At 38.1% G+C, this 63,564-nt stretch overlaps 8 protein-coding genes across 11 annotated transcripts in view; 1 reads left to right on the top strand and 7 right to left on the bottom strand.

The window, feature by feature from the left end:
* LOC107754561 (double C2-like domain-containing protein alpha) overlaps positions 1–11,468 on the top strand; it is a 44,120-nt gene extending 32,652 nt beyond the window's left edge. For both annotated transcript variants that reach the window (XM_016571055.1, XM_016571046.1), the window contains exons 8-11: positions 6,628–6,809; positions 7,551–7,632; positions 8,722–8,818; positions 9,844–11,468. In XM_016571055.1, the coding sequence (XP_016426541.1) occupies positions 6,628–6,809; positions 7,551–7,632; positions 8,722–8,818; positions 9,844–9,980 (498 nt within the window). In that variant the 3' untranslated portion in view covers positions 9,981–11,468. The remainder of the gene's footprint in view (positions 1–6,627; positions 6,810–7,550; positions 7,633–8,721; positions 8,819–9,843) is intronic.
* Positions 11,469–12,796: 1,328 nt separating this feature from the next.
* LOC107754572 (protein krueppel) lies at positions 12,797–15,835 on the bottom strand. The gene is made up of 2 exons (XM_016571065.1): positions 15,434–15,835; positions 12,797–14,377 (listed from the first exon to the last, which is right to left on the bottom strand). Exons 1-2 carry the CDS (start codon positions 15,615–15,617, stop codon positions 13,407–13,409), a joined length of 1,155 nt encoding a protein of 384 aa, XP_016426551.1. The 5' UTR covers positions 15,618–15,835; the 3' UTR covers positions 12,797–13,406.
* Positions 15,836–19,243: 3,408 nt separating this feature from the next.
* On the bottom strand, positions 19,244–22,076 carry LOC107754579 (uncharacterized). The gene is made up of 3 exons (XM_016571074.1): positions 21,699–22,076; positions 19,812–20,546; positions 19,244–19,667 (listed from the first exon to the last, which is right to left on the bottom strand). Exons 1-3 carry the CDS (start codon positions 21,886–21,888, stop codon positions 19,600–19,602), a joined length of 993 nt encoding a protein of 330 aa, XP_016426560.1. The 5' UTR covers positions 21,889–22,076; the 3' UTR covers positions 19,244–19,599.
* A 1,688-nt stretch (positions 22,077–23,764) lies between these two features.
* On the bottom strand, positions 23,765–26,870 carry LOC107754555 (zinc finger protein 236-like). Its single transcript, XM_016571033.1, has 7 exons — positions 26,403–26,870; positions 25,165–26,163; positions 24,709–24,838; positions 24,490–24,573; positions 24,258–24,346; positions 24,120–24,180; positions 23,765–24,012 (listed from the first exon to the last, which is right to left on the bottom strand). The coding sequence occupies exons 1-7, from the start codon at positions 26,532–26,534 to the stop codon at positions 23,939–23,941; spliced, it is 1,569 nt and encodes a 522-aa protein (XP_016426519.1). The 5' UTR covers positions 26,535–26,870; the 3' UTR covers positions 23,765–23,938.
* A 73-nt stretch (positions 26,871–26,943) lies between these two features.
* Positions 26,944–38,025, bottom strand: LOC107754539 (zinc finger protein Xfin-like). Of its 2 annotated transcripts, none has more exons than XM_016571017.1 (8): positions 37,669–38,025; positions 36,633–37,129; positions 35,817–36,170; positions 32,587–32,757; positions 32,268–32,492; positions 30,671–31,255; positions 29,720–29,947; positions 26,944–29,550 (listed from the first exon to the last, which is right to left on the bottom strand). In XM_016571017.1, exons 1-8 carry the CDS (start codon positions 37,856–37,858, stop codon positions 28,246–28,248), a joined length of 3,555 nt encoding a protein of 1,184 aa, XP_016426503.1. In that variant the 5' UTR covers positions 37,859–38,025; the 3' UTR covers positions 26,944–28,245. The 2 variants fall into 2 exon arrangements, with proteins under 2 accessions (XP_016426503.1, XP_016426511.1); XM_016571025.1 differs by having other exon boundaries at positions 29,720–29,944.
* A 2,782-nt stretch (positions 38,026–40,807) lies between these two features.
* LOC107754585 (zinc finger protein 16-like) lies at positions 40,808–45,537 on the bottom strand. The gene is made up of 2 exons (XM_016571086.1): positions 45,245–45,537; positions 40,808–42,848 (listed from the first exon to the last, which is right to left on the bottom strand). Exons 1-2 carry the CDS (start codon positions 45,432–45,434, stop codon positions 42,067–42,069), a joined length of 972 nt encoding a protein of 323 aa, XP_016426572.1. The 5' UTR covers positions 45,435–45,537; the 3' UTR covers positions 40,808–42,066.
* An 8,064-nt stretch (positions 45,538–53,601) lies between these two features.
* On the bottom strand, positions 53,602–58,013 carry LOC107754527 (tumor suppressor candidate 5 homolog). Its single transcript, XM_016571007.1, has 4 exons — positions 57,772–58,013; positions 55,956–56,316; positions 54,216–54,508; positions 53,602–53,967 (listed from the first exon to the last, which is right to left on the bottom strand). Exons 2-4 carry the CDS (start codon positions 56,230–56,232, stop codon positions 53,740–53,742), a joined length of 798 nt encoding a protein of 265 aa, XP_016426493.1. The 5' UTR covers positions 56,233–56,316; positions 57,772–58,013; the 3' UTR covers positions 53,602–53,739.
* A 2,635-nt stretch (positions 58,014–60,648) lies between these two features.
* Positions 60,649–63,564, bottom strand: part of LOC107754510 (major vault protein-like) — an 18,815-nt gene continuing 15,899 nt past the window's right edge. For both annotated transcript variants that reach the window (XM_016570990.1, XM_016570996.1), the window contains exons 14-17: positions 61,801–61,917; positions 61,586–61,712; positions 61,312–61,500; positions 60,649–61,163 (exon numbers count right to left, since the gene is read on the bottom strand). In XM_016570990.1, coding sequence (XP_016426476.1) covers positions 61,038–61,163; positions 61,312–61,500; positions 61,586–61,712; positions 61,801–61,917 — 559 coding nt within the window. In that variant the 3' untranslated portion in view covers positions 60,649–61,037. The remainder of the gene's footprint in view (positions 61,164–61,311; positions 61,501–61,585; positions 61,713–61,800; positions 61,918–63,564) is intronic.

The raw sequence follows: 63,564 nt of genomic DNA, 5'->3' as shown, positions 1-63,564 counted from the left end.
GATCGACGGGTTGGCAACCACTGCTATAGAAGAACATAACTTGAAAGACAACAAGCCATTGGCTTCAAACACAGTCCTGTTCAATAATTAAATAGATTGACAAGCTTTTTGGCTAACACATATGGCCTAATTGAGTTAAATGCAGATGAAAAGTCAATAAAAGCCAGCCATGCCCTTGTTGTGGGGTCTCCAAATGTTGAGCTACTAAGTGCACAAGTGTTGTTACGGCATCTTCAACACCCCTCCTTGCCCTATATGCAAGCTGAAATGGATCTTATCTTAACTGAAACTTATCTTCTACATGCTTTAATATCTCCATTCTCACCATTTTTCATCACCAGAGAAGTGAGGGCTACTAGTCAAAAATCATTTAAGACCTTTGGATTCCTGCATTTGCTACAGGAACCACTATAGCATGTTTCCAGATTTGTGGGACAATTTGCATTTTAAGAGACATGTTAAAAAATCTGTGTAAATCTGGTCCAGGACTTTTGTTTATCTTTATCCTTTCAAAACACCTAGCCACTGCAGGAACGTCAATATTAAACACTCTGTTGCTTTGACAAAAATCACTCTTTACATTATCATCATTCATGTTAAATCTTTTTTTTTGATGAAATGAGAGAAAAGAGAAAGGAAAAAAACAAACAAAACAATTATACATACAGAAGTATACATGCATGCATACACACACAACCATGCTGTACTGTACAAAAATGTAAACATTTACACACTGAACAAACTCAATCAGAATCTAGTGAGATCAAAGAAATTTAGAATGGGGTTCCACATTTTGTAGAATTTAACAGTTGAGCCCTGAATAGTGTACTTCAGTTTTTCTAGAGAAAGGAATGACACAAGATCTTTTAACCAAGAGGTAGTTGGGGGTGGAGTTGGACACTTCCAATGTAGCAAAATACATCTACTAGCAACCAGGGAGGCAAATGCAATAACATCTGCTTGTTGTTTCGAAAGAGTAGAAGAAAAAACAGACACACCAAAGATAGCAACCATAGGACATGGAGGGAGAGAAATATGTAAAGCCCTTGAAAGAAAATCAAAAAAGGAAGCCCAGTATGAGGCCAATTTAGGGCAACTGAAAAATGTATGAACATGGTCAGCTGGAGAAAAGGAGCATCTGATACAAGAGTCATCTGTTTCTGGGAACAATTTTTGAAGTCTAGCTTTGGTAAAGTGGGTTCGGTGCAAAACTTTTAACTGAATCAGCCTTAACCGGGCACAAGCAGAAGTAGAATTAACTCTAACAAGAGCCTCAGACCAGAGCTCTTCAGAAAAGCTGAGCTCTAACTCTTTCTCCCATGTTGACTTCAAACATAAGAGAGATGAAGATTTAGATGAAAGCAACATGAGATAGATAGAAGAGATAAGGTTACCATCTATAGGGGTTGACAGTAAACTCTCAAGCAGGGATTTTTTCTGGTAACTGGGGGAAACTTGTCGTCATTAGTTACTCTTAACTTATTTGAATTGATTGACTGAAGTTAATATTAAAAACCTTAATGTCGCAACCTGTAAAACATATTTTTTAGTTATGAATGTATGTTTAGATATTCTATCATAAAGTGTATAAAGCTAGATTGTAATGTTGTAGCTTTACATAATCCAAACTGTAATTATGTAACATACTGGCATAAAAACTCTCCTTGTCAGTTATGAGTGTGTTTGCTACCATAAATAAACACGTTACATGACATGAAATTGTGGTCAGAAGTCAACTGTAAAAGCAAAAATGGGTGGGGGCTGATTTTATGTCTCCAACAATGTCAAAATCAAACCTACGCCCTTAATTATACTAAAACATCTTTATCATGCCTAACATTTCATATTTATGCAAATAGTGGAAACGAAATCCATTCTTCTCCGCTGAAGTATGCATTTTTATCTTAACATTGCATATTTATGTGCCTTCCTGCAAACGTACAAATACATGAGTGGGAAACCGCAACAATTGCAGCGGACCGTAAGTGGCGGTTCTTAGTGTAGTTGACCTCATGCGTCAGGGAATTATATGTGCGGCTATTTTGTCTGTCTCCTGAGCATTAGACAGCTGGGCTGCTCTCCTCGCTGTTTGCATTATGAGTTGTCTGTTTATAACGCAGGGGTCGCCCTTCTGTCTGCCCACTATCTGTGTGTGTCTCCTCACTGTTAAATTAATGAAGGTCTGGCAATGCAACTTTCACTCACTCCAGCTCTGTCTCGCTCACACACACACACACACACACTATCTGTATCTGTCCCCACACAATTACATTAATGAAACATCACACTTGCCAGCAAACAGGTTTGGCTTGGCACGCTTCTCACTAATGGGCAAACTCACCCGCAACCCCGGCACAAACACACATACACACGCACACACAAACAATGTGGTAGACGGGGCTGTAGAAGTTCCCTCTCATAGGCTCACTTCGATGCTGCGATGACGTCATCGCTTTGGGAACACCTTCGGTGTGACGAATGTCTGAAGCCCTTATACCATCACGCCAATTCATTGGCCAAATAGCGCTTAGCACTGCCCCCAAAGCGCACGTAGGTGAGCTATATAGCGTGCTGCGCGCTATTTTCATCAGATTTCATTTCCTTCAGGAAGCGAATCATCTGTCGCCCGTAGGAAAGCAAAAAAAAAAAAAAAAGTTGTGTTCTTAGCTATTTCTCTAAAACGAGCAGTTTACTCCTCTTCAGCGGACACGATGAGCTACAGGAGATGCATCGAGCCGAGTGACCGGTTCATCGCAGGAGGAGACACTCATGACAGGTGCGTGCAATGTTTGCCCAGTTCCTTCTGGAAGGAGTCCAGATGGGGACGTTGTGTTGCCGCAAAACAGTCACGACGGACGCGTCCCTTACGGGCTGGGGAGCGGCCCATCAAGGACGTCCAGTCGGTGGAGTCTGGACAGAGGTACATCGAGACTGGCACATAAACCGTTTGGAGATGCTTGCGGTTCTCCTGGCTCTCGAACAGTTCTTACCCCAGCTGAGGGGTTATCATGTGTTAGTGAAAATAGCGCGCAGCACGCTATATAGCTCACCTACGTGCGCTTTGGGGGCGGTGCTAAGCGCTATTTGGCCAATGAATTGGCGTGATGGTATAAGGGCTTCAGACATTCGTCACACTCGTTCCCCTACTGAGGGAACCAAGGTTACATACGTAACCGAGATGAATTTCAAAGTGCAAGGTAAAGAACTAGAAATAACAAGGCTCTTTTTAGAAAAACAAACAGGGAGAGAGACACTGTGATGATTACCCTATTGATCCTGTCCTTTTGCTAGTTGCTGAGGGTGCGGCTGGGAGAGAGACAGAGAGAGAGAGAGAGAGAGAGAGAGAGATGGCTTAAAACAAAGGAAGGCAGGAAGAGAGTATGAAAGACAGATACACAGCTTGCTGCTCTCTGTGAATTTTCATATGCAAAGATATTACACTTTCCTCATAAATGCCTGAGAAATCATTTCCAATGTTGTCACTGAAAATGTTGCATGTGATATCCCATTAGATTAAATGTATATTCCTATATGCTGTACTTTTTGAGCTCTGTAACTTTAATAAAAATGTACTGTATATGCCTATATTTAAAGAAGTATCGCTGTGAAAGGGTCTAATAGAAAACTCACTTAACATGTATAATTACACATGGTTTACTTGCACAACAGCAAGTATGGACAGGATGGACATGCAGATATAAATAAGAGGTTAGTTCTTATTAGTGAGGGATTGAGAGTAACTATTTTGATGATATCATGCCGGTTATGACATTTTAACAGACTATATGGAATGTTTTCGGATGAGACAAACTAACTGTTTCTCCAAAAATTAAATCATTGGTAGTATTTACTTAAGTTTGTGCTGTTGTTTTCCCAAAAAAATGATGTCACATTCTGGGGGATGATATGGCATTTTCCCCAAAAAAATGATGTCATATTCAGGATATGGCATTTATAAGGAATAAGAGATAAGACTAACAGAAAATTAAGTTAAACTGAGGATACAAGAAAATCCAGCATGTTTCTTAAAATGATTTTAATTAGAGAGAGAAAAATGAAGAAACACTTTAAAAAAAATCTTAATAAACTGCCAGTTTTTCTTTCATTAGTGCAGACCGCACAGGGACCTGGCAAAAATAGCAGCATCTGTTCAAATCAAAGTGAATTCATTTAAAATTTAACTGTGTGTTCACTTAATTGTGATATTATGTGAAGATAAAAAGGTACTAAAATGATTTGCATCTTTAAAAATTGTGAGTTTAATATTTTATCTAATATATTTGGACTTGCAGACATGAAACTGTACTTTATAACAGAAATGACACACGTGGCAATGCTCTTTATTGTGCTTCCTCTCAGTCTCTGCATGTCTAAGCTTTGATCTTCCCCATTACACTCTTTTATATCTCCTGACCGAGACAACTAATAAAAATGAATGTTTGTATCCATCCGTACAGATGGATTATCGAATATTTCATGTAAATATTGTTGCTCTCGCGGTGTAAGCACTGAATATTCAGAGTCACACTTGAGCATTCTCTGCATGCATTATTAATGTGCATTCAAATAAGTGTCTCTCAAGCCTTACTAATGTGTGGTGTGTGTAAGCGTTGCACCAAATCAGACAATTATGTCTCATTAAGTCTCCATATCTCACAAAATCCTGAAGAGGCTGTGCTTAGATCTTCCTGCTTTCCCCTTTGAAAGCCACTGAAGCTGAGCTAAGCCTAAACAGACCAGGAAGAGAGAATGATAAATGACTGTGTGTGTGGTAGAAGATGAGTCTGAATCATAGAGCATTTGCAGAAGACTACAAGAGTTTATATAGGGATTTTCCATTTTAAGACTAGATCAAACCTTCTCTTGTATTAGAATCAATATTAGTTTTTTATTTATGGAAATTTTGCACAGGGTGTGAATGAAAAAACAACAGATTGCCATCATTTAAAAATGAGCCTACTGCATAGATGTCACATTACACTAACATCATTACATGCATAACCAACTGTTTATAATTATTCTACATGTGAACATTATCAGATTTTACCCAGAGGGAGTCCTTGTCATTGGTTCAGCTGTATTCCGTGTACGGAGATGATTTATTACAATGCTTGCAAGACAGCACTGTAGTGATATTCCTGGTTGGGTTTGTTCTAAACCTCTGACCTTAAGTAGCCTATTAAACTTAATTTAGCATGAACCAATCTTAGGTGAGCTATTATTTTAGTTTTGTTTTTATTATTGTTTTCACTTTAAACAATAAAAAATTAAGGCTCTCTAGTCCAGTAGGAAGTGCACTATACCCCAGGCAGTCTGTCCCAGTCGTCCCATATGGCAGTCAAAATTGTTCCAAAGTACCAAAATTCACAAAATTCCTACAAAATTAATTATTCATAAAACAAATCATACCAAAAGCATATCAGTCCTGTCTTAATGTACATAGTTGTTGTCCATAAATATCTTTAACATTTGAAACCATGTAAACATGCCCCAATGTTTAGTAGATCAAGGCCCTTTCTATTGTCCAAATTTGTTTATGATATTCTGATTCTAAAGTCACAATTTTGCTAGTGAGCATAGTGAGACGCAACTCAAGATTAAAGTTTGAAAATCTTCCATTGATACAATGTTAAAATGTAACCAAGTGTTTTTATTTCCATAACAGAGTTGTTGCATTACTGAAATGTGATTAGTCTACTTTCTTACAACTATTTGCATACAAAATTCTGATTCCATGCCTTTCCACCACACAGTGACTGTTGGTTCTTGTATAACTGATTGTAAACAAGGAGTGATTGAGCATTTCATATGCACATCATTTAAGGCTTAAACCTCAGCCTACCTAAAACCTCAACATTATTTTTCTTTTGCTGCCTTACAATAACTGGTATTTCCTTCTATAAAACTCTTTATATTTTAGGAGATTTAAGGGTGTGTCTCAGTCTGCTCTCTAGTCCAGTAGTAAGTGCACTACCCAAGGGAGTCGGTCATTTTTATGGATATCCCACTGTTAAAATCGCTCCAAGGCACCAAAATGCGCAAAAATTCATAAAAAATGGATTTGTCACCAAACAAATCATACCAGAAGGATACTGGGCCTGTTCTAATGAACAGAGTTATTCTGTCCTTAAATATCTTTTACATTTGAAACCCTGTAAACATGTCGCAGGAAATTGAATCATCAGTTCCATCATCAATAGATCAACGCCAGTGGCCAAAATGTGTTCTTAATATTCTGATTCATAATGAGACAGCTCAAGAGTAAAATCTTCCATTGACTTAAATTGATAGAATGTTAAAATGTAACCAACAGCGATGGTGTCATCAAAATATTTGCATACTGAGATGTGATTAGTCTTCTTTCTTACAACTATTTGCATACGAAATTCTGATTGGGCTCGTCTTCCATCTATGGGTGTATCCATATATAGCTTCCTTTCCACCACAGTGACTGTGTTGATTCTTGTGTAACCCAGTGTAAACAAGGCATGATTCGGCATTTCATCTGCGCATCATTTAAGCCTACCTAAAACCTCAACATTATTCCATGCAACCCCTGGAATTTCCTTCAGGAAGTGCTTAATCTAGTTACATATTTGGACCTAACGTTCATTTGCTCTCTTGCAGTGGGAGAACGAACAGTTGACCAGTTTGGAAGAGAGGGGCCGCCTGTTGCTCTCGCTGCAGTTCCTTACCCCACCTGCAGAGGGTGAAGAAGGCCGGCGAGGGGGCCTGTACGTCGGAGTGCTACGCTGTGCCCATCTGGCAGCCATGGATGTCAACGGCTTCTCAGATCCCTATGTGAAAATGTGAGATTTCTGCACCAACACTGAGAAAGCACAGACATGCAGCGAAAAGACACTGGCTAGGGATCCAGGAAAAAAACTAAAAAATAAAAAGGGCAAAGGAAAAAGAACTCCGGTTTGGAAGGGAGGTGCCATAAACAGTTCTCAGAGGTGGAGAGCGAGTAGGAGAAACTGTAAAACAAGAGAGAGAAAAAGAAACGGATAGTAACCAATATTAAGGCTAAAAAAAATCTCTGTATGTCCTACGTCTTTCCTCTGATGTGTCTCTGCTTCTCACTCTCTCATTTGTGCCCCCCTCTAATCTCTCGTTATTTTTCTCATATCATGTATTAAAATAAACGCTCCCAAACAGTTCTTCCTCCCCAGGCAAAATGGCATAAGTACAGACAGGACCCCCACCCACGCTCACGTCCCTTCCAGTCACTCTCTCTCTCGCTCTTTCGCTCTTCCGTTCCTTTCACAAACACACACACATACACATTCTCTCTTTTCCTCAGGATCAAAGCCATATTCTAACTGTGTGTCTTGGGGGAGGGTGGCTGAGAGTTAACAGCAGTACATAAAGCAAATCAAATTTTTATGGAAGCCGGTGGGACGTCACCACAAAAGCCGAAAAGCAAACAGCTTGGTACGAATGTGTCCGGAGTCCGTTTCGTATGCTTGCGACGGCGCTGCCGCTTGTTTTAATCTCCTGCTATACCTACGGCCCTCACTTTGTTCTTCCATCTGCCTTTCTCTTTCCAGATACCTGAAGCCAGATGTGAAGAAGAAATCCAAACACAAAACGGCAGTGATTAAAAAGACCCTTAACCCAGAATTCAATGAGGTATGGATGTATTTGACAAACTGGCGTGCATTCGCCTCACGAGCGCTTTGAGTGTTAATGAGATGTCTGGTCCAATATCTCTTTGCGCTGCATCCTTGCTCACTTCACATTCCCAGAAGACGCACGTTTGTCTTTCATCACCATGTTGCACATTTCTCATTTCAGTCATGTCCTCCGTTTCTCCTTTTCTCCCTCTTCTCCTTCCCGTCTGTCTCACGCTCTCTCTGTCATGTGGGCGGCATGCGATCACCAGTAAGGCTAAGTGTTTTGTTTCCATTCACTCAGAAGTAATACACACCCAGATTGGCCATATAATTACTCCTTGGCTCAGACTGAAGGCTTCTCACTCCAATCTCACACGGCGCTGCTTAAAAGCAGGTCTGCCCTCTGCTCCACAGGAGCCCCGCTCAGCAAAACCATGATATCATATCGTATCAAAAGGGTGCTGAAAATTCCTGGGAGGAATAAGAGGCAGGAGCAACAGCACTCCTCAACGTATTATATTTAGAAAATGCTCCAATTTCTTTTTATGAACTGTGTGAACATTTGTGGCTGCCTTTGGCTCAGGGGAGAGGGATGGGTAGAGGTCAGAAGAGGAAGGTCCAGTGGTTTGATCCCTGTGATCCCAGCATGATTTAACTCGGATACCCCAGAAAGCAGCCTCCATTTAAAATGTATTGCTTTCTATTGCTTAAATGTTTTTTCCCTTTATTCAAGCACATTCCAGGCTTCAGTCAGTGGGTGTGAAAGCCGCAGACGAGAACATCTGTTTGACTAAACTACCAAATGGCAATTGTTTCTGGAAATTTGTTTCTGAAGCAACTTTTCATGGGTTTAATATTTTGATCATTCCCCAGGTGGCTTCGGAGCTGTCAGGATGATGCATATGAGACCTTTCTGTGTTTAAAAATGTATTTTTAAATGAATGAGGGGAAATCAAAAGTGACCATGAATAAATAACATTTTGGGCTTTGGCCAAGGGGTTGATCAAATGAGAACCGGAGGCATCGTCCTTCAAATTATTCTTCTGAAAATTAATGCAACTGTGGAAGTGCTGCTATAATCCACGTCATATTTTACCACCCACAGGAGTTCTTCTATGAGATCTCTCTATCTGAACTGGTCCATAAGACACTGGAGGTCACAGTATGGGACTATGATCTGGGAAGATCTAATGATTTCATAGGTGAGAGCATGCAGTTATTATCTGTTATAATAATATCTTTATTATATGTGCTTTTGAAGAATAAAATATGGGCTGTGTTCATGATAGCATCATACAGAGGTGGACAAAGTGAAATATAAATAAAGTACTTAAAGTAACAAAGTAAAAGTACAGATACCCTAAAATATTACTCCACTAAAAGTATTAAGTACTTCTTATCAATTTTACTTGGGTAAAAGTACAAAAGTACTTGATTTTTTTAATGTAAATGAGTATTAAAAGTTAAAAAAAATAAATACTGATTGATGAATGTTTTTATTTATTTTACAATTTTATATACTCTATCCTGCTAAAAAATACGTCTCTAATAACTACTATTAAAAATGACTGATTCAAGTGTGTAAATAAGTGAAAATAACCAAATATACTATATAGTGTATAGACATAAGGAAAAACAAAATGTGTGTTAGCAAATATTAACATAGACTACAATCTAAAAACAGACGTCACGTTGGGGAAAATGTGTCAATTAAGGGGAAAATAATCAATTACTTAAATTGCACATTATAATCTACAGTATGAAATTTAATGGTCACTGAGATTTTGATATTAAATTATTTTTTTATTTTGAAAGATTAAACATGACAGCACAGGTAATCTAAATGTAAATATAGGGAGAATGAGCATGTAACATTAAATATCCAAAAATAAGATGACTTATATCAAGTTATTTTAAAATATCTATTTAATATCAATATTATATATTTTTAAAAGTCTCTTATTATCAGCTGATATATTACTGATAAAATATGCATCCCATATGATATGCAATATTTTCAAGATGATTACTGCATTTGCTGATTTAAACATGCACAACTGTTTGATATGTTAATGACTGCATAATGTTCTGTTTCACACAGGAGGCAGTATTCAGTATATACTAGCAGTTGACAGTAAACAGTACTTTTTCATTCTGAACAGTCAGTCATCCATCCTTGATATTAAGACTTATGTATTTACACAACTCCTATACTCTTGAATGGCAGGTGGCGTGTGCCTGAGCTGTCACGTCCAAGGAGATGCTCTTCGCCACTGGATGGACTGCTTGAGGAACAAGGGTCAAAGGGTGGAGCGCTGGCACATTCTGGCCAATGAGCTGCCTCAGACCACCTGCCATGATTGAGGAAGAATCCTGCCAGGAACGAGGAAATCAGTCATGATAGGTTAATGGATTTGATTGATATGAGGTGGACATGGAGATAATTATATGAGCTAAGTAGGGGCCAAGATGTTGGAAGTAAATTACACACTTTGTGCTGTTTAAAAGGAGAGTGGAGGATGGGCCACCAGTCGTCTTCTGACTTGGTGTCACTCAAAGCGAGTCCCCACCCCTTTCACCCAATTCTCTCTCGCACGCTCATTGCTGCACGTTTTCTACACATTTTGTAACGTTGAAGTGTATTTTACTCTAATGAAATCTTGTGTAGCACAATTCTCTTTTTTGATTAACCGATTACAATGTATTTCAATGTTCAGTGCTTTCGTAATGCTTGCAGACAGCGCATCTTTAACAATATACGGGGGTGCATGTAAACTGCCTGCCATTAATGCATCAGAGTGATAAACACATGGTACCGCCATGACAACATGGGAAGGTCCTTAAGGGCTTGTCCTCTCAATGTTGTCAATCATATTTGAAACAAATACAATTTCATCAGGAGCAGGTTTCTGTGTTCTGCTAACAAATAGACTATCCATTTTGTAGCATGATGCAATGTTTACATTTTTTACTTTGCACCAACTCTGTTTTCCAAGGTCTCAAATTTGGCAGTTTTCAATTTCCAGTTACTTTTCTTTAAAAAGGGGTTTTATGGACATGCTACAATTTGATATCGCGTACGTTAATTACTTGATATATTTTTGGAATCAAATGTTTATATGTGCCGTATACTAGGACTATCTGGAGTGCGTCTGCATGCGTACGCGTGTGTGTCGTCTGGTTGTTTTGTACCAAAAAAAAAGTGCTGTATTCTTGAGGGTTTGTGGTTTACATTTCTATAAGTGCTTATGTACAAATTGGAAATACATTTGAAATGCATTGCTCTTTAAGATGTGCGTCATTTCCGTGCATCCTCTTGAAGCGAGCTTAGAAACCTCTTAAGAATTACAATTCGCAATCGCTCCAGCAAGCAGAACATCTATCATCATGGCACACCACCAACATATAAGCACACTTCATCTGAATGATCTCATTCGCAAAGACTTCATTCTGGGAGTGACTGTGGTGTTGTTCATGCAGTTGTGGATTTGGGTATCTTTACACCAATAAGCAATAAGATACTCTCTAAATGGGATTCCAAACCAAGATAATATCAGCCTTTCCTACTGCGAAAAACCACTGCACTGATTCTGTGGTTCTTCGAGTTGCATCTGGTTGATTATGTGTTCAATGAGTAAATGGTAATTAGACGGCCACTTAACAGCAGACCACAGTGAGGTAAAAGTGTCAGTGTCACTGTATCTGGCCCGGGACATTGCCGCTATCATCATGCAGCCTGGCCCTGGTCTGGGCGAATCCCCAGCAGTAAACATTTTGGATGGCTCCCTTAACTGACACAACCATTTCAAGTCTTGGAGATGAGTTTGATTAGGTGTGTTTGATTATATCATTTACTCGCACAACTGATAAAGTATTTTAGATCTTGGCAAAACTAAAAATGTCATTATATAAAAGTCTTTATTTATTTATTATAAAAATTCCCATTGAGTTATAAGGTTGGGGGGTGTTGAGGGGGTGAACGAAATCTTGATTTTTAGTTGTTTGGCTTATTTTGATGCTTGATTTGGCTCATTTTACATAATTTTAAGTCATTTGAGGCCCCCTAGTAGGCCCTGTCCTCCTTGTTAAGAAACACTGAGCCTTAAAAACTATTATTAGGTACTTTATCTAATAAATTAAAATTATCCCTCAAGTCATACTGATTGTAACTTTTTTTTATTCACATAAAAGCATTCCTTAATCATTTACCCACCCACATGTCATTCTAGGCCTGTATGATGTTCTTTTTTATGTGGAGATATTTAGCAGAATGTCTAAGCTGCTCTCATCCATACAGTGAGAGTGGATGGGGGTCAGGGGGATGTCAGGCTCCAAAAAACACAAACACAATAAAAGTATCCTACCTATACATCTCATATGATTGCTTTGAGTAAAGAACAGTCCATAATTTAAAGCATTCACTGAAAATTTGAACTTATCTGACCACAGAAGAAAGTCTGTCATACAGGTTCGGAACAACATAAGGGTAGGTGAATGATAAGAGAAATTCTATTTAAACTCTTAATGAGTGAAACAAGCCCTTAAAGCAGTGGTACTCAACCAGTGTTTTCCATAAACTATTTAGACATTGTTGTAGACAGTTGGGGGGCCTTGGAGTAAAAAAAGGTTGCGTAAAAAAAAAACACTGCCTTAAAACTTTTGTAACAGAAAACTTTATAAAGTCTGAAAACTGCAAAACTCTATCCATTTATCATCTCTTACATTAAAAGTTTCAGCAAAAAAAAAAAAAAAGCCTCCAAGGGTGAACATATGTCGCCAGCTTGGTTCAATGAATAAGATGGCACGTAACTACACTAATTTGAAATGGTTTGTCTCATTCTAAAAATGCTAAACATCGCCATCTAGTGGAATTTAGTGGAAACATTGTTTTTTTCTCCAAACAACTTTGGACTTAAAATTCAATAAATTACATAAGCCATAAGCATACATAACTGTCCACCTTCATATAAGGTTTGGTTAAACATTGCCTGAAATGTTCAAGTGAACCTAAAGATCTTGATCCACTTGTTCAGGTGTTTAAAATGACAGCCAACCAAAATAATGACCATTTCATTTCAAACTTATGACTTCCTTTCTTCTGTGGAATGTAAAGGATGGTACTCTGAAGAATGTTGGTAAACAAACAGCTTCGATTCCCATTGACTTCCATTGTATGGGCAAAAAATACAATTGAAGTCAATGGGAACAGAAACTGCTTGATAACCAAAATACTTCCAAAATAGACAATTCACAGAACTATGAGCATCATTCAGCTTTGGAGCAAATGATGACAAAATCTTTCATTCTCGGGTGGACTAGAGGTAACGTTTTTAGAAGGTTGGACTTTCATTCAAATATGATGCTTTTGCACAATGTTTCAGACCTTCATCTGCTGATAATAGAGAAACCCAAAAGAGTAAACACTCTATCAAATGTCTAATCAAACTATTTAATTTAGCATATTAAAAGCAGCAGAAAACTACTGGCACTTGTTTGTTGCATCCTACTGGTGTGATGGCAGGGCACACGACAGCAACATGAAATGAATTTCAACAACACCATCAAACACTATACTCGAAAGGTTTTCTGTGGACGTGAAGATCATCATGTGACTTGTTATATTGTTCAACGTCTCTCATTCCTGCCCACGGGGGTCTCCCAGCGTGGCACATTTTAGATGTCTCTATTATCAGCAAAGCACGTCACGATCACCAGGGAAACCCTCCCATGAGTCTTTCCTGTAGCTTAAGATCTGTTTAATTTGGCTGCTGAGGCAGAAACACCATTGCCTCACCTATTATGAACACGCATGTGATTTCGACAGGTGTAGGCATCTTTAAAGCTACGTGCACACACAGGACAGTCAAACAGGCGCAGCCGCAGATGCACGCGGCTGTGGTTCCTCAAAGTCCCATCATTGTTGAAGCGTTTCCCGCACTGCGCGCAAGCGTACGGCTTCTCCCCTGTGTGAATGAGCATGTGCACTTTTAGCCGTGAATGATGGCGGAATAGTTTTCCACACTGTGGGCATGTGTGTGTCCCAGGAACTTTGACTCTTCCTCGTCCCCGTCCTCTTCCCATACCCTGCCTGACCTCACTGCTGAACGCCGCGTGACGTAGGGGGTTGACTGCAACGTTAGCTATACCAAGATGAGAGTTGCCGCTAATAGTGTCATTCCTGACCGATCTTGAGTCTGTGTTTTGATGAGCGGTGTTGTAGTTGACATGGGCTACGCCTGATTCAGGACAAGAGGTCCTTAACACATTTTGGCTTATTTTACTGAGGGATACTTGCACGGTTTTAGCCTTTAGCTTCATACGTTTGGCTGATTGTAGATCATCAGTGGAATTCGATATACTGAACACTTTAGGATCAGACTTGTGGTTAATATCGGTAGTAGCTGGTAACTGAGCAGTGCAATGAGGTAATGGACTGTAGACGGATGTGTTAGCATTGGTGGACTGTGAATCGAGACTTTCAAAAGGCTCTGTTTTTACACCACAAGGAAATTCGTTTAAAGGTGATGTTTCTGTGTGAGCCAGTGTGTTTGGTGACTGGAGACGAGGTATATCGATGTCTGATTCGGACACCAGAAGAGCATGGTTGGAGAACTCTTCTACTTTTGTGCTGGAGAGCTGTTCGATTTGTACCTGGTTCTGATTCTGATAGATCTCTGTAGGCATGGTTTCAGTTTCAATGCTAGAAGTCCACTTTAGATGCGGTGGTGGAGATGATGGGGCAGGGTTTGAAATAGCTGGACCTGTAAAAGAGGAAAGGTGTGACGTGATCAGGTGGAAAAATAGTATCCAAACACTAAACTAACTCATACTTAAGACTGGTATATAAACATGTTTTGTCAAGATTTTTGTTGCTGTAAGTCAGATTTTACAGAAAATTGTGTAGTGTATGATGTTCAGAGACCTAAAGTCTGATCTTCAGTCGTTTAGTGTATAATGCCTAGTAGTTTCAAATCTGTTAACTAATTAAAAAGTCATGTAGTTTATTCCTGCTTTAACTTAACTAATACAGTTCCAGATTCAAACATTTCCAGTCAGAAATTTGAATGTATGTTTTTATAAAGATCTTTGACTTAAAAGCTTTAATATGAATTACAGATTTTAACATTTTCACATTCAAAAATTGTTTTAGATACATAGACAAAGTTGTTTTCTTCAAGTGCCAGTGGTTTAGCATTCAAATAGTTTCATAATTTAAGTGAAACGTTTCTAGTCAAGCATGGTTTTCCTTAAAAAAAATTCCTTAAAAAAGGATTCTAATTTATTATAAGCATTAACAGTCCAATGTTATAGTACATTCCTATAAAATTAATATATTCCTGTAGCTTAAACAGTAGAGCATTACCTAAAATCGACATTTTATTTGGCTGTAGTACACTATATTTGTCTAGTTTTAGGGCAATACTTCGGTAGTTATTCAATATTTACCCCTCCTTTGACGATACAGGCTAAGTTACCTAGAATAATCCTGAAACGTACTATGGACATATGTCTATATGTAATTTTTCCTGTTCCATACATGAAATAGACTATTTTAAATATTAAACATTTACATACATAACAGTAACTAGATATTACTAACTTCCCAAACTTCCCATGACATGTGGTGTTTATTTCTTTCTTTATTTCAATTTTTATTTTATTTGATTCTGTTTATTCTATTTTATTATTATTGTACTGTTGTAACTATGGTATTTTGGCGGAAACCATGGTTTCCATGGTAATTTGCCTAAAGAAAGTAAATAACGGCTGACCTCGGCAGAACGCGCTATTTTCTATGAAGGGTCAGTATAACTTACCGTTTGACTCGACGAGTTTCTCAATCTCCTTCAGTCTCCGTCTCAGATACTCGTTGTCCTTCTGCACGCTGTCCAGCTCTTTTTCATACTGCAGGACAGTCCCGCCGATCATGTCCATGATTTCATTCAGCGTCGCCATTAAGCGCTCCGTCAGAAACGTGTTGATGACCTGCAGCTTGGTCATTTTGCTGTTAGCTCGCAGTTATTTTATTTCGGCGTACAGTAAGGCAGAATGTAAACGCAAGTCCCTGTGGTCATATGACCATGTATATGTTCCTCTTTAACCACAGAAATAAACCGATTTAGCAGTGATTCAGCGCCAACCAAAGGAGAGGAGTCGAAGGTACAGAAAGAACTGTTCACACTTCTTCTTCTGCTCCTCCTCCTTCTTTTCCTCCTCCTTCTTCTCTGGATTTACTGGTGGGTTGCAAACCAAATAGACAGAATGCAAACACCACCTAGAGTCATTTTTTCGTCATTATTGCTCTACCAGTTTTTGGTCAGATATTTAAAATACAGCACTAAGTGAATTCTGGAATTCCAGAAGCTTGTAATCCTGTTCATATTCGGCACATCTAATTAATGTTCTACTGTTTCTTTGTCTAACAAATATTACATAGACCCGTGTGTTGTTTGTTGAGTGGGGCGTTTAGTCATTCTTAACCCTTTAAAGGGGTCATATGCAATTAAAATTTTTCCTTTCTCTTTGGAGTGTTACAAGCTGTTCGTGCATAGATAAGATCCCTAAAGTTGCAAAGACTAAATATATTTTAGAGATATTCTTTATAAAAGTTAAGACTTGTCCACGCCCTCCTAAAACGTCTCGTTTAAACACGCCCCCACATGTCTACGTCACTGTGTGGGAAGATTTGCATAACGCCACCCAAATGTTCACGCAAAGAAAGAAGGCGTAACTTTTATTCTCGCTGCATTATTGTTGCTGCCACCATGTTGTGGAGACGCTGTGTGTTTCGTTGTGAAAGCAAAACTACTTTGTTTGGTCTTCCAAAAACGCAATGCGTAAAAAGACAGTATAAATCATTATAATCCGTAGTTATGTCCCCACTGGATGCAACAAATGCCTCAAATGCTCCATCACAGTATGGTAAGGGGCGTAACATTTCCGTCACACGCTTGAGGTATTTGGCCAATCACCATGCACTGGATAACTGGCCAGTCAGAGCACACCTCGCTTTTCAGAACGATGAGCTTTGTAAAAATCGATGCGTTTCAGAAAGGTGGGGCATAGAGGAGAAACAATAATGTACAGTATGTGAAAAATAATGTGTTTTTTTAACCTTAAACCGCATAAACACATTTCATTACACCAAATACACAAAATAATGTTCTTTTTAGCAACGTCATATGACCCCTTTAACATTCACCTCTAAAAGGAGATAATGAAAAAAATGATTTAACTTAAAATTCTTATTAGTAGACATCTAATAAATAGCCTCAAGCATTTTTTTTTAATTTATACAAGATTTAAAACTCTACCGTACGGTTGAGCAGTCAGTTCATGATAAATCTCGATTTAAATTCAGAGAACTACAGTGCCTTGCAAAAGTATTCAAAAAAAGAATTTTTTTTCACGTTTTGTTATGTTGCTGCCTTATGTTAAAATTGCTTTAAATTACTTTTTTTCCCCACGTCATTCTACACTCCATAGAAGTGTAATATAACTCCATACACTATAATGGCAAAGCAAAAAACAGGCTTTTAACATCTTTGCAAATTGATTAAAAATAAAAAACTTAAATGATCCCATTGCATAAGTAATTATCTGGGACAGTTGAAATTTAGATCAGGAGCATTCAAATTGCTTGTAGATGTTACTACATTTCAAGTGAATTTAACCTGTGGCAAATTCAATTGAATGTGTATGATTTGGAAAGGCACACATGACTTAATAAAAGGTCTAACAGCTGAAAATGCATATCAGAGCAAAAACCAAGCCCTGAGGTCAAAACTCTAGTTGAGCTCCATGATCATATGTGGAGATAGGAGAAATCTACAGAAGGACAAACATCACTGCAACACTCCACCGATCTGGGCTTTATATGTGGCCAACTCAATCCTCTCCTCAGTGAAGATGCATGAAAACACACTTGGAATTTGCAAAACAGCACCTAAAGGACCCTCAGACTGTGAGAAACAAAATTTTCTGGTATGATGAACCTCAATTCCAAGCATCAAGTTTGAAGGAAACCAGGCGAAAATGTGTGTCTGCCCCCATCCAACCTGACAGAGCTTGAGAGGGGAAGAGACAAGGAGAAGAATGGCAGATAATTGCCAAATGCTGATGAGCAAATCTTGACACATCATACCCAAAAGGACTTGAGGCTGTAAAGGTGCTTCAGCTAAGTACTGAGTACTTCCGTTTTTTTTAGAGCTTGTAACACTCTAAAGAGAAAGGAAAAAATGAAATCGCATCATATGACCCCTTTAATGTCATCTTTTTGTTACTTTGAATACTGTGCAAATGTCTGCCTTTCTCACATGTGTCCCAGTACTTCTGCCATCTATTACAACATGGTAAAAAAAAAAAAAAATCTATTATAACATGGTTGTTGAATCAAACACTTTCCTCCTTCCCTGCTTAAATTGACTGTTAAGTTATCATTATCCAAATTAGGTGCTCCCTTAGCCATTTTGTCTGCTTTTTAATTTCCTTGTACCCAACATGCTGGTACCCACAGAAAGTGTACTAAGAGTGTACTCCCACCTTGTATAAAATAACCAATATTTCTGTGAATATCATATCTTCGACATGATTGAAAAGTTTGAAAGCTTGAAAGTGATGCCACTGAATCCACTATGGTTGCCATGGCAATTTTTAAAATAAGTTTGGTTTGACTGCCTGAAGGTAGAATCCTTGACAATGATGTATGGAGAACCATATTCACCTCAGTTGATCCTGATTCTGCAAGTCATAATAATGAGAAACATGATGTATAATAATGTGCATGCATGCATACATTACTAATTAATTAGCAGATTATTATTGTGAGACAGGTCAAGTCATTATTATGAGGTTTCTCATTTATATGATATTTTTGCCTGTTACCTCAGTTGAGTGAAAACAATGATTCTGTTAGTCATAATAATGAGACTTTCTCATAATTATAACTTAATATTTCATATTGACAGAAATTCTCATAATGATGATTAAGCATATCATAATGAGAAACATTCTTATAATTTAGTATAATTATGTATTATGATGACTTTCCCATAATTGAGTTAATGTTGTTTTTAGAAAGATTTAGAAACAAAAAAAGACTTATGACTTGAGTATAATCTCATAATGAGAAACTTTCTCATAATGACTTCACGTCTCATAATAAGAAACTAAGTCATTACGAGAAAGTTTCTCATTATGACTTACAGAATCTTGTTTTTTTTTAACCCTTTGATGCACAACATGGGTCTAAAGTGACCCGACTGCTCAGCCAAGCATGAAATTACAAAGGAAATTAATATGGGTCATTTTAGACCAATGTTGTGCATTAAAAGGGGTTTTCAAAGCTTGTGCATCAAAGGGTTAAAACTCAACTCTGGGCAGAAAGGGGCAAGGCTTGAGCATTGTTAACACATGCATAAACTTCCGTTATTTATGTTCCTATATCAATAAATACAAGATTTGGAAGTTGAACAAACTTTTTAAAAATGTTTAACTGGCTCACAGAAACAACAACAAAAAACAGAATTCTCAACACTCTGTTAAACCATGATTCATTTATTGCAAAAATGACTATAAAAGACAAATCAAGTTTAAAACTTCAAACCTGAACATCTTACATTTCAGTGGGGTGGTAAAATATTCTTTAAAAGTCTGTACAATTCTTAAATCTATTTATTTTTATTACTTTTATTTGAGATTAATCTTGTCCTAGCTAGTATGTACATCCTGTTATTTTGTTGACGATGATGAAATTCATTCACCAGTTACTTACAGGCTAAAGATTGTGACATTTTTCCCCAACTCTTTCTCTGTAACCATAACCAAATAGCTTAGATGACTTCTTGTAAGCTTACATTTCTGACTTCTCTATCTCAACCCACTCCATATGATGTAGGTTTTGATGAAACAATTTGTTTGAAAACACTTAAAGGTTGGCCATGATGCACAATAGCCAGTGTCCATACTGACTCAAGAGTGGTTTTCACACAGTCTTTCTCGTAATTTCTTTCATTCGTCTCTTCTTAGCACTGCCAAAGATTAGCGCATTTCCTGCAGGAATAACACAAAGATAATGTCTGGCTTTCCTCATATTTATCCTATTATTCAAGCACCGTAAAAGTAGTTGAACAGAAAAGACTGTACATATATTTGCATATATAAAATCAGATGACAAATGATAATGTCAACATTTACCATGTTTCATCCGAAGGTGCTTTAGAAGAGCCGACGTTGTGTATTCTTTGCGACCACGAGATATGACGGCCCTACACATAAGGCACACTGCTTTGCTACAGTCTCCATCTTTTAGAGAGAAATACTTCCATACAGGGCTTGATTTGGCTATTGTCCTCTTTTGCATTTCACAGCATTTACTGCTACAGTAGGCCCTGTTTGTACATAATATGTTGTGATATGAAACGTGATTGGCATCATGAGATGAACTGCTATGCTGAGATACTGTGGCAGGAGCTTCGCTGTTAGCGCATATTGGCTGGTTTGGATGCTGTGCTCTGTAGATGTCTGAAGCCCCTAAAGGCAAATCTGGACTGTGTGGCGACCAGCTCTGATATGCATCTTCAGTGCTTCCCATTGCATCGCCTGAACACAAGCTGGAGTTCATGAATTCAACTTTGATTTTAGATGGGAAATGACAGTTTGTCATTTCATCCTCAATAGGATTTGTGTCGGTGTGATCGGCACACACGTGTGAGCCTTCGTTGTTGATGCTGGCTTTTGATGGCAAAGCTACAGACTCCCTGTAAGCATCGACAGAGTACTCAGGCTTTTCCGGTTTTATGAAGGGATGTTGTTCACCAAGCCTCTGGCTTTGGTCCTGCTGGATCTCTTCAAAAGGTTCTGGCTCCTCATTCTGGCTGCAGATCCATCCGGGCTGCCCAGGGGAGACGAGCTGATAAGACTGCACAGGAGCTGAAAAAACAACAACAACATAATAACATTTACTTCATGCAGATAAAAAGATACTGTTGAACTGAAAATCCACGTGAATCTGTAATGTGCTGGAACAGAATATATTAGAAGGCTTCTCCTCACTTTTTTAAGAACCAGTCTTAGTAGTGATGAAATAGAGGTAGCGACATATCTTTTCTTCCACATTGTGACGTACATTCGAGTGAAATCAATTATCGAAAAAGAAAAATTCTAAGGCATGGACTGAATTCTAGTCATTGGTTGTTGATTGGATTTTGAGACATAGGCATTGTGCTCAAAGCAAGCAGGTGAATGTGAGCTTGCAGTGGCATGCTTAAAGTGGACTAAATTATTGGAGAAGACATGCATAAGTCTCCAGAGAAAAGTAATTTCACCGGAAGACTGATTTATAATATCCTGATTAAATATTAAGTCGTCAGAAGAAAAAAAAACATATGCATATGGATTAATGGCTCATAAGATCAATAACATGCAAACAGAATATAGATGGGGTCGATTTTCATTTCATGTCGAGTTTAACTTATGTCACAGCAGTGAACCATCATTTGCTACTAGTTATTGTTGTGAAATGTATATTCTGAAGCATCTGATTGGACAAAAATTGGACACGCCACGAGTGCAGGATGAGTCCGTTTCTGGTCCGTTTTCCAATTTCGAAAGAATTTAATAGTATTTCGGCAAATATTTAAGAGTACACTAGATAAAACTGGATTACACAGGATTAAAAGCAAAAACAGCATTTTTATTTAATGGACTGCTTGACTCTTATACAATGTAACATTGTATACGACATTGACCCTGACAATGTAAAGCGCTTTGAGTGCCTTGAAAAAGCGCTATATAAATGTAATGAATTATTATTATTATTATTATTATTATTATTATAATGTGCATTTTTTTCATAATATTATTAAGGTCAGTGTTGATTCACACATCCTCGAATGCCATGTAATCAAAAATAGATACATTTATGAATTACCTCGTGGTCATGAATCAAACATTGACTCGGGACCACAACCAAAACACGCGGACAAATGAAAACATTTGATGTAAAAAAAATATATAGATCAAATCAAAATGTTATGCCCTGTTCTAAACATGACCGAAACATTCACCATATTTTCGTCTTACCGGCATTTGTTTCTTCGCTGAAGCACCCAGAGTCTCGCAACATTTCTTTCAATCGCTTGTTTTCGCTCCGGATTCGCTCCGTTTCCTCCTCATACTCCCGAACCGTTCTGCCGACTGTGAAGATGATCTCCTTCACAGCAGCCATCAAGCGCTCGGTCATGAAAGTGTTCAGACGATCCAGTTTAGTCATTGTTCTACTTTATTTCAGGTCGCTGAATTTAATCGATAAATACAGACAATACAGGTACCGATAACAACACAGACAAGCGCGTGAAAGTTCCCCCTTTAAAATCAAACCCCCAGCACATTAGGTTGCTGTGCTAGCTGAAGTGACTCTAGCACCCTTCACAGGACAGGAGGAGACAGTACAGCTTTTATTGTAAAGCCTTTGGCCAAATAACTTCGTCATTCATATGAGCTATGTTCAGTCATAGCTTCACACGCATGCACAGCCCTTTTAATGATAAACAGAGAATCTAATAAACATACTTTTATGAGATGTCATAGTGGCTTACATGAGATTGGAGCTAGACATCATCTTTATCGAAAACACTCTTATCTCTTGGTACCTGGAATAAAAACAAAAAACCTTAAAGAAAACCAGTTCTCTGTGAAGAGATATTACCTGACAGAGATATTACTTATTGGATTTAACAAATCAATTTTGCTTGGTTGGAACAGCAGCTACGCTAATTTAGTCTCTATTTGTTTCTCTGTTTCTGCTGGGATTAACACAAGCTTCAGTCTGGATCCAGAACACCTGAGAAGAGATGATGCCAACCCTGAAACAGAACTACCACATTTTGCTATAAGTTTGATTGCATCATATAATAATTCCTGTTAAGTGTTCATCGTCTGTTTGATTACGTCTTTAATAGATTTGTCCGTACATTTCTGCCATATGTACATTAACTGACAGTCACCACTGATAAGCTACCACTAAATATTGTAGAAACTTAATTTGCTGTAAAGTTGCTTTGCAACGATTTGTATCGTGAAAAGCGCTATACAAATAAACTTGACTTGAATTCTCTGTGGGGCAAACGTTCAGTTGAATCACAATGCATTGATGAATAAAAATGGTGTAAAAATTATATTTAAATAATTTTGCTTTTCAAGTGAAAGTATGGATACTGAGCAAAAAGTCAAATTATGTAGCCAAATGCATTAGGAAAAAAAAGTTTTAACAAATGATTATCAGGAGATTGTGTCATTAAGTTACAACATTCATAAACCTGCTTTATTACTCAGACGTTTTACTGAAACCAGTATCCTGAAACTTGTTACAAGCAATTAAAACATCACATTTAGCAGTTGCTGATTTTATAGTTGGTTATACTAAATGATCAAGTGACAGCAAAGACATGTATAATGATTTTAGATTTGTGTATATATTATTTTTACATTAAGTTATATTTCAAATAAATACTATTCTTTTGAACTTTCTAAATAATTTTGCTTTTCAAGTGAAAGTATGGATACTGAGCAAAAAGTCAAATTATGTAGCCAAATGCATTAGGAAAAAAAAGTTTTAACAAATGATTATCAGGAGATTGTGTCATTAAGTTACAACATTCATAAACCTGCTTTATTACTCAGACGTTTTACTGAAACCAGTATCCTGAAACTTGTTACAAGCAATTAAAACATCACATTTAGCAGTTGCTGATTTTATAGTTGGTTATACTAAATGATCAAGTGACAGCAAAGACATGTATAATGATTTTAGATTTGTGTATATATTATTTTTTATTTTTATTTATTTATTATTAAGTTATATTTCAAATAAATACTATTCTTTTGAACTTTCTATTCATCAGTGAATCTTAAAAAATGTCTCATGATTTACACAAAAACATTAAGCAGCACAACTCTTTTCATCACTGATGGTAAGTTTCTTGCGCACCAAATCAACATATTAGAATAATTTCTGAAGGTTCATGTGACACTGAAGACTGGAGTAATAGAGTAAATGCCTAGTCTCAACTGTAACTGAATAACTGAAAACTGCCTTAAGTCTCATATCAGATACCAAAAAAAAGACCAATATACACTTAGATTCCTCTACCTTTTTTTATTCTCAATCTGAAGTTAATTAATAAACATATGCTATGATCTGTACAATACAGCAGGCTGAAATTAACCAATCCATAAAAGTATTGAACCCATCAGATTGAGACAACATTGTAAAACATATTTACATGAAAAAAAACATAACACTAAGATGCAAACAATAACTTCTAGCAATCCGTGTCATAGTCTTTGACTGTACTGTGTTCTGCTTTTTCCCAATGGAACTCTCTCACCTCTGTGTCTGAAACAAAAACATCTTCAGTCAAAAAAAGTGGAAAAGAAATGGACAAGAAATACTTGTTGTGTATTTTGCTTTTTAGGTTTGCATGACAAGCAGTAACTTTTTACCTTGCCTAGTGTCTGCTACTGTAACAGAATTTAGCAAATCCTCAAGACTCTTTGTTGACGGCTGTCAATAAAACAAGAATGTTAATTCCATCCTCTTATATCAGAACAAAGTATTGTTGAGGCAAAAACTCTCTTTACCTCTATACTAGCTTCATCCCTTACTGACGTCTCTTCATCTTTAATTGATCTCTTTGCTCTTTTCAGTTTTTCCTGGTCTGGTGTGTCCCCTTGAAGACAACAGAAACCCCTTTAACAGTTCATGCAAAGCTCTGATTTTGATGAATTACATAAAAGTAAAAAATACAGTATTAAGCAACCTAAACAAATGTAATACATACACATGTAAACAACTCAAGTGGAATAACCTCACCATGGCAAGCAAATGTGTGCTTTAGAAGTCGATACTTCTGGATGAAGCCCATATTACACTGATGGCACCAGAATGGCCTCTCACCTGTGTGGAAATGAAAAAAAAAAAAATGTGAACAAGCATAAATAATGATTCTGGCCCTTGGCACTGTGACTACTTTGCTTATATGTGCAATATGTGATCATGTGCGTATTAAAAATGGGTTTTGCACACACTGACCCGTGTGAGTGTATTCATGTCTGCGCAGCGTGTATGGACTGCCAAAAGTTGCCTTACAGTGCTGGCAGACATGTTGTTTTGAGTTGGACATCTCTCCTTCACCCAGCAAGTCATCATCCATGAGCAGTGACTATACAAATGAGGAGAAAACAACACCAATTCAATTCAAGTCAAGTTTATTTGTATAGCGCTTTTCACGATACAAATCATTGCAAAGCAACTTTACAGCAAATTAAGTTTCTACAATATTTAGTGGTAGCCCATCAGTGGTGACTGTCAGTTAATGTACATATGGCAGAAATGTACGGACTGTAACACCACTGTTTATCCTATGTTCATTGAAAATACTGGCTATATACTGGATACTGGAACTTCGCAGTTCTGCTCAAGTGTTAACATTCCCTGTATTAGACAGAGTACAAAGTTCAGAATGTGTAATTTAACAAAGATTTTCACCTGATTATGGACACGTGAGCGCCTCTTCCTCCTCCTCTTCTTCCCTGTTGCATACGTTTGGGCTTTCACGCTACTCTTGGGTGTGTCATTACACACAGTTTGGGCATTTTGAGGTGGACTGAAATCATCACATGGATCATCATTTCTGAGAACGTCGTATTCTGGGTGAGGACCGATGGAGCTTGTGTCTGATGTTAGTCTCATAGCCCTTTCTTGATCAACATCACACTTTGGGAAAGTTACTCCTTCATTCTTATAGTCTGTTGATTCGTGTCCAATGCTTGGATTGGGAGAATTACCTGACTTCAATTCGTAACCTACTTCATTTTCAGGAGAACGTCTGAATTGTAAAATGGCACCCTCTGCCTGTCTATTGTTTCGAAACTCCTCATTTGGACTTGAGATGTCTGTTTGTTCATAGCAGCTGAGGTCTGGAAGGGAAGAACTTCCTTGTTCATTTTTAAAATTGGCTTCATAGAGGGTATTTAGGCAATGAAAACCTGATGGTTCTATATTGGCATCAATCTCTTCTGGACTAGAGGGGGTAATAAGTGTAGGGTTTGGAGGAATGGGCCCAGCATTAGAAAGCATTTCACCACAGCTAGCCTCAGCACTGCGAGTAGATTTGCCCTTACACTGCTCTAAATGTGAAGCAAAAGACTTCTTGTTAAATAACCCTAAACAGTAGATGCAATAAACTCTATCATCAAATGAACAACCCGATGCAAACGTCCCAAATGGTTTTGAATCTTGTTTACTACTTTGAACCACATTTGTGTTGTGTAGAATATTTCCCCTAGTTTGTAGAAGGTTCAAAAGTTGTTTCCTTTCTTGTGAGCTCTTGTCAAAAGTGAGAGCTTTTGCCACCTCTGGTTCATTAGGATGAACTGACTGAAGATGATCCATCATTCTATGATGTGGCTGCTTGCAGTAACAGCAGTGATGTATCTTGAATACGCTGGAGTTGTCATCAGTGGAACTGGTTTGGCATTCAGGATCCTGCAAAGAAGGAATAATAACAAATAATAAATGCATCCACATTTTAAAAGAGCATAATAAATTAAATAATCAAATAAAATAATAATTCAAAATTCATTGTATGGTCAGTTTTTGCATATTAGCACTAAAAGATTGGCACTTTTCATTATGTATAATATTACAGCAGAATTCAATCAAAAGTAAGCACTAAAAGCTTGCATAATTTTTTTTTTTTTTAAAACACTTAAAAAATTAACAACCTGAGAATGAGAACTTGGACAACGTTTCTTTGACTCCTCTTTCAGACAGCTGATCTGGTAGACTCTTTTTCTCTTCTGCTCGCTTGTCACTGATATGGCTTGAGTCATGTTGAACTTCAACAGCACAATCATTGCTATTCTCGTCAGTGATCTTCTCAGGGTCTTCTTGAAGATCACACTCTTGGAATTTAAGGTACGACACGTGTCTTACGCCTCCGGATTTGATTTCATGAATAGAAGGAATTGAGTTGAATTCTAGATCAGCTGTTGGCTGATTCCCACTCCTGCCAGCATCTGGATTTTCAATACTTTCAGGCTGCTGACACTGGGTTTGTTCAGTGTTACAGCTATGAGTGTGACTTTCAGTTTCTGGATGCACATCAGAGGCCATGAAGATGTTCCTTTCTACATCTGAATCTTGGGTTTGCTCTGTCTCATTAGTGATCAAATACGTATCATCAAACACAGCTAGTATCGATTGTATACTATTGTATAATTGTATTTCGATTCTGAATTGCATCCTGAGTGGATCTGAAGAAAATGGTTGGCTCACAAGTCGGGGATGATCTGTTTGTTTTATAAGGGACTGCTGAAGAACACTGCAACCAGAGTTTGAAATAGGAAGGGTTGGAACTGTAGATTCTATGACTTGTGTTGTTTGACGGGAATCTAGTATGGGTGGTTCTAGTATCTCCACATCAGGGTTCCGTGATGAATTAAAAGAAGATTCCAAATGAGCAGGATTTATTGTGGAACCCTGGCAAAAATCAAGAACAGATGGCTTTAATAATTGTGCACCAAGATCAACTTGAGCTATGCTGCTGTCAGTGTTAGAAACAGTAGGCACCTCCACTTCTGGATGATATGTTTTCAGAGCAGCACTCTGGCAAGAGTCAAGATTAAGAGGGCTTGAGGGTTTCGGATCACATATCTTCTGTGCTGGGCTATCACTAGTGTATAGCATTTGGGGACGATCTGACACTAAAGTATGGTTCTCTTTCGCCTCATATATCTTAGTTTCTGGAAATGGGCAATTGCCTAAATCTGAGAGAACTGATAAAGGAGCATTAGTTGGCTCTAAAGGTCTGGACATGCTGATAGTGTCTGGAGCAAGGTTTCCCAATTCTGCATCAAAAGTTTCCTGAGTTTTGCTGGATGCAGCTGGATTCTTGTTGTGCTTACATATAAGAGCATGCTCCTGAAATTTGTTCCATCGATAAGACTCCTGGCAAAAAATGCAGTGAACAATGTTTTCATCACAATCCATTTTAGAATCTCTAGGTTGGTTGAAGTTCCTTTTAATAGCAAAACTGCTCAATAACTGTTTCCTTTCTTTACCGTCTTTGTCAAGACTTAAAGCTTTTACCACTTCAGGTTCTCTTACATGATCACACTTTAGGTGCAGTTCTATCTTTCTACATGCCTTCCCACAAAATTTAGTGACAATTTAGTGCTTGCATTACTTTTTTCCGTTCTCCACTGCTCACTGCAGTCTTGCATCTACCGTCAGAGGTTTGATGGGATGTGAGAAAGTCTGAGGGCATTTCGAATTCTTCAGAACTTTTCACAAAGAACTCATTGGTTTTCACATTTTGTACAGAAGGTTCATTCATCCCTGAGATATCAGAGTTGTCAGTTGAAGCATCCAGAACAGATTCTGACATCTGACATTAAAAAAAATTCAAAAGAAAACAGTATAATTACATATAAATTGAGATTTCTCTGTTCAAGTATTTACATATCTCTTTACATTTCCACAGGCTCATTAAGAACAGATTTACTTTTGAGTCCGTATTGTACTTTTCAATCTGCTACTATTGCATACCTGGTTGTTCAGACCCAGTTACTTATTTTTTCTCTCACCGCTACTGACAGTCTCCATGTCTAGCAGTTTCTTGTCAACACTAACATCCGACAGAGATTCTTGACCAGCAAATACCATATCAGATGTTTGACATGACATTCTCTCCTTTGAACTCATGGGCCTGTCCTCTGTTTGTCTGATGGCAGTAAAGGCCATCTGGTCTCTGACTGGGTCATTTGAGACACTCTGATCATCAGTATGCTGTGAGGCACCATCAATAGATTTGGTAGATTCAGTTGCATCTGGAGCTGGAAAGTTGGAGTCGCTGGAGGGATTTTTGCCAGGTGTGCTCCCCACATCTAATTGTTCATTTTGAATGCTAGGAACAGAGGCAGTTTTCTTTTTATCTAAACCTTTGGAGGGACTCAACACATCTTGATCAACATCGTCTTCAACATCTGAGAGGACAACACAAACTAATTTTGAGTCAGCGTTCTTCTGCATGGTGCCGGAACTAGTTTCCTTGAACAAAGATTGTAAAATGCTACTCTGTGGTATTACGGTTAATTTCATAACAGAAATGTTCTTACAATCACACTTCCAATCACACTTTGTTCTTCCACATTCAGACAGAGCATTTTCAGCAGCAGTTCTTTCATTTGATTGCTCTAGTTCATCATCTATTACTATAAGTGATACCTGGTCTCTGGCTGTGTTTTCTGAAACACCAGGAAAACTAACGTTGCAGTCGCCTTTTTGTTGACTCTTTGTGTTATTTCCCTCAGAAGTTTCAAAGGCCAGTGAGCCGCCAATGTTGTCATGCTCTACTTCCGAATCACGCTGTGGAGATCCAACCTTCACACAGACTATTTCAGTCTCAGTGTAGCATATTTCAGGCTTGTTTTGGATGCCATGACCAGAGAATCTTTGCACTGGCAATGTGCAAAGATTGGAATCCACAATTTTATCTTCCACAGCATCCACCATTTCATCATTAACCCGTACTGAGGTTTGTTCATGATCAAAGCCACTACTTTTTTCAGAGAATCCTGATTTTAAGTCAGCTACCCCAGGCACTGAGCTCCAGTACTTGCATGCAGTCATAATTGGTTGTAGAACAATCCTGGGCTGCATATTGAAGTGGCTCATGATGTCACTGACCAGCTTGGTTTTGGTTCTTTGGTTACTCTTGTAAGAGGTGGTAGGCTGCTCAATAGCTGTACTGCTTGCGAGAGCTCCAGACACTGCATGGGTTGCATTGCTGTTCATATGTGCAGATCTGTCCTTATTCACCGTCTCTTCACTTCCAGATTCTTCAGACTCATCACTTTTGTCCCCCGAAGGCTGCATTGGAGGAAAGCGACAATCAACCATTTTTATAAGGACTTAAACAACAGTCTTTAGGGTCAACACGACCTAGGATTCATTGCACAAACAATTCTTCTTTTTTCCCGAAGATATGAAACTGGATGAAACTAGCAGTCAAAATGATTAATCACATAGTCTTTCCTACCTCCTGATTATGGATTTTCGGGAGTTGGCCCCTTTTCAGGTCACCATAAAAACGTTTCTTGCGCTGCCGATAGGCGTACGGTTTCTCTCCACAGTGAATCTGCATATGCATCAACAGCCGCATTTCCCAAGCAAAAACTTTGCCACAAAATGGGCAGGGTAGTGGCCCTTGACCTCTGGTTCTGCTTTTCCGTAACGAGTCTTTGTTTGGGGATCCACGAGGTGTCTGCTGAAGGGGTACGAAAAAATAATTTTAATACACATTTGTGCATGAGGTAATCTATAAAATGAGGGCCTTTAACAAAAATGATTTATACAAGTTAAGATTTTAGGTGTAAAATACAATACCTTGCAATGTATTATCTCAATCTAAATTGATAGAATACAAGTTGGAACATAATAATGCTTTCAGAAAGGCATTACTAACCTTGCAGATTCCTATATTAGAATTTACAAAATCAATATACAAATACACATTCTTCAGTAAACAAAAGTAAACACATTGGAGTTTTGTTTTTAAAAATCTAGTAAATTTGGTATCAGTTATTATTAGTTATCATTTACACTTCAATGTGAAAATCAAAAGGCACCCATTTAATAGACTAACCCACGTCATTTTTGCTATTAGTCCACGTACAAGTTTATTGCCGTTTCCTTGTTTTCTACGCCTCTTACTGGTTTCTGATTGTTTGTCTTAGCATCAATAGCTCGTTCATGATGGTCACGCATGTGCATCCTTAACTAATTCTTACAGCCATAGACTTTAGCAGAAATTGTGCAGACACAGGAGCCACGTTTCCTTAATTTTCTTAATTCTGGTTCTATTGATTGCGAAAGATTTTCAAGATCCTTATCGTTAAACAAATCATGCTTATCTGTTTTCGTGATTTAAAACTATGAAATGTGAAGGTATATTCGGATCATTCTTCAGGTTTTTGTAAAGAACACATACCGTAGTATTTGGGTTGTGATTACTTGTTGACATCTCATCATCAAGCCTCTTTTTTTCCTCCCATTTCCTTTTTTCTTGTTCCTTAAGCTCCATTTCCATTTTAGCTTGTTCTCGTCTCCTTTTCTTTTCATCATGTAACCTACGTCCTATATGTTTCCTTGAGTGCTTCTTTAGCTTCTTCTCCAGAGAAAAGCCTTTGCCACATGTTTTGCATGGAAACATCCTCTTCAGATATTTAGTGCTAGATGTTCCACAGTCAGAGCCTGAGATGTCCTTTGATTGCTCAGAAGTGCTCTCTGACTCATCTGTGGCCGTTTTAGGACGATCTGCACTTTGTTGTGCCTCATCTGTGCCCATTTTTGTAAGATCTGCACTTTCTTCAGCCTCATCTGTGCCCAATATAGGAAGATCTGTACTTTCTTCATCCTCATCTTTTGTGAATGTTGGCACATCAACAACCAGGATGGACTCATCACTTGTTTGACGTTGTTTATCCTTGACCTTTCTTAATCCTTTAGTTTTCTGGCTATTCAGTCTCATCTTCTTAGTAACTTCCCGTTTCTGAGTTTTGCGCTTACGTAATCGCTTATCGATCAATAAAAAAGGAATGTGGGTTATTATACAGAAATAAAAGTTCAAAAATGATCAGTGTCTCGGCAAAGTATATATTAAAGGGGTCATCGGACGCCCATTTTCCACAGGTTATGATTAATATGATTCTTAAGGGTCTTAATGAAAAGTCTATAACATACTTTGGTTAAAATTTCTCAATGGTAGTGGAAAACAACACTTTTTACCTTTTTAAAAACAGCTCTGTTCACAACGACCCGTTTCGGTGCGTGTCCCTTTAAATGCTAATGAGCTCTGCTCACCCCACCCCTCTCTTCCATGGGGTGATGAGCCATTCTCTGAGACTGTTAACTTTAGCCGCATTTAGCCACAGAACTTGCTAACTAGCGGATTATTAGGAAAGGTGATTTGCAAAGATTCATAAAAACTTATACTCACTTCCTTCTGTAGGTAAAGCTAGATCACGAATGATTTGCGCGAACATAAACACATTTAGGTAGATCGGGGGGTGCATTCCCTTCAAAAACAAACGTAAACCTCTGCATCTTCAGTGACTCAGATGTCAGGAGTAAATGACGACTGCTATGTTCATTATTACATCCAACAAAAAAAGACCTCAATCGCTTAGGAGCCATTCTTGTCTACAACCGCTCCGGCGTTGAAACAATGAAACAGCTCACTCAGGGCGGGTCTGTGATAAAACACCAGTGTCAATCAACAATCATGGGAGGGGCCTGTCTGTGTGACATCACACAGCCAAGAATCTGAGAACGGCTTGATCTGAGAAAGGGCGGGGTTATGATTTTTGGGGATTTAAAAAAAAAAAAACCACTGGGTGGATTTTTATCATGATCATTTTTATCATTACAGACTTTTAGATTTGTATAGATTTTTATAATTATATACATCATTATTGTGTACACACACTGCCAAGACACATTTCAGTTCAATCACCATGTAAAAGTGAATTTTGCATGCGATGACCCCTTTAACATCTGCATATTCAGTTACAAATCTGAAAACTAACCTTGGTGACAAGCTGTTGTGACCTTGTACGGCCACTGCCATACACGTTAAAGTAATCACTTCTTTTCTTTACTTCCCCATGCTGAGTGCGAATGTGTGGCCCCAGCCATCCTTCACGAGCAAACACTTTATCACAATGCGGGCAGGCATATGTTTTCTTTACCTTCTTCACATTCTGTACTTCTGTAGTTTTAGGCACTGCCTCCACTGTTTCTTCTTTAGTCAGCTACGAGGAATACAAATATCCAAACTTAATAGAAACACATTAATGGGAATGATCATGCATCCAGATCAACTTTATACAATGTGTGAGCAGGTACCTCAGTCTTGATCGGCAGAGTTTTGCGTAATAAAGCCCTTTTGGTCTTATGGGACTTCATGTGGACACGCAACCGGCTTGCATGAAAGAAGACTTTGTCACAGTCTGGACAATGGAACTCACTTTTGTCAGCAACTTTGGCCTTCTTCTCCACATCATTTTTTCTTTGCCTCTGAAAGACATGCAAGTCCATTTAACAATGAGAGAAGCATGGAAAGACATATGCAGTGAGCTCCAAATGTATTAGGCCTTGGATATGAAAATGGATGAATAATGTCTGTATTTTTTTAAGTCATTCCAGGTAAACAGCATATTTAAACACTGACTCCAACAGTGCACTTGAAAGTGGCAAATTCAGTGCACTGATACTGTAGGACAATGAGTGGCATTTCAAATCTACAGTACATTTTTTCCCAAGATGTCATGGCATTACAAAAATTTAAAATATATATGACTATATTAAAGTAAACCACCCGCAGAAAAGACTCAAATTCATGAATTCATTTCAAACAAATTTTAATCAAACAACTGCATTGGAATTGCACTGAATATATACACAACTGGTTTATATAAAAAAAAAAAATCCAAAATTTTGTGATTTTCTAATTTGTATATACATATATAAACATTGTGTCCAAATTGTTTACATATTTACAAAGTTCCATTGGATGGTTCTTCAGGTATCAAAACCGGTTTTATTTCACCACCTCCCTCTACAATGCGTTCTTCTGGCTCAAAACGCTCTAATTTAATCGGAGTTGTGTCCAAAGTGTTGATCAGCATATTAACTGGTTGGCTGAACCCTTTTGCCTCTAAATAGGCACGTCGATGGTTTATTCTAAGATGAGACCATAAATTAGAGGTGTTCTTCCGGGCAGCCTTGCTGGACCCCTGGCTAACTCTGGCTGAACATGCATGGCAGAAGACTTCACCATATGCATCTTTTGAAAAGTAGTCCCAAACTTTGCTAAAACAGCGATTTGAAACAAATTCCACCTGTGAAGCAATAAGAAAAATATATGCATAAGCTTTGTGTCACACTTTAGTGATACTTATTTGCATTCAAGATATTTTAAAATATTTTAAAACACTGAATGCATTCAGATAATTGTAGGTATGGCTTCAACTGAAATGCAGTGATGAAAGCAGGCCTAGAAAATGAACTTCAACTAAGCAAACAGTTAATAATAACTGACTTAATATGAACAACAAGAATTTAATAGTCAAATAATACGACATTTTCTTCAGCTCACTGGTGATACTGGTCTTATAATTATTTAAATGCAGGGTTTTCAACCATGGGTCCCAGAAAACATTGAATATTCTTTAAAATTTCTTAACCGTTTTCGAACAAATGACCTTTTAAGAATTACATAATGTAATATTGTAATAATGTTACATGATATAAAAAAGTGACTAACATGTTATGATAAAAATCTAGCTTTTTTATACTAGAGGTACTTGGGTTGGCTGAGAGAGATCTCTGGGTCCAAAAAGGTTGAAAAGCCCTCATTTAAAATCTCTAAAATAGCATGGATTGGTTAATGAAAAAACAAACACCAGCTGAATAAACTGCCATATATTGTAACTACAATAAATAGTGCGTCGGTCAAATCTACTGCTCTCAATCGGAGTTTTCAGATAAATTTTATAATTGATCTACCTTCCCTATCTGTCTATTTCTATAGACTGCACACAGGATAGTTCGTACTGACAAATCCATTTCAGTTAAATAATAATTTTTTTACAAATCATTTAGCTTTTCTTTGTTTTCATGCAATAGACTACTAGAATGTAGTAGCAGTTGATAAAATGCTGATTATAGTACATTATCTTTGTTCTTCAATTCAGCTTTAGATAAACCTATAATCTACTCATCTAGCTACATCTAGTTACAAAAAACACATTATCTGACAAAAAATGATCTGAGATTACCTAGCTACAGCTGATGTTTCCAGAGTTATGTTATGCTCATAGGCTGCATTCACCTATTTTTTTAACTAGTGGTGCAACCCCACATCAAATAACATCTCTGGAAACGGTAGATGCAGATTTTTTTTTTTTTTGAATGAACAGCATCAACTCTTGTTCTCACAACTCTCATTTTTGGCCTCAGACTCACCGTTAAAACAGCATCCGCTTCAGTGGTTGCTTTCTTGTTCTCTTCGTAGATTGGTTGTAGCTGTATGAGCGTGTTTAGTTCATTCTAAGATACATGCTTACTATCTTAGGATTCGCTGAACTACTATACACAGAGGTCCTTATTTATACATTTTGGTGGCAAGACCAATGAATCAGCCTGTATTTGCATATTTTGAGATTACAACCATCAGCCAATAACCATAAAGTGTTTATCTCCCCGTAAATTCTACTCACCACTTTGTCAAAGGATAGCAAAAAAATTGTTTTTTTTTTGTTTTTTTAAGTGTATTTTGAGAATAACATCTCTGGAAACGGTAGATGCAGATTTTTTTTTTTTTTTGAATGAACAGCATCAACTCTTGTTCTCACAACTCTCATTTTTGGCCTCAGACTCACCGTTAAAACAGCATCCGCTTCAGTGGTTGCTTTCTTGTTCTCTTCGTAGATTGGTTGTAGCTGTATGAGCGTGTTTAGTTCATTCTAAGATACATGCTTACTATCTTAGGATTCGCTGAACTACTATACACAGAGGTCCTTATTTATACATTTTGGTGGCAAGACCAATGAATCAGCCTGTATTTGCATATTTTGAGATTACAACCATCAGCCAATAACCATAAAGTGTTTATCTCCCCGTAAATTCTACTCACCACTTTGTCAAAGGATAGCAAAAAACTTTTTTATTTTTTTTTAAGTGTATTTTGAGATTTCAGAAAGTTTATGTACATTTGCTATTATTGAATAGCATATTGAATACTTTCTAGATATCGGTATCGGCCGTTGAAAACCCCATATTGGTCAACCACTACTTCAAAATGTGCACTATGCAATATCTTTTTTTGACTCTTTTTTTAATACTTTATTGACTCTTATTGCATCAAACAACATTATGCGTCGATGCACATCACACCAAATATTCAGAATAGTGGTTGATTTATATAGCTTTTTTTTTTTTTTTTTTTGACTGGTTCATTTTCTCCCCATTCCATCTGTTTACATCCTTAAGAGGGATTTATGTGTGAAGGAAAGAAAGTCTCTATTTATGCATATCTACACCCACTATTTATGACACTAGAGAACGTGCAGTACCTTGGGTAATTTCCTGTTCGCATCCACTATCTCCTGAGTTCCTGACTGTGATTGAATGGGCAGGTTGACAAGAGCTGTGACTGTGTGGGTCTTCATGTGCAAGGCTAACTGACAGGGCCGAGCGAACACCCGATGAGGGCAATGAGGGCACCGACACAGCTGGTTTACAACTCTTTTTTTTTCGCGCCGATTCCGCACAGGGGTGGTAATTCTCTTTTCTGGTTCTTTATCACTGCTGCTGTGGTCACTCTCAGGCTCTTCTTCATGGCCTGGTGCAGTAGTTTCAGGTGATGCACTACTTCTGTTCGTCTGCTCAGAGCCATCTGACAGATCGTCCACAATTTCTCTTGACAGCTGCGTGTGAGAAAATAACACAAGCTATTATAATATTGTTTGTTAAAACGTCTCCATTTTACATTTATAAAAGTTCATTAGTTTTCTGTATAGTAAGATATTTTATAATAATACGTTAAATTAAATACGATATTCAAATTCTATACTATTTTGTCTAAGTAAATTCAAAATATAACACTAAAAACTAAAATGAACTACATAATCATACACAAATAATCGTGAAAAATATATAAATTTTTATATCTGCTAAAATTACATTTAACAGTGTTAATTATCAAAAACGTTTGAGTGTTAGATGACTGAAAAGTAATCTATCGAATTAGTATATTAAATGTGAAAAAGTTAAAGGTGGGTTTGATTTTTAATACCAGAATGCATTCACAACAATAAGACAATGTGCATTAAAAAGTAAAAATGGGTCAGTTTTGATGTCATGTCGACTTTAATCGTGCTGCTGTTTACCTGAGAGAGCCTGTGCAGCTTCCTCTTTTTCTTATTGTCACCGTAGAAGCACGCCTTGCGCCGGCGGTACGCATAAGGCCTCTCGGTGGAATGAATGCGCATATGAACCATCAGCCTCTGTTTACTTGCAAAGACTTTACCACAGTCTGGACAGGCAAAGGACATCCTCTGCCTTCTGTTCTGTCCTCTCCAGTGCCGGACCCTGCTGGGACCTGAAGTTGGATCAAAGTCCAGAGGAGCCATGTAACTTTGGGCAGAGTCCCAGGTCATGCTGTCCACCAGGCCATAGGCAATACCAGCGCCTGTCCCGGCATTGTCAGGTCCCTGATCAATGCTGTGAGGTAATGTGGTGGCGCTGCACAGGGGGAGATCAGTCGACTCTGTTTTGATCACAAGAGCTTCTGATTCCGGTCCAAATCCAAAGTTGACAGCACCCTCATCTTGCCGGGATGGATTGGCCTCCTCCGTGGTGGAAAGAGTAAAAGGTTCTGATGGGCCTAAGAATAAAATAAATAAATAAAAAAGTGCAACAGTTTGATGAGATAAAGTGTGATTTCTGTTTATACATAACTGAGTATCTGCAGGTAAAATGTGCTGGTTTAAACCAAAAGGAAATGCAAGTTAATGGTCTGTTGTGTCGTATAGTGCGTTTATGCGACTGGAAATCTTTCTTCCTGTGGACTCTAGAGGGGGCAGCAGCTCTAATCTGCGTGCCCCCTGGACGTTTTGGAGCGAAAACGTCGGACAGACAATTCACAGATCAGTGTTTACTTCGGCCTAATGCAGTTGCTAGTATTGTTCAGATAACAAATATTTATAACTTCCTTTATAAGGAAGAGCAAAGGTTGAATGCACGCGGATGATCTCACCAAAACAAAGTCCGCGGCCGTGCATAGAATGTAGAACAAAACTTTGTAGTTAGCAACCAAATAAATGTTTCAAGAAAACTCCCCTCATGGCTATTATCAAGTCGTGCTATCTGTCCTGCGCAGTATTTTGCATTAAAAACTACATTACTGTCGGCCTGTTGTGCTACCTGGCCAGTCGGCTCGGTTTGCCCCCTCCATCCACCGGAGCCTCCGTCTCAGAACCTCGTTTTCTTTCCGTGCTCGGATCGTCTCTTCCTCGTACTCCAGCACCGTACCGCCGACCATCTCCATGATCTGCTCCACCGCCGCCATCAGACGCTCGTTCAGCGCGCGGTGCAGGAGCTGCAGCTTGGTCATTTTGTATTTTTTTTCCAGCAGTTAAATTCAGCAGCAAACACAAACCACCGAAAGAGCTAGCTATCCCCGTTGCATGAACGGTTGCCTTTTTTCTCCAAATTTCGAAGGCAGCCGGAAACTGCTGACTGCCACCTACCGCACTGGAGAAACGCAACAGTGCAGCTGCAGAGCAAACTGAGAGGAAGTCAAAACAAAATGGTAGCAGACGTTGTTTATATACAAGGATAAACGCGGTTTTCAAAGTATTCAAGTATCGAGAAAAATAAGATTACAACAAGTCGCTTTGGGAAGAGATCAGGCAACCACAACAAAAGTAGCCTACTCTACTCGAGCATTTTTTTTCGCGCGGTAACAAATAACAGTTATTTTCATTACGTATTTTACATTTCTTTCTTTTTTTCTACAAACATTTACATATCACAAAAAATAGTGTTTTGTGTAAAGTAGTTTATATAACTGAGCTAGCTGTAAACTCCTCAGATTACCTTTACAATTAATAATTGAACAGATCAAAATTGCATTTTTGAGAATATTCCTTGCAAGTATGCACAGCTCCTGCTAAAATGAGTAAAGTATGCAATATAAAAGTCTTGTGGGGACCCATCATCACAGGGCCCAAGATAAGGTTTCCAGTTGTCACTCCCAATGATGGCCCTACAAAAATGTACAATGTACCATCATAATAACCACAGTGTCCACCAAATGACTAGTAACTGAAATTATATTTACTCATTTAAAACTGTGGTAAAAAAATTAAAAAACAGAACTATTCTGAGAGCTTCTTGTGCTGTTTGAAAAACATTAATTTAATAACGGTTTACACTAGTAACAATTCCTATAGATTATGGTTCATTGTTTTATTTGAAATTTACATTAGTTGACCATTTGCCTAAATTAGTTGTGAAAAAAAGACAGAACCCCACTAAACCTGGGAGAAAGCCGGGGTCTACTACACAGCGACAGAAAGACAAGAAAATTAAGAATAACTATAAAAACACCACTTACAAAGAAAGAATGCTAAATGCAGTATGTGTGACAAATAAATACCTAGAAGATTATAGAATATTTATGACATATTTATGGAATAATTATCAGTGTTAGTAACAGAATCAATATAAATGCATTTAACCACAGTGGTAGTAACTGGTGATTCAGTGATTGAACTGAAGGTTTTGGATAAACAGTATGTTCTAAATGACAGGGTTGTAAAATATTTCCAAGGTAAGGCAAAATTAAGGCCTGTCCCGGCATTGTCAGGTCCCTGATCAATGCTGTGAGGTAATGTGGTGGCGCTGCACAGGGGGAGATCAGTCGACTCTGTTTTGATCACAAGAGCTTCTGATTCCGGTCCAAATCCAAAGTTGACAGCACCCTCATCTTGCCGGGATGGATTGGCCTCCTCCGTGGTGGAAAGAGTAAAAGGTTCTGATGGGCCTAAGAATAAAATAAATAAATAAAAAAGTGCAACAGTTTGATGAGATAAAGTGTGATTTCTGTTTATACATAACTGAGTATCTGCAGGTAAAATGTGCTGGTTTAAACCAAAAGGAAATGCAAGTTAATGGTCTGTTGTGTCGTATAGTGCGTTTATGCGACTGGAAATCTTTCTTCCTGTGGACTCTAGAGGGGGCAGGAGCTCTAATCTGCGTGCCCCCTGGACGTTTTGGAGCGAAAACGTCGGACAGACAATTCACAGATCAGTGTTTACTTCGGCCTAATGCAGTTTGCTAGTATTGTTCAGATAACAAATATTTATAACTTCCTTTATAAGGAAGAGCAAAGGCTGAATGCACGCGGATGATCTCACCAAAACAAAGTCCGCGGCCGTGCATAGAATGTAGAACAAAACTTTGTAGTTAGCAACCAAATAAATGTTTCAAGAAAACTCCCCTCATGGCTATTATCAAGTCGTGCTATCTGTCCTGCGCAGTATTTTGCATTAAAAACTACATTACTGTCGGCCTGTTGTGCTACCTGGCCAGTCGGCTCGGTTTGCCCCCTCCATCCACCGGAGCCTCCGTCTCAGAACCTCGTTTTCTTTCCGTGCTCGGATCGTCTCTTCCTCGTACTCCAGCACCGTACCGCCGACCATCTCCATGATCTGCTCCACCGCCGCCATCAGACGCTCGTTCAGCGCGCGGTGCAGGAGCTGCAGCTTGGTCATTTTGTATTTTTTTTCCAGCAGTTAAATTCAGCAGCAAACACAAACCACCGAAAGAGCTAGCTATCCCCGTTGCATGAACGGTTGCCTTTTTTCTCCAAATTTCGAAGGCAGCCGGAAACTGCTGACTGCCACCTACCGCACTGGAGAAACGCAACAGTGCAGCTGCAGAGCAAACTGAGAGGAAGTCAAAACAAAATGGTAGCAAACGTTGTTTATATAGAAGGATAAACGCGGTTTTCAAAGTATTCAAGTATCGAGAAAAATAAGATTACAACAAGTCGCTTTGGGAAGAGATCAGGCAACCACAACAAAAGTAGCCTACTCTACTCGAGCATTTTTTTTCGCGCGGTAACAAATAACAGTTATTTTCATTACGTATTTTACATTTCTTTCTTTTTTTCTACAAACATTTACATATCACAAAAAATAGTGTTTTGTGTAAAGTAGTTTATATAACTGAGCTAGCTGTAAACTCCTCAGATTACCTTTACAATTAATAATTGAACAGATCAAAATTGCATTTTTGAGAATATTCCTTGCAAGTATGCACAGCTCCTGCTAAAATGAGTAAAGTATGCAATATAAAAGTCTTGTGGGGACCCATCATCACAGGGCCCAAGATAAGGTTTCCAGTTGTCACTCCCAATGATGGCCCTACAAAAATGTACAATGTACCATCATAATAACCACAGTGTCCACCAAATGACTAGTAACTGAAATTATATTTACTCATTTAAAACTGTGGTAAAAAAATAAAAAAACAGAACTATTCTGAGAGCTTCTTGTGCTGTTTGAAAAACATTAATTTAATAACGGTTTACACTAGTAACAATTCCTATAGATTATGGTTCATTGTTTTATTTGAAATTTACATTAGTTGACCATTTGCCTAAATTAGTTGTGAAAAAAAGACAGAACCCCACTAAACCTGGGAGAAAGCCGGGGTCTACTACACAGCGACAGAAAGACAAGAAAATTAAGAATAACTATAAAAACACCACTTACAAAGAAAGAATGCTAAATGCAGTATGTGTGACAAATAAATACCTAGAAGATTATAGAATATTTATGACATATTTATGGAATAATTATCAGTGTTAGTAACAGAATCAATATAAATGCATTTAACCACAGTGGTAGTAACTGGTGATTCAGTGATTGAACTGAAGGTTTTGGATAAACAGTATGTTCTAAATGACAGGGTTGTAAAATATTTCCAAGGTAAGGCAAAATTAAGCATATTACACACACGCATACATACAGTAATTTCACAATGGCCAGATAAACATTTTCCTCAGATACAGACAATTACTGATGTCAAATTAAACTGAATCTAGTTTATTCAAGCGTTTGTTTTTACATACGACAAAGTTCCTCATTTGACAGTCATAAGATACATCTTCTCAAATTACATGATTTTCTTCTGACAATTTTGCAGTTTAAGTACATTTTACTGTTCAGTCTTCCACACTGATTCATATCCTAATGTACTGCTTTAGATTTACCTCGTCCTCTGTAATTCCCAGTCACCAAAAACCTAGAATTTTCAAATTGTAATGTGTAGGCCAGAAGAAAAAAAAATCGAAATTAATAAAACAAGTAATGAAAGTCATTCCTTCCTATAGTGAATATACATTTTTATAGTTATGCACTGCCTAAAAAACCATTTCATTGGCTAGATACTGCTCTCGGTGGAGTATTTATAAAATTAAAACATCAGTCTTGAAGTACAGTAGGTCATGGTACTCAGTATGGAACACAACGTGATCTTCCTCAAAGGGTCAAACATTCATTCTCATGATGCTTTTTCGACTTACTGGTGACATTTGTGCACACATACGGCCTGAAAAGGTCATAGAGATGTTGGTCAAACAGCATATAGGCTTTCTGTATTTTGTGTAACATGGAAGCTTCTAATATACTTGGTAAAACAAGAAATATCCCAATATATCTAATGAAAAAGATCAAATTTCAGCTCTCTATAACAACAACAGGTTCTTTCTTGAGGTGTGCCTGCAGCGATCTGGCAACAATGACGCACTGGTCACTCGGCGGGCAGCTGATGATCTTCCAGCCCATGCGATGTCGATTCTTCGTTGAAACTCCGGCACGTGCGCTCATGTCTCCTCATGTTTCCGCTCTGGCTGAAGGTCTTTGAGCACCAGTTGCAACGGTAAGGCCGTTCTCCGGTGTGTGTGCGCATATGCATCCGAAGGTAGTCAAACTTTGAGAAGTTTCTACCGCACCAGTGACAGATGAAGGATCTTTCATGCAATTTCTTGTGCAGCTGCAGCTTTGCCAAGTCCTTTAACTGCCTTCCACATTTGTTACACTTATACGGATCTTCATGATCGTGATCTTTTGCGGATGCTCTCCTAGGCATGGTGAATCGTGTGCGAAGGCGCTCCTTCTTCTGCGGCCTTTTCAACAGGGTTGAAGCGTCACTGGCTGTTCTCATCTGGTGAGTGGGTTCTGAGTCTTGACACGGACCGGCGTGGGCAGGGGTGGTAGTAACTGAAGACGTTATTGTGATGATGGTGTCCTCGGGCTCAGTCTTGACCCTCGGTGTTGCCACAGTGGGTGCGTTCCACGTCTCATCCGTATTCGAGACATCTTTTTGATGCACTAGCTCTCTATCTTCTGCCTCTGTCTTACAGATTGAAATGACATCTAGTATGCGTGGCTTCAGTTCACTAGGTGAATCCTGACTCTGGGCATCGCCCTCCGTTTGCTGATCTTCTGGGTCTTCTGATTCAGCTGGGGACCCATATCCACATGCTGGTAATTCTGTGGGTGAGGCTTCATCAGGAGGGACATAGTGGACTCCTGTATGGTGAAAGCATGAAAACGGCATTCACTTAATTATTTTCATTATTAGTAGCAGTGTTGGTCATTTTATTCATCAAATGCATACAAATGTAAATATGACAGTTTTAAGGATGTACAGAGTGACCTTTTTGTGCGTGCGACAAAGTATTTGTAATGGCTGAATGTTTATCTCTTAGAAACCTGTTTGACATGAACTGTTTGGTGTCATAAAGTTAAGTGCGCTATTGAGGAATTACATTTCACACTACGTGCATTACTCACAGCAGCCATTTAAACAAGGCATTGTTCGTTTCATCAAGATAATCATTTCTGTGTCATCATATTTTCATTATTTGCATGAACAAAAAATGGACAATTTAACAATTTAGGAAAAAACTTTTCTCCATTGTTCCCTAATTTTATGAACTCTTATCCATGAATTGTATGGTGAAAGCATGAAAACGGCATTCACTTAATTATTTTCATTATTAGTAGCAGTGTTGGTCATTTTATTCATCAAATGCATACAAATGTAAATATGACAGTTTTAAGGATGTACAGAGTGACCTTTTTGTGCGTGCGACAAAGTATTTGTAATGGCTGAATGTTTATCTCTTAGAAACCTGTTTGACATGAACTGTTTGGTGTCATAAAGTTAAGTGCGCTATTGAGGAATTACATTTCACACTACGTGCATTACTCACAGCAGCCATTTAAGCAAGGCATTGTTCGTTTCATCAAGATAACAATCATTTCTGTGTCATAATATTTTCATTATTTGCATGAACAAAAAATGGATATTTTAACAATTTAGGAAAAAACTTCTCTCCATTGTTCCCTAATTTTATGAACTCTTATCCATGAATTTCACTAAAATTATTACTATTATTTGAATATTTATATATTACTATTATCTGAAATTGAACGGAATTTAGTTTAGTAGACTCAAATTGAATTTTGATTATTATAGTTATAAATTCCCTTGATTAAGTCAGAGTGTGGAAGTCAAAGATAAGAAATGAGGTGTGGCCTAAAGTTTGGGATCGGTAAGATTTAAAAAAATGTTTTCTCTTGTGTTCACTAAGGCTACCGTTATTTGATCAAAGTACAGTAAAAACAGGAATGTTGTGAAGTATTATTACTATTTAAAATAAGTGTTCTATATTTAAAAATATACTTTATTTCTGTGATGACTCCGGTCTTCAGTGTCACATGATCTTTGAATATATTTGATCAAAGTACAGTAAAAACAGGAATGTTGTGAAGTATTATTACTATTTAAAATAAGTGTTCTATATTTAAAAATATACTTTATTTCTGTGATGACTCCGGTCTTCAGTGTCACATGATCTTTCAGAAATCATTCTTATACACCGATTTGGTGCTCAAGGAATATTCCTTCTTATCATCAATGGTAGGGTTGCTTAATATTTTTGTAGAAACCATGCTAAAGTTTTTTTTAACATTCTTTGATGAATAAAGTTGAAAATAACATCATTTATTTGAAATAGAAATCTTCTGTAACATTATAAATGTCTACTGTCACTTTTGTTCAATTATTGCAACCTTACTGAATAAAAGTATGAGAAAAAATAAAATTACAATTAAAGTACAGCAATATTTTTATTACGCATTACTGAAATCCTACATAGAAGTTATATTTAGGATTTCAATAATAGATAATAAAAATGTTATGAAAGCTGTTATGAAAGCTTGACCAGTCCGCCACAATCGTTAATTGGTCATTTTTACTCAAAGCATTTATATATATATATTTGGATTTTATAAAGTTATGTAATGTCAATTTGAATGCAAGTAAAAATTTTGAACTTTTGTAATCCTTTAGAACCTTATATAATATAAGGTTCTAAAGGATTGCAAAAGTTCTACATTTATATTTAGAACTTTTGCAATCCTTTTGCACATTATATAAGGTTCTAAAGGATTGCAAAAGTTCTAAATTTTTACTTGCATTCAAATTGACATTACGTAACTTTATAAAATCCAAATATACATAAATGCTTTGAGTCAAAACGACCAATTAACGATTGTGGCGGACTGGTCAAGCTTTCATAACACCAAACCTATCTTTCCTTCTCTTGTGGCCCTGCAACTGTAACGTTAGCCACTGTCCTCTCCATCTTTCTGAATGTAAAAGTGTTATTATCTTTTTACAATGCATCGAATATCCATTCAACGAGCTATGTTAAAATTCTGATATTGTAATTGCTGGATACGACGGGAAAGGACAAGACCAGTGATGTGAGACAGACACTTAGTGGACAAAATGCCATCTACGTTTCTGCGACATTCATTTCTACTATTAAATTGGAGTCTACAGAAAATGCAATCAACCTTCAACTGACCCAAATACCCCAAACAGCGTCTGTGTGTGTGTTAAAGTGTGAATTTACCGTTTAAATGTGCCTGATTCTTGCTCAGCGCATCCCTGAGCTGTTGTTTCAGCCTCGCGTTTTCTGACCGTGTTTGGGCTGCTTCCTTTTGATAGTCCTTCACCGTCGCTTCCACCTCCACCCAAATATCACGAATGACAATTGACATTCGCTTCATCAGGTTAGATTGTAACTTATCTAGTCTCGACATTTTCACGAAGTATAAAACGAAAACAAATCCGACGAAACGCGAATAAAAGCAACTCTACACTTGCTTATTCTCCTCTTGGTTTAATGGCTGTTCTCAGACTCTAGATGCGTATCACTGCCACCTACTGTACTGTATGAACATGTACATCATATTTACAAACTAACAAACTAGTTTTGAAATACCAGGCTAATGGCTAATCGCTTATTATTTTAATTATATTATTATTATTATTATTACTGAAAATCTATGAGTGAAGATTATTAATGTAATTATTCACTGTATTGTTTTGAGATATTTGTAGGTTCAGTGGCTGGCAGTGACGTCAGTTTCTTGCGGATGACTGGACATCATCATGAGGTCACGAGACACGTCCATTTACAGCGTTACCTAGCAACAACATTAAACCATCCTAGATATGGTTAGGTAACCGTGTACTATTTCCACAGCTGACTGACATTTCTGGGTGAGTTTATGTCTATAAAGTTAGATTTGAGCCAATATCTTTAATGCTCATCTCACAGGCTTTGTTTTTGAATCCATATTTAACGGTAGCCGAACTATGTAACGTAACAGTTACATTTTCACAGTAAGTTACCAAGAGATTATTTTGAACTCCTTTGCGCTTATTTGTGCTTTTTTCATTGATTAAAACTAGACAATACCTATGAACAAGTAACTATATTCGGAAAAATTATTTTAGTAGCTTTTCACGTTGTAGGCAACTCTGGAGACTGTAATCACTCAAGTCTATTTCGGACGGTCAGTCGTTATTTGCGACACTAGTCCGCAGTCTTAGTCAGAAACCGTAATAATAACAATCATTAACAATAGCCCCTTAAATAATAAATCTTAAACGTATGTATTTATGTAAATATTTGTATTCCCTTTACATGTTACTCTAAGAGGAGTAAATACTGCTCTCTTTTGACTTAGGTGCAAACACATTTTGGCTTGGTAATGTTTTAAAGACGGCCATAGGAAGGCGCTGTTGTGTGATATTATGTTTGGCAGCGACCAATGCAGTCCTATTCAATCTTATGAAACTGCTCTAAACTGCATATTTCATTTTTGGTGTGAATGTTTCAAGGTTGCAAAACTTAATTAAGAATTTGGATACAATTATGTCTGAGCAGTTTACACTCTAAACTTTCATGAGCCTGGAATATTCCTTACTTAGTTAAACCTTTGATAAACACAGTAGTTTAAGTCCTATTACAGACAGACAACCTTCATCTGTCTCAGAGGAACTGAGCTTTCCATCTATTAAAGAGCTTAGCCTTTAATCATAAGATGGATGATTGTACTGCAGGGAATCACATCTTTCCATCTCAGGTATTAATTAAGTTCTGAGCACAATTGCCCTTATCTAAAACATGTCTACTGCTGTAAGCCAGTGAAAGAGTTATGAAGTCTGGATGACAGTCTTTGTCCTTTTTGTATCATTACATACTCAAGCATAATGGAATCACATGCAGTATAAGAAATAGGAGTGGCAAATAATGAAGATACGTTAAAAAAAGGTTAACATTTTTTATATATATATATATATATATATAAAATCACTAAATTTCATTTTACAGTTACACACCTAACCATGACAAAAGGGTCTTGGTTCATAATCCGAGATCAGTTTTATGTTAATACATCAATCAACCTCAAAGAGGTTGTTTGCATGCAACATCATAGTTACAATAGCTTTTAAAGACCTGTCCACTGTAATGAACATGCATCAGAAGGTTTAATGTGAGCTCGATGTCTGTGTATTACTCCCACCCTTACAGAGTTCTCAACTGCTATTACCATCACAGTCAAACAAGAACCTAAAGCTAGCCAAGCAGACAAAGATACAACCTCTCCCACTTAGATCAGATTTAACAATCATGTTATTTGATTAGATTGTGTAATTAAATCCAACAAGGTTAAGTGTGCACTCCGTCTTGTTGTCTCCTACTTCTGGTCTGTTTTCTTCTGGACATTTAACCTTTACCGGTCTCTCTCAGTCTGTGCAGTGCATATATATAAGAACGTATTTGGAAGTTAGGAATTGTGCATTGGCTAAATTCAGATGAAGTGTTAATTTAATCCTCATTAAGCTTATTCATTAGCAGCAGGGATTCGTTTAGCAAATCTAGTGTTTTATGTGTAGGCAAAAGGTTGGTGTCAGAAAACATTTTCAAGGTTGTTGAAAGAAATCTCTTATGCTCACCACTAATTTGACCAAAAATACAGTACAGATAGTAATTTTGTGAAATACTGTTACTATTTAAGTACTTAACTTTTTTCTATTTTAATATTTTTTAAAATATAATTTATTCCTGTCATGGCCAAGCTGAATTTTCAACAGTCATGACTCCAGTCTTCAGTGTTACAGGATTCTTCAGAAATCAGTCTTCATTATGATCATCTTCAGTAATCATTTCTGATTATTATCCGAAAACAGTTGTGCTGTCTAATAATTAAAAAATATTTTCTATCATTTTAAATGCCTTTAATGTCACTTTTGATCAATTTAGTGTATCCTTGCTGAAATATCATGCAATATAATACATATTAGACAAGATGTGAATAGAATAATAAAAAACTCCATTGTACAAGCCTACATGTAATATGCGAATCAGACCTACGTATAAAAATAGGCAACAAATAAATAAAGTTACCCTATTACTGCTACTTCATCCATCCAACTTTCCCATTGTATTTAGGATGACTTATGAGTTATTTGTCTAGTTTATCTCCCTTGAACCACCTTATGTGAACGCTTTTTATCCCCTAAGTAAAAACCGAAGGATCCATCTTCAAAAATAATGTTTCAGCTTTAATTGTTGCAGTCAGAAATCTTTCTCTCTGTCGTGTCTGACTTCAGGGCTTCCTTTTTTGCAGCCCCGGCCCACCCTCCCTTCTGTCTGGCAGCATTATCATTCACTTTTCAACATATTAATTGATTATGCTCACTATATTAAACAAAACATGCATATATAATCATATGCCAAGCATGCTGGCTAAAACAACATGTCCTTATTCATTTTTTAGTTTCTGTGCCATTTCTTTTCGATCGGCCCCTCCTCTTCCCGTCTGTTGCACAAAAATATCCCATTTTCACTGTCTCCATTTCAAAGCATCAACTTTAAACCAGTCTGACTCTGCAGCTGCCATTAACCTGACTCGCTCACACTTGCTCTCACCGTCTCCACTCCTCCAGAGTCTTTTAATAATGCATGCTGCTATAAAATTCAAATGAGATAGATTTTTTAAACACACCAGTGAAGTCTGAGCGCACGCTCTCATTTTCCCTATCCTGCTGCACCCCGGTCCCTCACTGTCCTCCTCGCCTACCAACCGTTGCCCTGGAAACTGTAACGTCCTGGAGACATGTGCGGTATTGAGGGAGCAAGGAAACAGCAGAGAGGGAAAGAGTGTGTCCTGTGAGGAACGACTAAACAATATATAAGGGCTTTTCCAACTTGAAATAGCTAACCCTGGGTCATTCTGAACCCTGGATAAACAGAATCCTGGGTTATCTTGCTTGATAATTTACACAGGGTTAACAATGAATTATTCATACACTGTTATTTCTCACTGTAAAATCCTAAAACCTGGGTTAACATTGTGTATTTGCGCTGTCAGTGTCATTGACTGGAGTCACATAAATGATACCATATTTTCCAAAAAAATTAAGTAGTTTGCATCACTGGATATTATTATAAACGTTTTGCGTTTTGCTACTTTCATCTTACCTTGCTTTCATTCAATGTTAAAACTGAAGTTTCACACTGGGATTCTAGTTCTGTGAACAATAAACCTTGCCTACTTTAATTTGATTGGCCATCTCAATCATTTTGACACTGGCAAGCGCTCATAGACAGCTGAGGCACACACCAGCCTAAAAATGTAACTTGTAAAGTTAAAATAGACCTTTATGCATAATTACGTGCAGCAGAACAGTGGAAGAATTTAAAATGTTGGGGGAGACAGTTTGGCCATTTTTAATTTTGGCCATTTCTTGCTCCCATCAATGTCTATGGTGGTTACGGCCCTGGTCGTAAAATTCTAACAGCAGTGTTTCACTCTGATTAAGTTGACACCACAATGTGGGTCAACACCACAAAAGCAGTGCTAAGCCTGCCCTGGAGCAGGGTTTCATAACCTCAGTTAAAAAGCAGTGCTCACCCCGCTTCTAAATTACAAGTGTGAACTCTACCTTTACCCAGATTAAAAGTGGGATTAGAACGACAATAACCCAGGGTTAAAAGTGTGAAAAGCCCTTAACTGAGACCTAACGGCTGGCACACGGAGCCTCAAATGTGTTTATAATGACAGAGAATGAACACACAGGAGTGGCATAATGAGAGACAGTTTATTCACTGGACTCAACGATGCATAATCAGTGTCGGTACAGAGCAGAAGAAGGATCAATACCGCAAGATCTATCAAACGCTTCGGTTTAGATACAGTGTACATCACATATTGTTGTTCCAAAGCAATTCATTAAGCCATGCACAAGCAGATCTGCATGAAATCAGGATTATATTAGCAACAAGAGTTATCATAATGCCTCCCAAATCATTTCATGTCACAGAGGAAACGTCTTGACTAGCACAGGTGCTTTCACCAAAATGCAGTTGAATTTGTAAGGGAATGTTTAATAAACACAAAAACATTATATTTCTTCACATCGATAAATAGATACTTTGAGCAGCAGGTAGAACTTGTAACCCAGAGAATTGACTCGGCTGGTGTCTCTGAAACATTTCTTTATAGAACTGCACTGTGCAGCATAGGCGATCTGTAATCGGTGTGTAAACATGCTTGTAAGGTCAAAGTTTTAGCAAAGCACAAACGGCATACAAAACAAATGGCCGCGGACTTTCTGTACGCTGAGAGGGCCGATTTCAAAATGCATACCAATAAAAATTTGTGAAAGCACTGCAGTGTTAACAGTCAAGATTCGCATTACGAACACTGTTCATGTCCATCGAAGAGATTCAGATTACCAGACACGAATGGAAGCGGTACAAATATGTACAGACACATATATACATACATATGTATAGACAAGCATGAATACATAAGCAGGTTAAATATAAATATAGCTGAGCAGAACAATTCAAGAGAACAAAAGTCAAGCTGGCATTCACTGATTGCACACGGTTGGATCAAATGTGCATGCTACGCTCATTCATATTTGAGTGGTGGGGATGTAGAGCAGTCGCAAACTGAAATGTATCAAAAAGAGGATTGTAGCCCCATCCGTCATGCAAGCCGAACCCAAAGTCACCCTCTCATCACCCAACCTGAGTCAGCATGCTTATCGACATTCATACTGTTTGTGGTACAGAATATGTTGCGCTAGATACAGAACATTTACAAAGAGCAACACAGCAAAGGTTTTGCATTGTAAAAAAATAAGAATACTTGATTTCAGAGAGTTAACAAGTGCCCCCATCGCCATCAAAAAGCTGTAAACATCAATGAAACAGAGTCACATTCTGCATGCAAGAGACCCGAAGCCATGAAAATGAGGGATGTGTAATTTTATCTATAAAAGAACTCCATATGTAGGGATGCACAATAAGATCCTAATCTTTTAAATGTACAGTTTGGTAGTATTTAAATTTATGTTTTATCAATATAAATCTGGATATTTGGCCATTTAATTGTGCATGCTAATTTCCTCTATTTTTACATATTAATTTATCAATTTATTGGTCAGTCAGTATTAGATTTTTTTGACTGATATTTCTGTATTTTTACATAAATGTATCGGCTGGTTGGAATAAAATATATCGGTCAGTCAATATTCGATTTTTTTTATTGATATTGGATAATTGTGCATGCTCATATTTTGGCACAGTCGGTGTGGCCTGACCAGGAAGGATTCAGGTATCATTCTGTTGAGCAACACAAATCATTCCACCAAACAAACATTTTGTAGCTGTGTAAAATGATTCGTCATGGTCGAAACGTCCTAGTGTTCCTGCTGAATGTATCAGATTCTACTGTAAACATTACGGTATAAAAACATGACTGTTTGTATCATCGTTTTGTCTCAAACTGCTAAAACACAATACTAAATTAATGGTCTGCTTTCTGTTTGCCTTGAAGGATCTGGCCGAGCATAGCTGTGAGGAAGAGGGGAGGGCATGTTGGCGAGCGTTACGATATTGGCTTCCTCACACTCACACACACACACACGCAAGCAGCCAATCAGAGGCGGCTCAGATCCCTCTCAACACTACTGCATTCCCTACATCTCGCCATCTCTGGGGTATCTTTTCATCTGAAGCTACTGCCCCCCTCCTCTCCTCCCATATCTCCTTCTCTCTCCATCCCTCCATCTGTGTGAAACAAAAGACTGCGGCAAGGTCTCGATCCCTCCCACTTTCTCCTCACCTCTCCCTCCTTCTCTATCTGTAGGATTCTCTGATACATCATCTCTTGCTTATGTGTGATAACCTCATCCTAATATCTGTACATTGTGAGAGAGAGAAAGAGAGAGAGAGGCTCCTGTGCCGTTTTTCCACATCGTTTCAATCCTTTGAGACAAAATCATCATGTCTAATCAAAAATGAAGAGCCCATGTTTAAACGCTGGGTGCAGCTCATCCTTTTATCAAAGGAAAAAAGAAAGCCTAGATGAAAGTGTGTCTAGAGCAGCTCTTAAGGTAATTGGACTCATCTGTGAATGGATGCCAACTCGGAAGCCATCTGCTGTTTTATATAATCGATTACATTTTAATCTGAGCTTGTCTTTATGGATTCACACTTCTGAACAGGGATACTAAAATCAGCTTGTGCATAAAAAATACTTCTAATCTTTGTCGAGAACCAAATCCCCTCCAATTCCCTCTCATTCTTTTCCTCCCTCACATCCTCAAGGGGTGCATGACAAATGAAATGAGATCATATGTGTGGTCTCCTTACTGACATAATCTCAAACGATGAGTCCTTTGTTGAAAAAAAACAAACAAACAAACATGCATGCCTTGCTCGTGATTCCAGGCATTCGAAGAGCTGAAGCGTCCATGTTGTTTTTGATAGTTCTGGCACGATAGAAGATAAATGTAACATCCAGCTTCAGAGTCTTCAGATAGAGTACAAAACAACTGAAAAAGCATTCAGGAGCATTCAGATGTAGAGAGATGAAGAAGAAAATGGTCATCATGGATTGGTTGTTGTCTTGAGTGTCGTGACGGCCATCAGGTCTTAAGTATTACTGAAAGAGAAGAAGAGGTGTTGAAAGAATGAAGCAAAGTGAATTTCAAACAAAACACCTACTTCAAAAATGATACACATATAAACATTTCAATATAAAAAAAAAGTTGCACAATTTCTTTGCACAAAAGCATTTTTGTCTACAACAGACACAAGAAGAGACACAACAAACAATATTGCTTTACAACAAAGCCAGCTTGTGATGTTTCTGTTCTTTAGCATTGTGTATTTTTTCAAACCATTCAAACGTTTGGGGCCAGTAGGTTTTTTTGTTGTTGTAATAAATTAATGCTTTTATTCAGAAAGGATTAATTACATTGATCAAAAGTGACAGCAAATACATTTAGAGTGTTACAAAAAGATTTATATTCCAAATAAATGCTGTCCTGTTGAACTTTCTGTTCATTACAAAATCTTGAAAAGACACGGTTTCCACAATAATATTAATCAGCTCAACTGTTTTCAGTTACATTGATAATAGTAAGAAATGTTTCTTGAGCAGCAAATCAGCATATTAGAATGATTCCTGAAGGATCATGAGACACTGAACACTGGAGTAATGATGCTGAAAATTCAGCTTGCCATGTTAAAATATATCAAACTAGAAAAGAGTTATTTTAAATTGTAATAATATTTTACATTACTACTATTTTTCACTATATTTTTGATCAAATAAATGCAGCCTTGTATAAGAGTATAAGAGACTTCTTTCAGAAACATTAAAAAATGTTACCGACCCAAACTTTTAAATGGTGCATGTCACATTCCAGATCCTGAACTGACAAAAAATTCAATCTTAATCTAACCTTTAAAATACAATATGTGATCCTGGAGCACAAAACTTTGTATCTTGGCCAAATATTGTCCTATCCTAACAAACCATACATCAATGGAAAGCTTATTTATTCAATTTCGAAAAAATTTACTCTTATGACGGGTTTTGTGGTCCAGGGTCAGATGTCAGACATATAAACAGGTTACCTGTGAAAATCACTACTTATACAAACTATAAAACAACAAACTTAGATCCATTAGATACAGGCCAAAGATCAATCTCACCTGTAATCAGATCTCATTCACATCCTGACTGTGAGCTAAAGCTTCAGCTTGACATTGATCCAAATCACAAAGTCAGCTCTAAACTTGCATTCAGTTTCACATGCTCTGGCCTCATGGGAAAGATACTCACCACCCCAGTTGATGACGATAGTAATAATAATGATGACAATCCCACCCACCAATGACACGATGGACAGGATTTTTGCATTCTGGCCAAGACGACGCGCACCATCCACATTGCCCTGCTGCAGACTGTTTCGAGACTGAGAGCAGGAAGAGAAGTTGAATGAAAAGGAGGAAAACAAATAATTCCATTATCACCAGAAGGAATTATGCCAAATACAGTTTCTTGGCTAGCAAAAAATGTTTCAATTGAACCTCCAAAGGCAAAGAAGTTTCTTTCGTACACTGCGTAGCATAATTCTTGCATACACGAGTGAAATCGCAGTCCCTCCTTACTCAACAGAAACTGTATCCAGCAATCCCACCCCCTGAACACACAAGCACACACCATGACTGAGAAGGTCAAGCCGACGATGTTAATGGGCCAGACAGGGCAGAGGCAGGCCAGAATCGCCCATATGAGATAATCGTTGGGTTTGGGTCCGTCTCCGACATCAGTGGCTGCGCTGGGCTGTCGGGTGAGTGACGGTCGAGGTGACCCGGCGTGACTCACTGACCCGGAGCGGCTGCTCAGCCTGGCTCGCCCGTTTGCGTGCTCATGGTTGGGCTTGGCGTGCTGCTGACGAGGAGGAGAAGCAGCGCTCGGAGACCTTTCGATAGGACCAGGGCAAACACCATTACCTGTAGTGATGCGAAAGAGAGAAACACGCCTAGAAGCCTGCATTTCAGAGTGTCTGTTTTTAAAAGAAGCAATTCTTTTGTTTGTTTCTAAACTAAAGGCACCGATATCTCCTGCTCAGTTTTTACTGGCAGAGGGGAACTGCATCTGACTCATCTACTTGTTGAGAAAAACAGACAAGAAAAGAGAGTGGGGGATGGTACAAAAGCTGAGAAGAAAAGGGAGTGAAAGCAGAGCGAGGTTGTAAATCATTTTATATCAGTCTGGCTCCTGGTCTAAGATTAACACTCAAAGAATCTGAGAAAAAAAATGAATGCTGAGAGATCATTTTTCTCATAAGGACAGAAGGAGCAGCTTGTACATCACTGTGGGACTAAGGTGATTATTAAAGACACCGTGCCTTGACAAGTGCTGTTTTCTTTCCTTTGTTAATGCACTGTCATTCAAAAGTTAGTATGATTTATTAAAAAGAAATGAATGCTTTTGTTCAGTAAGGATGCACTGAATTATTAAAAGTTGACAGTAAAGAGATCATTTATAAAATTAACAAAAACTGGTTATGCTGCAGTTCTTTATAACTTTCTATGCATCAATGAAATTTGGGGGAAAAAATGTATCATGGTTTCCACAAAAGTATTAACTGTGTTCAACATTGATAATGATAAGAAATATTTCTTAAGCAAATCAGCATATTAGACTGATTTCTGAAGGATCATGTGACACTGGAGACTGAAGTAATGATGCTGAAATCACAGAAATAAATGATATTTTCAGATATATTAAAACAGTTATTAATAGTTATTAACAGTTATTAAATTGTAGTAATATATCACAATATTAATGTTTTACTGTATTTTTGATCAAATAAATGCAGCACTGTTAGACTTAAGAGACTTCTTTCAAAAACATTTTTAAAAAATCTTACCCCAAAATTTTGAACAGTACTGTAAGTTTCCTATTGAAACAGGAAGTGGGGGGTGTCATTTCAAAGGGCTACTAGATTTGCTACTTACCGGTAATATTGCTAGTCAGAGGCAAGTGATATTAGGGGAAGTGCTGACTAAAATATATATATATGCCTGTGAGTGCAAGATAATGTCACGAGTCTCATAAATTTGAATCTACTAAATGTTAAGCTTTTAGGTATACACTAGCATACAGATGACCTTGAAGCTAGCAGACATGGACTTAAAGCCACAAAACTCTAATTTTGATGCCATGGGGTCTGATGACAGGTAATGACAGGTGATATGAGCAGGTCCTGATCTACTACCTGAAATGTACAATTTTAATGAATTCATATTGAAAAATATTCTATAAACTTTAATAAACAAACGATACAAAATGCATGACTAAAATTATTTTTAAATAGTTATTTACTTGTTTCCATATTCTCGTCGATGACTGTCAGGTGATCTCTGGGTGGGGCATCCTGAGAGGGTTATTTACTTGTTCCCATATTCTCGTCGATGACTGTCAGGTGATCTCTGGGTGGGGCATCCTGAGAGGGGGCGGGGTCTCCAGCGGGGGTAGGTGTTGTGGTGGGGGGTGGATCTTGTTGCTCGGTCTTGACTGGCTGTGAGGTGTTGGCGGTGAGGTCCGACTCTATATCTGGTTGCTGACTGGTCTCTTGCTCTGATTTTTGCTCTGATTGTTGCTGTTGCTGTTCTTCCTCCACTGCACCAGGGGCAGCAGTGGGAATGCTGGCCTCAGCGTTCACATCCATTCCCAAGATGTTTATGACAACTGATGTGTGGCAAAATCAAGCTTATATGTCCGAATAAATTTAGGGTTTCTGATTCGTTGAGAACTGTTGGGTAAAAAACAATAAAAATATTTAAGACGTTATATAAATTGTTTTTCAGAAACATTCAGAAATATTGAAAAATCCTACTGACCCCAATTTACATCTTAAAATTACATTCTGGAAAATTTACTACACAGTTAAGCTTTACACATGTTAAAATTTACTGTTTTTTTTTTTTCAGAAACATTCAGAAATATTGAAAAATCCTACTGACCCCAAGTTACATCTTAAAATTACATTCTGGAAAATTTACTACACAGTTAAGCTTTACACATGTTAAAATGAACATTTAAATGTTAAACAAATTACTGGAACTACTCTTCTTACTACCACTTGAGTTTTTTTTCTTAAAACCTAACTTGTACCCTTTATCTACGTGTTTAAAGGTGAAGTAATTTTTACATTAAATAGAACTGAAGAAAATTTGTCTGTTTTCAAACCAGCTTCCCAAAACACTACCCCTGGCTACCTCTTGTTTAAAAAAACAGATAGTCATGCCCCAAATTTTTAACAAACATTTTGGTATGTTTATCTGTTCTTTACTCCATAATTTACCAAGGTATGGTCAATCATTTTGTCAAGTGAACTGTAACCAAGAGGGGCTGCTTTTTTTCAACATGTCAGTCTGCACCTGTCCACCTGCTTACATTTAATCTCCCTCAGAGCAGGAATCTGTCCTGAGACCCTGCAGGGACAAAAACAAAACATAAAGACCACAGCCTTGTTTGTGTGCGATCCTCATCCGCCTCATCATACAGATCTGAAAGATGACAGATTGTTGTGGGAGAGCTGCAGCCATCAAAACTGGACTGCCTAAAACTACACAACATGTTGTAGCTATGTAAGGTCTTTAAAACTAGCTTTGTCACACCCAAGAAACACCTGTGAAAAACACCTATTCAAATGCAAAATGAAACCAACAAAAGACCCTAATCATATTCATCATATTCAGATAGAAACAAAGTAATTACATAAAGTACACGCTGTACTTAAAAGTCCACATGAGCCTTAGATATAGCCTATACTCCAACGTCTGTGAGAAAACAAAGAGCATCAGAAGACACACCCATATCTGCAACAATAAAACATTTTATTATTTATAACAATATATACTAACTGAACACTGCCTCGTGCGCCATGTTGCTTTTAACATAACCCTCAAATCAATTGAATAATCAATCAATCTCACATCAATGACTTTTCCCTTTCACCTGTCTCACTCTTTGAAATTCAAAGAGGTACCAGTCTAGAGATAAGCACACAACAGACACACACGGGTTCAGTGAGAATGGTCATAGAGCACACCGAGAGCAGCGCATGCACACATATACATACAGAAAACAGCAGTAAGAAAAGTGACACACCCACAGCACCCGAGCCACGATTGATGCACTGATGCGAGAACCAAAATGATCGTAATAAACCAGGAGCATGCATGCAGATCGAAAGTGAACTCACCTTAATCTAATGCAAAATGACTGCAAAAATAATTAGGATCTTTCTCATTTTGAATTTAAATAAACAGTTGCACATCGACGTTCAGGTGGTGCCACAAGAATTAAGACGAAAATAAAGCCTTGCTTTATCCTACCATATACTAGTGTGTATCAGTGTAAAAACGTGGGGTGATCTGTCGGCATATGATCCACTGCGTTTATGACTCGGTTCTCCCTCACTGCGTGAACCTGTGCGCGTGCTCCACTCTGTGGCGTGTGCGTGTTTGTCTTTTTTTGGTGGTTTACTCGTAGAGAGAGAGCTCTGGACAGTGCTGCCAACTTATTTTCAGGAGACGTTGCTAAAGGATGTTTGATTTGTTGCTAAAAGTTGCTAAATGATGTTGTGATGTTACATAATCACAACGCAAAATTGTCACTGCATCAAATCTTAGCAAAAATATATTTTATATGTTAATTTAGATTTGTTCATAAAATAATATATGGATAATATAATATTAAAATATAAATAACTATTTCATATACAAAACAAGTTGCCAAATAAATTTAAAAAATAGCTCAATTTGTTGCTAGGTGCTTTTGGAAGAAAAAGTTGCTAGGGTAGTCTGAAAAGTTTCTAAATTTAGCAACACTGGCTCTCTGCATAGTGTTAGGAATTTTGATTCAGTAACTTGAATGTAAGATTCAATGACAAACTAGCTTACAAAACGTTATTAACAAAAACGAATAAGATGAGGCATGGCATAGGCCTACACGCTGTATTAGGCTATAATGACTAATAAATCACAGAACATTTAGCAAACACTGAGGAATAAAAAATAAAGAAAAAAGAGAGAGCCTCCATAGCATAATGTGAGGTAAACAGCAAAGATAAGCTTTTCAAAATGAAAACAAAAGAAAAAGAAAAGTAAAACTAAACTTGCTGCTGGTGACAGTGCTTGCATGTTTTTTCCCCCCACAAGAATACGAACATGTTCACCTTCTCTGGTTTAAGAAGCAGTCTTTTACTTGACTTAAGCGTGAAAACCATCAATATTCGCGTCATTTTTGCTGAGCGCACCTTCTGCAATTAATAGTAAATAAACCCGAAGACTCGAGAGATGAACTAATCAATTCTCTTTCCGGCACAGACTGCATTGGTTAAGCTTATGGGGCTGTCACGTGATGAACGAACGACTCGGAAAAACCCGAAGACTCGAAACAGGTGAACTACTTGACTAATTCCAGTACAGAACCTATAGGATGTTGCGCATGCGCGACTGAACGAATCACTCCCCGAGACGACTCGTTCCTCCCGAGTCACATTAAAGATTCGTTCAAAATGAACGAATCGTTCAAGAACGACCCAACACTAATAACATTTTTTCTCGCTGTAGTATTGTTGCTGCCGCCATGTCCTGAAGGTGCTGTGTGTTTTGTTGTGAAAGCGAAACTACTTTGTTTGGCCTTCCAAAAGTACTGGTCGCTGAGGAAATACATCAACTTCATGCTGTGGATCGCCGAATCGGCTTTCACCGTGGACGAAGCAGAGTCCAGCACGGGGTCGTCACATGTGGTTGCCGCAAGCCCGCCGGACACTCCTTCGTCGAATCCGCCAGCCGCGCCGTTCTCAAGCCCTCAGGCCTCTGCTCACTCTAGCCCGCTGTGTGTGACGCTGTGTGTTTCGTTGTGAAAGCGAAACTACTTTGTTTGGCCTTCCAAAAGAAGACACGACTAGAACTCAGTGGTTAAGTTGTATTTACAACACTGTTCCAGAACAGGTCAACCCAAATAGAAGAATGCTTGCAATGTCGCCACCTGCAGGCGTAACTATGTAGCTACAAAGACTTGTAGTATCAAAACGTCCATAAAACTGTAAAATCTTACCACAGTTGACAGACGCCCACAAGGTCATCCATCCCATGTATTTAAACCCGCTGAAGTGTTCTGAGCTGAACTAGATTTGATGACTAGTTCATGAACAAATTCATTGCATGTCACGTGACAAATGAACTACTTCCAAGTGGTGAAGTAATTTATTTTATTTTTTTTTCTAATTTGGGATTTGATAAATATTTCGCAAAGACTGAACGCGTATGGGTAATCTGTCTAAAATGTAACATTTTCAATAGAAGCTTAACGAGAGATTAAAATGAATAAAAAACACTATATGGCAGCGCCAACATGTAGACAAATATCTAAATCACAAGCATTCACAACCCGCATTTAACAACAAATGTTTATGTTAATATTTCTTTTTTCTTGGGCTTCACTTCTGTCTGCCTTTCTGTTTTGTGCCCATCACAGACACACCTAGACAAAACGAGAACTAGACCTCGGACACACTGGCACACACACACCTTTGTTTCTGTGAATTGTGGGGACTTTCCATAGACTTCTATTACTTTTATACTGACCAAACGAAATTTTCTATCCCCTAACCCTAAACCTACCCCTTACAGAAAACCTGTTTGCATTGTAACACTTAAAGATAAACATCATTTACTATTTTTAATCATTTCTTTCCCTCGTGGGGACTGCAGGCCGCTCCCCACCATGTCAAAAATTTCAGGTTTTACTATCCTTGTGGGGACATTTGGTCACACACACATTTTGAGTACTCTGATTGGATGTCCAGCCCCAGGACATCGTTTATGTTGTTGTATGAATCTGTGGTATAAATATGATCCATCTTCCTTAATGAACTTGAGACTGTTATGGTAGTGCACTGGCTCTCTGTGTCTGCTTGATCATTCTCCCGGGATCCCACTCCCTGTGGCTGCTCTACACCACAGGGCTTGACTCACAGTTGATGACTGATAGCATCGAAACTATAAATAGTCTAAACTAAAATTTGATCTAATTTTATGAAATGAAATAAATGAAGAGCGCTGATGAGCAATGCAAAATATTTTATTTGATATGTGAGGTATTATTGGACACTAAATGTTGTTTTATTGCTGTAAAAAGCAAAGCACAGTAAAACATTCTAGAAAGCTCTTTTGGTTGAACTGAATTATTTAAGGCACATTTCAGCATGACACTTGAACACAAAGTAAAGTCTATAAGATGTATACGTGTTAGTAAAGAAAAAACATATCATATTACATATTACAATGAACTTAGCGCTAGTTCAACTAAGACAGCAAAGGTACTGCTAATGCTACACTTACATGGCTTTATTGTAATAAATGAAAAATGAAAACAATAACAGAGTGCAGCATCACAGTTTTTATTCATGCATATTAAGTGGTATAAGGCCTCTTAACCTCTGTCTCTCCTATTTTTTATTTATTCATCCTGTCCTTTGCCCTGCAGAGCCCCCAGAAGGCCATTGGCAGTAGTAAAGAGATTAATAGGAGAGGAGCCATCTGTAATAAGAGTAGACTTCAGACCCAAAGACTGCAGGAGCTTCACCTGGAAGAAAACATGGTACATGTTTTATTAGGTTATTTATCCCACTGACAAAATATTAAAACGACAGAATCTACATCCATCCATAAAACATTTGTGATGCAAAGCAACTACAGAAAGAGATTAATTTGCTATCCCAATGCTGACTTACCTGTAGTTCAGGCCCAGCTCGGGCCATTTCCTTCAGGGTTTCTGTGCCCAGGCTCTCGATCAACTCCTTGAAGCGCAGGCTCTCAATCTCTGCCAGTTTCTGCTGCTTCTGTACCTCCAGTTGGTCCATCTCCTTCTTGTAATTCAGCTCCTGCTCACGCGCCTTACACAGACGGGCCAGCTCAGCGTCCTGACTCACAGAGGAGAGGAAAATGGTCAAAATCTAACGGTAAGAATAGAAAAAGATGAGAACTAGCATAGTCTGGATGACATACGGCCTCGATTTTCTGAGCCTCTGCTTTGAGTTTGGCCTCTTCGACCGCTGCCTCTCCCTGTATACGAGCCGCCTCGGCTCTAGATTGTGCCTCAGCCTTCGCCGCTCCTGTACTCTCCACTGCAGCACTGGGAAACACACACACTGATTATTGACCGTGAAAACGTTAAATGTGCAGACAAACATTAGCATAGCATTAGCCCGCAGTGAACTCACCTCTGAGCCTCCAGCTCAAGCAGCTCCTTCCTGGCTTTCTCTGCCTCTGCCTGGTCTGTGATCTTCTGCCTCTCCAGGCGACCCCGAGCCTCCTGCTCCAGACGCTCTGCCTCGTGTCTGAAAGAAGGGAAATTAATGTAAATAGGCATGACAGACAAATACATAGGAAAAATAGGGAAAGCTGGTTGAATAACAGAAGTTTGAGTCTTTTTTAAAGGTACACTATGTAATTTTTGGCACTAGCAGTTAATAAATGAAACTCCCTGTGTCTTGCAAAAAAAAACATTGTAAGTTACATAGTGTACCTTTGAAGAAAACATCAGAGGAAACCATTTTTTTTATGTAAATTGAGAGATTCAGAGAGACTAAGAATTAGGTGAAGGAAAAAAAAATACCCATCAAGCTTTTCACTATGGCTGATACTTGCATGGGATTGCTGCATTTCACCCCCTAGTGACAGTCACACAGAACTTTCAAATTCTTTATGAAGGAACAGTAACTCTCCCCTTATGCGCCAGTGTAAAATGAATAAATAATGAATTTATAAATATATATCCACACAAAATCAATGTCCGTCAATACATCTAAAAAAAAAAAACAGTTGTTTTCTAGGGCTAATTAATATAAATAATTAAGTCAAGTCAAAATGTATTTCTATAGCACATTTAAAAGCAACAGAATTGCCCCAAATTGATATATATATATATATATATATATATATATAATACATATACTGTATGTATGTAAAATAGGTATAAATATGTATATAAAATACAAACACATTAAATGATGATTAATGATTAATGATGATGCTAACTCCTACACACTGCACTCCGTCTTATCACATCTGGACACAAAAGACTCATGTGTCAGAATGCTGTTCATTGACTTTAGCTCAGCATTCAATACAATTATTCCACAGCAACATTCAATACAATCATCCCACAGCAACTAGTGAGTAAACTCTCTCTACTGGGTCTCAACACGCCACTCTGCAACTGGATTCTAGACTTCCTGACAGAGAGATCACAGTCAGTGCGCATGGGTGGCAGAACATCAGGCACCATCACATTAAGCACAGGTGCCCCCCAAGGCTGTGTTCTCAGTCCACTGCTGTTCACGCTGCTCACCCACGACTGCACAGCCAAGTCAGAATCCAACCTCGTTGTCAAGTTTGCTGATGACACGACCGTAGTGGGCCTCATCAGCAACGATAGCGAAACACCATACAGAGAGGAGGTGGAACAACTGGTGAGCTGGTGCCACAGCAACAATCTGTCTCCCAATGTGGACAAGACGAAAGAGATCGTTGTGGATTTCCGGAGAAGTTCAACTGATCATCCTCCCGTGTTCATCAGTGGCTCTGTTGTAGAGAGAGTCAGGTGCATCAAGTTTCTTGCTGTGCACATTTCTGACGACCTCACCTGGTCCATCAACACCAACTCCACTGTGAAGAAGGTGCAACAACGTCTTCACTTCCTGCGGAAGCTGAAGAGAGCCAGTGTCCCACCACCCATCCTCACCACCTTATACAGAGGAACTGTGGAGAGCGTCCTGGCCAGCTGCATCTCTGTGTGGTTCGGAAACTGCAAAACAGCAGAACGCAAGACCCTCCAGCGCATAGTGAGGACAGCTGAGAGGATCATAGGGGTCTCCCTCCCCTCGATCCAGGACATCTATCAGGCACGCTGTGTACGCAGAGCCTCTGCCATTGTAAAAGATTCATCTCACCCCTACTACCATCTGTTTGACCCTCTGCCATCA

The sequence above is a fragment of the Sinocyclocheilus rhinocerous genome, unplaced genomic scaffold (genome assembly GCF_001515625.1).
Source record: "Sinocyclocheilus rhinocerous isolate Xijiao unplaced genomic scaffold, SAMN03320098_v1.1 scaffold1063, whole genome shotgun sequence".
Taxonomy (NCBI): Eukaryota; Metazoa; Chordata; class Actinopteri; order Cypriniformes; family Cyprinidae; genus Sinocyclocheilus; species Sinocyclocheilus rhinocerous.
The sequence above is the reverse complement of the archived record's forward strand: the minus strand, read 5'-3'. Positions and strand labels throughout refer to the sequence as shown.

Bases quoted from the DNA above. Each gene is read 5' to 3' on its own strand.
- LOC107754579 (XM_016571074.1), bottom strand. From the start codon at position 21,888: ATGACTAAACTGGATCGTCTGAACACTTTCATGACCGAGCGCTTGATG. The intron at 20,547-21,698 runs GTAAGACGAAAA...TTGTTTTTTCAG, and splicing joins CAGCGAAGAAACAAATGCCG to CTCCTGTGCAGTCTTATCAG. The intron at 19,668-19,811 runs GTAAATGTTGAC...TTATTCCTGCAG, and splicing joins GCACCTTCGGATGAAACATG to GAAATGCGCTAATCTTTGGC.
- LOC107754585 (XM_016571086.1), bottom strand. From the start codon at position 45,434: ATGTCGAGACTAGATAAGTTACAATCTAACCTGATGAAGCGAATGTCA. The intron at 42,849-45,244 runs GTAAATTCACAC...TTCACCATACAG, and splicing joins GAATCAGGCACATTTAAACG to GAGTCCACTATGTCCCTCCT.
- LOC107754555 (XM_016571033.1), bottom strand. From the start codon at position 26,534: ATGATTGTGCTGTTGAAGTTCAACATGACTCAAGCCATATCAGTGACA. The intron at 26,164-26,402 runs GTTGTTAATTTT...CCTTCTTTGCAG, and splicing joins GTCCAAGTTCTCATTCTCAG to GATCCTGAATGCCAAACCAG. The intron at 24,013-24,119 runs GTAAAAAGTTAC...TTTTTGTTTCAG, and splicing joins AGTAGCAGACACTAGGCAAG to ACACAGAGGTGAGAGAGTTC.
- LOC107754527 (XM_016571007.1), bottom strand. From the start codon at position 56,232: ATGGATGTGAACGCTGAGGCCAGCATTCCCACTGCTGCCCCTGGTGCA. The intron at 54,509-55,955 runs GTAAATAACCCT...GCATCACTACAG, and splicing joins CGACGAGAATATGGGAACAA to GTAATGGTGTTTGCCCTGGT. The intron at 53,968-54,215 runs GTGTGTGCTTGT...TCCTGCTCTCAG, and splicing joins GCTTGACCTTCTCAGTCATG to TCTCGAAACAGTCTGCAGCA.
- LOC107754572 (XM_016571065.1), bottom strand. From the start codon at position 15,617: ATGACCAAGCTGCAGGTCATCAACACGTTTCTGACGGAGCGCTTAATG. The intron at 14,378-15,433 runs GTAAGTTATACT...CCTCTTTTACAG, and splicing joins GAAACTCGTCGAGTCAAACG to GTCCAGCTATTTCAAACCCT.
- LOC107754539 (XM_016571017.1), bottom strand. From the start codon at position 37,858: ATGACCAAGCTGCAGCTCCTGCACCGCGCGCTGAACGAGCGTCTGATG. The intron at 32,493-32,586 runs GTACCTGCTCAC...TATTCCTCGTAG, and splicing joins CTCTGCCGATCAAGACTGAG to CTGACTAAAGAAGAAACAGT. The intron at 29,948-30,670 runs GTATGTGTTCTT...GTACCCCTTCAG, and splicing joins ATCACAACCCAAATACTACG to CAGACACCTCGTGGATCCCC.